The 72,089-nt window shown below is 36.7% G+C and overlaps 4 protein-coding genes across 4 annotated transcripts in view; 2 read left to right on the top strand and 2 right to left on the bottom strand.

The window, feature by feature from the left end:
- Positions 1–2,705, bottom strand: part of LOC142624024 (uncharacterized) — a 3,629-nt gene extending 924 nt beyond the window's left edge. The window contains exons 1-5 of the mRNA XM_075797523.1: positions 2,333–2,705; positions 1,904–2,059; positions 980–1,318; positions 838–884; positions 511–573 (exon numbers count right to left, since the gene is read on the bottom strand). Of these exons, the coding sequence (XP_075653638.1) occupies positions 511–573; positions 838–884; positions 980–1,202 (333 nt within the window). The 5' untranslated portion in view covers positions 1,203–1,318; positions 1,904–2,059; positions 2,333–2,705. The remainder of the gene's footprint in view (positions 1–510; positions 574–837; positions 885–979; positions 1,319–1,903; positions 2,060–2,332) is intronic.
- A 6,828-nt stretch (positions 2,706–9,533) lies between these two features.
- On the top strand, positions 9,534–16,557 carry LOC142626233 (glutathione hydrolase 1). The gene is made up of 7 exons (XM_075800030.1): positions 9,534–9,670; positions 11,560–11,906; positions 12,718–13,233; positions 13,337–13,572; positions 14,324–14,588; positions 15,188–15,325; positions 16,046–16,557. The coding sequence occupies exons 1-7, from the start codon at positions 9,664–9,666 to the stop codon at positions 16,286–16,288; spliced, it is 1,752 nt and encodes a 583-aa protein (XP_075656145.1). The 5' UTR covers positions 9,534–9,663; the 3' UTR covers positions 16,289–16,557.
- A 19,102-nt stretch (positions 16,558–35,659) lies between these two features.
- LOC142626357 (uncharacterized) lies at positions 35,660–40,758 on the top strand. The gene is made up of 13 exons (XM_075800180.1): positions 35,660–35,977; positions 36,100–36,169; positions 36,284–36,394; positions 36,642–36,751; positions 37,026–37,338; positions 37,418–37,495; positions 37,586–37,636; positions 37,759–37,848; positions 38,296–38,412; positions 39,194–39,254; positions 39,415–39,502; positions 40,089–40,163; positions 40,366–40,758. Exons 3-12 carry the CDS (start codon positions 36,350–36,352, stop codon positions 40,138–40,140), a joined length of 1,005 nt encoding a protein of 334 aa, XP_075656295.1. The 5' UTR covers positions 35,660–35,977; positions 36,100–36,169; positions 36,284–36,349; the 3' UTR covers positions 40,141–40,163; positions 40,366–40,758.
- A 2,456-nt stretch (positions 40,759–43,214) lies between these two features.
- LOC142625257 (uncharacterized) lies at positions 43,215–44,477 on the bottom strand. Its single transcript, XM_075798946.1, has 2 exons — positions 43,934–44,477; positions 43,215–43,837 (listed from the first exon to the last, which is right to left on the bottom strand). Exons 1-2 carry the CDS (start codon positions 44,475–44,477, stop codon positions 43,215–43,217), a joined length of 1,167 nt encoding a protein of 388 aa, XP_075655061.1.
- Positions 44,478–72,089: the final 27,612 nt, after the last annotated feature.

Below are 72,089 nucleotides of genomic sequence, written 5' to 3'. Positions count from 1 at the left end.
GGAAGTCCCCCCCTTCCCCCCCTCTCTCTCCTTCCCTCTCCAAAACCCTTGAAAACTCCTAGCTGATATGTACTCTTCTAACAAACTTAAAAGTTAGCAAGCTTTTATTGCTCACACAATTGAAGTCACTAGCTGCTTATCCTTATATTTTCTCCCTTAACAAATGAATTGCAGGTGCATTGCTTATCCTTAGACAGGCTTGTTAAAGGATAAGCAAGCCCATCTACACATATGTGCAAATTCATTGGAGCATCTAGGGCGCACTGGTCATTGTAGGCACTTATCTTGCATCAGCTGAAAACTTCTTCAAGGTCTTGAAGTTGGACTATAGTAGCATATTGATGAATTATGCAATTCAGTAAACATTTTTGCCCTCCTACTTGTTTCAACAAATGAAACAAGAATTTGGTTCCTAACTAAAACTTACCAAGATATTGGATTAGTTACATTTTAATAAGATTGAAGCTTCATACAAAATTAAATATGAAAAATAAATAAAAAGAGACAAACCCCAGGAGTTTGAAGACCATCTTGCATCCCAAGTATCTGGGTTTCTGATGGCTCCTCCAAAACCTACAAAATGGAAATTTCAATCAGAATAACAAGAGAAAGGGACTAAAGTGTGTGTGTGTGTGTGTGTGTGTGTCAAAGGGTCTTTAGATTTTGGCTCAAACCATGCTTTAATGAGTTAATTGCATGAGGTGCAAAAGAAAAGCACATTTCAATGCAATTAAACAAACTCAAATGAAAGTTGAGATCATCCTTTATTATTTTTGTTAGGAAGAGTTGTATCCAGAAACCCTTGTTTGCAATAACATAAAAAGTTAGAGAACATACAAAGTCATTTATTTGCAGATTACCAGCACCTAGATAGCTTGTTTTCACTGCCACCAATCAAGCACTCTTGTGAGATACAATCAATGATAAAAAACTCAAATGTCAATTTTTATTCATCAAAATATTAGAAATTTGTTGATACCTGCTTTGCTAGAAAACTCAAAGCCACCCAAAGATGCAACAGTAGCAGGGCAGTCAGGATAAACCATGGACAACTGGCGCAGAAGAGAAGAATGTATGTCTCTTTCATCAGCATGGTTCATGGATACCTTATGTTCCTTATCATTCCATTGAACTTCAAATTGTTTGTTTCCTTCAGTTCTTACAACTGAAAGGTTTGGAAGATTTTCTTTGAAAAATTGCATTATGGGGGTTTGTAGTTGTTCATTGCTGAAATATGAGCGAAGCAAACGCAATTCAGTCAGTAAATGCTCAATCTCCACATCACGAATAGCCCTAATAGCACCACTCTGTCACTCAACTGTTTAAAAAGGGAAAAAAAGACAAAATATAAAAGAAAGGTAACAAATTGAGAAACAATTCTACAATCACTCCAATGAATTACACACCATAAGATCAAAAGTTCAATAAAAATTGTGTCCTTAAAATCATTTCACGATTCAAACACACACAGAGCTAATTAGCTGATAAAGGAAGACAGACAAGACATACCAATATTGTTCCCTGGAGAAAATGAATTCAAAAGCATGGCATTCCAAAAAGAACAGAAGTAAAGGAAACTTCTTCATTTTCGAATAAAGCAAATGAATTTAGCACGCTTGGCTAACGGGGATATCATTTTAAGAAATAACAATAGCATCAACAAAGTTTAAAATGTATCATCCAAACACGAAAACCACATTACATATTACACATAATACACGCAGGTCTGATCCACACACACAATCCGGCACAAAAATTTGAGTTGAAACTTATTATGTTCTTTTGATAGAGTTAACACATGATTTTGAACAATGCCTTGATATAGTGCAATTTAAGAGTTAGCATCTCCAAGCCTAATTTGTGCCAGCAAGCACATAACCAAAGGGGCAAGAGAAAATCATACCTTCTTTGTCAAATTGGGCCTCATTTTCAACGACGTCGTTTTCATCATTCACAGGTGACGACTCCACTTTCTTAACGGTTTTCTTGGCTCTTCGCCTTGCCATTTTCACAAGCAAAATTCTATCTCAACCAAACGGTTATGCTTATTTTTAATTTTCTGCAAAGCAAAGTGATCTATTAATGTAAATAAATTGAAAATAATTAGCATTTTTTTTTTTTTCAATTTTTGCAACATGGAACCCTAATTAGAAGTGGCAAATGCGAAATAAGTAATCTGATTCAAGAGCTAACACACGACTGAAAGTTCAATAATAAGATATTTCAATTGTTTTAAAAATAACCTTCAATCGAAAATACCGAATATGAGAATATAGCCGATAAATATCAAGATCAAAATCAGAATATTAGATTGAAGAATTTGAATGCTAACCTTGAACAAAACGGGACACTTCGTAAAGCAATGCTTGAATTTCGTCCCTTTACCCTCGGTGTTATGGAGTAAATGTATGTATGATAATCAAACCCAAAATCCTAAAATAAAGTGTCAGCAATCGGCACTGGCTTTCTGCCGAAGTATCCGGTTCGGCAATTGAAAGTTGTTGAGGGCCGGACCACTAGAGGAGATCCACTGGTTAAATCGGAACCGTATTGTCCACGGAGACCTAACAAGAAGCTGCCGTTACTAAGCGGAGGACAAGATCGGTCAGCAATGACCGACGACGCATTCCAAGTGTAGAGTAAGAGAGAAATATATGAATTGCAATTTTCAGTCTCAGAGGGAGGAAGAGAAGAAATTAGGTTTTTTTTTTTTTTTTTAATTCAGAGGTGAAAAGAGGGAGAAAGGGGCGGGGCTTTCAAAATTTTTAGGGGTGATTTCGTCATTTTTTTGGTGTTGCTCAGTAAATTGATGCGTTATATTTTTAAGCCAATTGTCAGTTTTTTATTGGTTAGGAAATACCAATTCAGATGCTGAGTTGGTAATACTGAAACACCTTATACTTTCTCAGCCCGTTCGGTAGCCCGTTTTTAGCAATGTTGTTTGTTGTTTAAACACCTAAACAGGTGGGCCCATGCTGAACTATGTGTTTGGTAAAGTCTCATTTGGGAATTCATAAGGGAATAGAAATGAATGAAATGTAATGTATTTAAGTAAGGAAAAAAAATTGAATGAAATGAAATTAAGTAACCTTAATTGAATGTTTTAAAATAAAAGAATGAAAATGAATGAAATGTAAGTAATCTTGTTTGGGAGTAACATGAAGGGAATGGAATGGAATAATTTTATGACAATATTACTATTAGACCCGTATTTTAAAATTAAGGGTTGAATATATAGGGGTATTTTGAAAATTTTAGTAAAAAATTCATTAATGGGCTGTTTGGGAGTTTAGAGAGGGAGGAGAGTAGAGTGGAGTAGAGGGGAGGGGAGTAGTGGGGAGGAGAGTAGAGGAGAATGATTACCCTCCACCTTGTTTGGATGTTTTTATAACTAGTAAGGGGGAAGGGAGTAATTAGTCATTCCCCTTATTTGGATGTTTTAAAAATTAGGATGGAGAGGAGAGGAAATGATTAAATATTTTTAAATAGACAAATTTACCCCTATTTAAAAATGGACTTGCAATATTGGTCCATGATTAATTTGTTAAATTAAATAATTATGACTATAGCATGCAATATTTTTTTTTTTGATAATTTTTTTTATGCGAATTAAATAATCAACATTGGTCTATGATTAAATATTTTCTCTCCTTTTTTATTGTACTAAAAAAAACCATCCTAAGTTGATAATAATTAAAATAAGAAAAAAATGTTTGGTTTTTTTTTTTTTACTGAAAAAAATCAACAAAATATTGAATTTTGAGTATTTCTTTCATTTATTATTATTATTTTTTATTTTGCTTAGTATGTGAATTTAATATTTTGAGGATTCGGAGAAGAATTGAGACCAAAAATAGTAAACGTTACAGACACTGCTTATAGCTTCAATTCTGAGCAACCAAACAAGGTTTCAACCATTAAGTCATGGCCTAGCAAATACACAAGTAGCACAAATCTGGGTGATATAATATTCATTGTGAGGGGGGAAAAAAAGTCATAAACTAGGTAAAAGCTAATTAGGCCCATAAATAGAAGAACATTTATTTTTTATAAGTATAAATAGGAGAACATATAAGAACCAAAACACCCACATTTGGATTTATACTAAACCTTCCAGGTTTAGAGCAACTTGCTCACCGATCAAATATTAATTATTAATGCTAACAACAAATTCCAGGACTTTTAACTTTAGAAAGTATTTGAGCATCCATAACCAATTTACAGGCTTTGATGATAGATGCCCCAAGCCCCCTCTCAAGACAATATAGCATTTGCCTCACAATCCTAGCTCTGGAGGACCAATCTTGATCCTGATCTTTACCCAACCCCCTCCCCTCCCCAAAAGAAAATAAAACATTTCTTGTTAAAAAAAAAAAAACCCAAATCAGAAACCCATTCACAAAAAACAAGAAATTACCCAATAAAAATCACAAACACAAACCAATAATAAAAAATCTGACCATAAAATCAAACTTACACAGAATAAACAATCACAAAGCCAAGGTTTAACCATAGTTCATCCATATATCACGAATTAAAAGGATTGCAAGTGTTTAGATAAAAATAAACAAGAAACACATATCCATATATAGCTACAATATACAAATTTATGCAAGTTCACAATCTAGACTCACTCAAGCACTTTATCAAACACGTTATGAGCAATATTTTGAAACTTTAAAATTTAAGAAAAAAAGCCCTCAGATCCGAAACCCACCCACAAATAACATGTTATTACCCCATAAAATCACAGCTAATAAGAAATTACCCAATAAAATCACAATTTTAAGAACATAGTTATTTGATCCAACTCAAAAGAAACCCATGAATCAGAAATTAAAACAGAGTTTACCTTTGTGAGAGAATGCTAGGCGTGAGAGAGAAGAGTGAAAGACAGTCCAAGAGTGAAGAAGTCGTGAGAGAGAGAGCCAACGTGAGCTGAGAGAGCTTGAGAGAAATTTGTGGGAAGGAGCTGAGAGAGCTTGAGAGAAAGAGCGTTACAGATTTTTTTTTTTAACGGGACAACCTTGTAATTTTATAAATATAATAAAGGTAAATTAGGTAATTTTCTTTATCAATAATTTTATGTGCTCTACTCTCCTTCCAAATCTCTCCAATTTGGGGAAATTAAAAATGAGGGGGTTAGAGGTAGTTGAAATCCCTCCAAACCCCTCCCCCTCCTTCCTTAAAAAACTCTCAAACAAGGTAATTGAATTACTCCCCTTCCCTCTACTCTACTCCCCCTCCTTTTTTAAACATCCAAACAGGCCATATATCTAATTTTATTCCCTCCCATTCCTTCCAATTTTGGGGGGAAATGAAAATTTGAGGTTTTAAGGGAATAGAGATGAATGAGTGGTTCCTCCTACCAATTCCATTTCCCCCACTTAAACTCTCAAACAAGAGAATCGATTTTTCATTCCCTCCATTAAAACTCCCAAACAAGGGAATGAAAAAATATTCTAAAATTATTATTTTCATTCATTTCCTTTCCATTACATTCCCTTCTCCCAACAAGGGCTAAGTGATTCTTTACTATTGTTGTTTGAGTTTAGTGTTCAAGCAGGTTTTTTTTTTTTTTTTAAATAACTATAAAAGCCAAACACTTTTGTTAGTTAACAACGTTTGGAAAACAATTTGAGTCTAACGGACTTGATTTCACTGTAGCAAATCGAGTTTAAGAGACTCAATTTCTGTGTGCTGGCAAAGCTGAGGTGGACGAAAAGATCCACGTGGAACTCGAGTCTTTAAGACTTGATTTCCTGTTCACCATCTTCTTTCTTCGTTCTCTTTTTTCTTTTTTCTTTTTTCCTCTATCCATCTGTCGTCCCACTCCCTCCGTCCACTTGTTTACTCGAGTCTTTTGGTAAAGGCTTGCACTCTATTAACTACTCAATCTGTCGCTCCAGATCAGACTGCAACGCTGCCATGGTTTTCGTTGAGTGGGTTTTGTGTTTCTGATGATTTTGATTGTGTGGTGAACGAGGACAGGGCGCACGCGCACGCGAGAGAGAGAGAAAGAGAGAGAGAGAGAGAAATGTGAACACGGTTTTTCAAAATTAGGGATTTTTTAAGAGAGACGGAGCGCGAGCGAGAGCGAGAGTCGGAGTCGGAGTAGGACCGGGGGAGAGAGGACGAGCCCGACACGAACCCTGACAGTGGCGACCAGCGGCCTCTTCGGGTTGGCTTCACCATGGCGCTGATTGGGAACTTGGAAGAAGGGAGTGGGACGGCAGATGAAAAAAAAAAAAAACGAAGGAAGGAAGAAGATGGTGAACTAGAAATCGAGTCTTAAAGACTTGAGTTCCACGTGGATCTTTTATTGCACCTCAGCCTTGCCAACACAAAGAAATTGAGTTTCTTAAACTCGATTTGCTACAGTGAAATCGAGTCTGTTAGACTCGAGTTGTTACTTTCCTAAATAGTTTCAAAATATTGCTAACTAACAAAATTGTTTGGCTTTTATAGCTATTTAAAAAAAAATCCTTCAAGTGTTGTTTGAGTTTGAATTTTTTTTCTAAATAATCAAATTTCTCAAATAATTTCAATAGTTAGCAAGGTTTCAAAACTATTTAGCAATCTGATAACTCGAGTCCTTTGAACTCGATTTTGCATTTGAATTTCAGTTGAAAATCAAGAGTTTGACACTCGAGTTTCATACACGAACCCATAAAACTCCAACAATGGTGGTGAACTGCGGCGATGCAAGAAGCTCCATACACGAACCCATAAAGCTCCAACAATGGTGGTGAACTGTGGGCCTGTGACGATGCAAGAAGCTCCATACACGAATCTAGAAAGCTCCAACAATGGGGGCAAACAACGGCGATGCAAGAAGCTAGACATGAACCAAGAAGGAAGCGATGGTCCGATCTCAACCTCTGTTCTCTGAATGACAGCAACCTAGAAAGCTTCGTTGCAAACCCAGGAAAACAAATAACGCGATGTAAGAAGGAATAGACTGGGGCTACAGTGGTGGCAAAGGCTCCAACAATGGCGGTGGTCCGATCTCAACCTCTGCTCTTTGAAATTCCATGGCCTTTGGGTTTGAGTATACTGAACAGCTAGGAATCGAGTCTAAAAAAGTCGAGTTCCAAGAAAATTTTATTCCAAATTCGAGTATTGGACAATTGATTTGCTACAGTAAACTTAACTCCATTGAGCTTGTTTTGTTAGATTGTCAAATTGTTTCGAAACCTTGCTAACTAATGATATTCTTTAAAAGATTTGGTTATTTGAGGTGTGTTTGTTTAGAGGTGAAATAAAGTGAATGGAAAACTTTGGAGAGAAAATAGGAAGGAATTTTATTTTTTTTGAGTGTGTTTGGTTGGGTGAGAAGGAAGGAAAATAAATAGTGGGGCCTACGTGTTTTCTCTCTTGGTCCACCAAAAAGTTTTATTCCCAAAATAGAGAGAAAACTAAATATAGATTAATTTTTTCTTAATTAACAAAAATGCCTTGTGCACATTCTTTAAGTTGCCTTTATTTTTTTTTCTTTTCCACTGGGCAGTAGGTTGCCCTTTTCTTTTCCTTTTTTCTTCTACTTATTCTAGCTAGTTGCCTTTTTTTTTTTGTATTTTTTTTTCTTTTGATTTTCAAGGGCCTCGTGCCCCCCCCCCCTTTTTTTTCTTCGCAATAACATTACCTCTTCCTTTTTTGGGATATTATTTTTACTTTTTAATAAATTTGCATGATTGCTCTCTCTTTTTATGTATGATTATTTGTCATTTTTTGTTTTAATTAAGCATCATTTTTTAATAAGGGTATATGAGTAAATTTATTCAAACTCATTTTTTCCATCCTTCCACTTTTCCACTCTCAATCAAACAAAAAGGAAAGAAAATAAATTTTTTTTCTATCCTCCCATCTTTTCCATTCTCTTACCATTTTCTATCCTCCAATTTTTTCACTCCTCCAACCAAACGGATCTCTAGGGTGTGTTTGGTTGGGTGAAAACAGGAAGGATGGAAAATATGAAGAGTAAAATAGGGTATAAAAAGACATTTTTCACTGTTTAGTTGAAAGGGGAAGGGGAAGGGGAAGGGAAAGGGGAAGGGGAAGAGAAAAGTGGTGGGGCCCACAAGTTTTCTCTCCTTCCCCTTCAAAATACAACCTCTCCAAATTGGAGAGAAAATTAGAGTGAAAAGTGAGAAATTTTTTTGACAAAAATACCCCCATTTTTCTGGTTTTTTTTATTTTTTTTATTTTTTTAATGTGGGAAAAATATTTTAACGTTTTTGGCTCTCTCTCTCTCTCTCTCTCTCTCTCTCTCTCTCTCTCTCTCTCTCTCTCTCTCTCTCTCTCTCTCTCTCTCTCTCTCTCTCTCTCCCTGTAAAGTTGGTTTTTTTTTTCTTTCTTTTGTTTTGTCAAGTCATGGGTTCTTTTTTTTTTTCCTCTTAATTTTTTTTAATTATTTTTTTAAGAAAATTTTTTTGGATGATTTCTTATATTATTTTTCGAAATGTCCACTTTCATCTATACACAAAATTTTTTAAAAGTATAATGTATTACTTTTTTTTTTATTTAAAAGAGATATGATGGTAAATTTATATAAACCTTATTTTCAACCAAATCAAAAAAATTTTCATCCCTCTATCTTTCCATCCTCTCAATCAAACACAACTGAAGAATATTAAAAATTTTTTATACTCCAATTTTTTATCTTCTTTCTATTTTCTATCATTTCACTCTTCCATCCCATTTAAAAAAAATCCTTTGAATTGTGTTTCACGCGAGAGTCCAATGCTTTGGGCCCATCTGACGTAATTTGCTGTGCTGTCCCACGCGTAAATTCACTGTGCTCTCCCACTGTGTGTGTTGTCTTCTGCTGATGTGTTATCAAACCAAAACAGTACCGGGGCCTTGAAAAGTAGTTAGTCGGCGTTGGACTGTTGATGGGTATTTTTGTCTTTTAAATATTTTTTCAAACCTTTATCTTTTAAGTTTTAATTGGCAGCAATCGGAGGATTCAGAACCGTGCTTTTCTTTATCTCTTTGTTTTCTTTTTGTTCAGCTACCAATCTTGTGTTTTGAAAAATGGGTTGCGTTAAAGCACAAATTTTTTTACTTTTTTTCGACATAATTTTAGTTTTATTTTTATTTTTATAATTTATATCAAATTTTCAGTTTTGTAAGTATTATTTGAAATTTTTTTTAACTTTTTTTTTTTAATTATTTTTTCTGCCCTTAACTGGTGCTGGTTAACATTTTTTTTTTGGGTAAATATGCTGGTTAACATTCTCCTTAAAAAATAAACTTGATCAAAAATCAGATGCTACTAGTCAGTCTGCTACTATTCTAATTGACCATAGTGTTATCAAAAAAAAATTTGATCATAGTAAAAAAGACAAAAAAATCACTCGACCACGAGTGGTCGGAGTTCCTGATTTGGCAGGAGGAGACTTACCAATTTATATATTGCATATCTTGGTCAAACTCAAACTCAAGCACACTGCGCAGTGGCCCACATTCAGCCACTTCGCTGTCTCATTATTTTTCATGCCAATGGGTAGACGCCATCTGTGCATGTACCACCCCAACTTCGGTCCCATCAAAGTCCATGACGCTGAAGTAGTACTAGTAGTCGAAGAAGAAGAAGAAGAAGAAGAAGAAGAAGCCAACACAGTCACAAAGGGTGTGAGCTAATTTGTGCAGAGGAGATTCATGTCAAGTGAGTGACTTTCGACTTCTGTTTTGTTTGTTTTTATTAATGGCTTTTCATTTTAGTATGTTGCTTTAAGGTCTGCATCAAGAAATTGAATAAGGATTAGTACAAGGTATTGGAGTATTTTAATAAAATCATTATATTTCAATTAATGATTAAATGCTTATTTAAGTGAAATTTTTTTATTCAATTTATTTTCGTTAATAACAGATTGTTTTCAAATCAAAACGGTAATAGCATCAGTTTTCTTTCTAATAAGTTTGTAATCATTTGAAAGTCATTGCCCATTATTTTTAACGTTGCCATATTTGATTCAATATGATTACCGTTTACTATCCATTTGATAGGATAGTCAAAGAAATAGTAAAGTAATAAGTTTCATTGGGTAAGAAACTAAAATATTTTATTCCATATGATTACCATTTACTATCCATTTGATAGGATAGTCAAAGCAATCATAAAGCAATAATGGGTGTTGTTTGGATTTGTTTTGCCATGTCCTGAACTATGATATTTACGCTGTTTATAACTCATTCATAAATAATATAACAGAGTGGCAGAGTTTGGTTTTCATGTGGGAAATGTGATGATGCTGGTCCTAAAGATTTGTAATAACTGTTAATGAAGTAATTATTCAGTACTATAGACGCAATGTTCCATCCTCTGACATAATGATGGGTCTCATTAATTAAATTAATAATAGGATCCATTATTCATGTAAGAAGAGTGAGCACTAGTTCTGGAGTATTCAAAAAAATTTCCTGTCCCAATGAGCTTTAGTTCAAGTAACACTTATCTTCTTGTAAAAAATGAGATGGAAGGTGAGGTCATGGATTCAAGATCCTCTAGACAAGTGAGTAAATTAATAATTTAAAAAGAAAAAAAGGCATAATATGGGGTATAGCAAACTAGGGATGCATCATAGACACTTAGAAATAAACACAAGAGGGAAGCTTGCATGTGAAAACTTGCCTAGAAATATGGAGGAAAACAAGAATGTTATGTGCTAATACTGAGATTTGAAGCCCATTGGTTTATTTATTTTAGTCTGTTGAGGCATCAGATTTACAAGGGTGGAATTAATCGGATTTGGTAAAGGTAGAAACAATAATTATGTAACTTAACTTGATCATGAATGCTTATTGAGCTTGGGTGCTCCTTAGTTGCACAACATTGTATGGTAATCTACAGATTTAAAATCTCCAAGTTTAAGATTTTGTATGTGAAAAGGGTGCACGGTGGGATTAGGATGTTATAATAGATTATGGCCTTGTTTGGAGTTATTGTTTTGGTGATACTACTTATAGTTATAATGAAAGCTTATGGAATTATACACACCATATATACTGACATTAACTTGTTGCCTATCAACACATTTAGCATTGATGACCTACTCATATGGTTCACATTAATTGCATTTTTTTATATGCGGATCATGATAAAGCTAATTTTGTTTTTGGTTTTTGGTTATTAATTTTGTTAAACTTACCTATATTTTCTATGTGCTAGTTGAGATCAACTACGTAGAACTCAGTCTATTCTGGAAAAGATTGTTAAAGAAACTATATACGTAAGGCATGACCTATTTCTATTCTACACACCAACCCTGTTGTGCAAGAGTGAAAAAAAGAAAAAAGAAAAAAAAAGACTCTTCTTCCACACTGTATAATGGCCCTTAACCCTTCAACCACAAAAACATGCAAGCGCCTAACCAACAGTGCCACATAGGGGACTAATATTAGCCCTCTCCTTGATTGTGTAAAGTAAATCTTCTAGCAAAATAATCTGAGATCTTTTGCTCTACTTGATGGCATCCATATGTAAGCTATCTAACTCCCTCTGATTACAACACGTTTTCTTGGGGAACTAAACCCTCTTGTATCTCTTGGCTGCAGCTCATTTTTTTTTATGGCCTGCCGTTTCATTTCTCTTCTTCATACTGTTGCGTCCAACTTCAAGCCTTAATGCTGTCAGTGGTCCAACCAAACGTAGACATGAGGTAATTGTGGCACATCATGGTGCTGTTGCCACTGATGATCGTCGATGCTCCAGAATAGGGATGGAAGTTCTTCGGGAAGGAGGTCATGCTGTTGATGCATCAGTGGCTTCTGCTCTTTGCTTGGGGGTTGTAAGCCCAGCATCAAGTGGCATTGGTGGAGGAGCCTTCATGCTTCTCAGACTATCCCGTGGGAAGGCACAAGCCTTTGATATGAGAGAAACTGCCCCCTTGAAAGCTTCTGAGGTAATCCAAATAACTTTACTCAAATCTTCTTTGGATTGGTTTTGAACTTGAGTGCAAACAGTTCCTATTAAGCTCAATACTGTAAGTTGTAACAATAGAATGGGGTTTCTTTCTTTTTATACTTCCTTACAAGGGTTACATTACAATATGCACTTTTTAATAAATTTCTTACATGTTAAAAAAGAAAAGAAATGGTATATTTTTATTTTTTCTACCTCATTCATGTTTAATATTGAGGAGCATTTGAGTTGTATGCTTTGGTTGAAAAGCTCTTATTAGTTAGTACTCAATTTCTATTACAATAATGGAACTTGTTTACCTGGTCAGAAGCTTCCACCAGTGTTTGGCTAGATAAAATTCTGCACCTGGAAGACCCAAGACGGTCAAAACATTGCCTAACTGAATGGATCTTAATTATCTGATAATTTGTATAATTCCCATGTTTATCCATCCCATCTACAAAACTCAATTTCTTATCCATGAATGGTCTTCTATTTAGCTCCGTCCAATTCTCCAACCCAACCTCCCCACCACCATCCCCTCCCCCAAAAAATGAAAGAGTTTTGCACATGCATGTCCAAAGGTTATGACCCAATAATCCTTATAAATAAAAATTAGTTGTTGCAATTAATACATATCTGCATAGTTTATATTTTGAACATGAAGACATCTGGGAAATTTACTGTTTTAAGATACAGATGAAATTGACATATATTGGAGTTGTAATTATGAACTCATATTGCTTGTTAAACTTTATGTTCCATGTAAATGATTCTTGAAATCATTCTCTTACATAGTTATTCATTATCAGAATATGTATGCTGGCAATGCTGCTCTGAAAGGTAAAGGTGCCCTCTCCATAGCAGTTCCAGGGGAACTTGCAGGCTTTTACAAAGCTTGGAAACAACATGGAAGGCTTCCTTGGAAGAGGCTTGTGAGGCCAGCTGAGCGTCTTGCTCATTTGGGATTTAAGATATCACCATATCTCCATGTACAGATGGTCAATACAGAATCCGGGATCTTGGCCAATAAGGGACTCAGAGATATATTTACTTCAAATGGAAGTCTTTTGCAGGCAGGTGATATCTGCTACAATGAGAAACTAGCACATACACTAAGAAAGATTTCAAAATTTGGTCCAGTGGCCTTGTATAATGGCTCAATTGGATTCAATTTGGTTAGAGATATTCAGAAGGTTGGAGGCATACTGACAATGAAGGATTTGCAAAGTTATAAAGTAAAATTGAAAGAACCAATATCTGCTAACATTTTAGGGCTTAAATTGCTTGCAATGCCTCCTCCTTCAGGGGGTCCTCCAATGATACTTGTGAGTATATTTCTGATCAGCTTTGGTGTCATATTCTTTCTTTTCTTCTTCTTTTTTTTTTTTAGATTTTTTTTGATCCAGCTTTATTTGTCTGCTACCACAGATGTTAAACATTCTTTCTCAATATGCCATCCCTTTGGGTGTTTCTGGCCCCCTTGAGTTCCATCGAGAAATTGAAGCTTTGAAACATGTATTTGCTGTGAGGATGAATCTTGGTGATCCTGACTTTGTTGATGTGTCAAAAGTTCTAGCTGATATGCTCTCTCCTAAGTTTGCTGAAGAATTAAAGAAACAAATAAAAGACAATATGACATTTGATCCTAGTCATTATGGTGGCAGGTAAGCTGCTTCATTTGTAGAGAATTGGTTTGTATATAAGATTTTGAAGATAAATAACTTATATCCAACCTTTTTATATTATATTATATTGATTTTTTGAAGAACTTAGCTTTGTGCTGTCTTAAAATCCAATCATGTTGTGTTATCTTAGTGCCAAAGTTAAGGTCTTAAATTTAGTTCACTTTTTGGTGCTTATATGAAAAAACTGAAGTGTCTAATCCAGAAAAGCAATGGTTACGTGTCAAATATTGAAGTTTCTCTGGTTTATTTTTCTGGTGATGCTTCTCAGACATTGAATAAATCATCAATTTGCGGTCTATGTTAGTTGTGTCACAATTTAGTTAGTAATGAACATGTCCATTTGAGTATTGTGGAGATGTAATAAATCTAGAGGACGAGTATGAAGATGATTTATAAAGCATTATAATCTTGACATTGTGCATGCAATTTATTCTAATTAGACATTCAGTGTTTCTTACATAGAAATAATTTTTGCCTCAAATTTTAAATTGGTTGACTTTTTTTTTTGTGTTGAAAAGGCCACTTCTCATTCATTTGGGTGGTTAAAATTGAATGAAAATGTCTATTACAGAGGCTGCAATTTAGATATTATGGGCAGAAGTTAATGCTTAACTATAACTGTAACTTGTCTTTACCTCTTCATGTCTATCTTTTTTGGTTGTAGAAGACCTGTCATATATATTCACAATTTAGAACCCAAATGTTTATGCTAAATGTTGTTTTCTAACAGATGGAATCAGATCCGTGATTATGGCACCAGTCATCTTTCTATCATAGATCGAGAGCGAAATGCTGTATCCATGACTGCTACTGTGAATTCATATTTTGGTTCACAATTCCTGTCACCTAGTACAGGAATAGTCCTAAACAATGAAATGAATGATTTCTCGATCCCTATGAGTGTTTCCGCAAATCTTTCACCACCAGCACCAGCTAATTTTATCCGCCCGGGAAAAAGGCCATTATCTTCCATGTCACCTACTATTGTCTTAAAGGTATGCTTTAAGAGTGTTCTCCACTCAAGTTAGGACTGGTGCCATTTCTAAACTACCAGATTAATTTTCTAATGGTCAAAACTTTCCTATTGCTTGTTGGGACCTTCAGAATGAACAGCTGAATAGTAGAGTTACATATAGTACAATATGGGGAGAATTTATTTCAGAGGAATGTTTTAGAATAGGATTCAGATCCTCTAGAGTTCCTAGGGTACTCTACCAAGTAGAGTTCATTAAATCCTAACCACTCTTTAATGATTTAATGGTCTAGATTCTGCCATGTCAGCATTTCATTAACAATTATCTTAATTGTTTTGTTTACAACATTATTTTATTATTTTAAGAATATTATTAATGAAATGCTGACATGGCAGAATCTAAACCATTAAATCATTAAAGAGTGGTTAGGATTTAATGAACTCTACTTGGTAGAGTACCCTAGGAACTCTAGAGGATCTGAATCCTTTAGAATAATGTTTGCCATGTCTATTTATCATATTATGTTCCTTTGTGATATACTGATATCGGTTTTTTTTTTTTTTTAAGCTTTTCATATTATGGAATATATTCATGTGACCTTTTGGCAATGCATTTTACAGGATGAGCAAGTGCAAGCCGTGGTAGGTGCTAGTGGGGGAGGCATGATCATTGCTGCAACTGCAGAGGTTCTCTTGAATCATTTTGCCAGGGGAATGGATCCACTCTCTTCTGTCATGGCACCAAGAGTCTATCACCAGGTCGTTATCGAACATTCCAACTCTCTCTCTGAGTATACTTTACAATTTTCACTTGCAATATAAAGCTCTATCATGATGCATGCACGCTGTTGGTAAGGAGTGCTAAGTGATAATGCTTGCATTTAGATCAAGAAAAATTTGCTGCCTAGGCCTAAAGATATCTGATTTGATTGGTCAATCCTTTGCTAAGTTTATGGGTTAGGGTCAAGTTTCTCAGTATGCAAACAGAGATAAATTTTACAGGTAGAATGTTTTCTTCAAGTTTCACAGGTGGATTGGGTTCAACTGCATAAAATTTCCTTGTAGGATAAATTTTGCACGTTCAGAATAATATTATAAAAGATGAATGTCATTGGGTCACCTATCTTGCTAGTTAGAGATGTGGGTTCAGTTAAAATATTTCATCTAATATAAGACTACATCAATGTCTTACAGAAAGGTGTCTTGAAGAGCAGGCTGTATTTTTAGGTTGGAGGATTTTTAAGTAATTGTAGGATTCTGATCACCATATTAGTCATATACTGCTACTTCAGTTTCTTGCTTCTCTTAACCAATCCATTTCACTATAAGCTCACCGCCAAATGCATTAATTCGCCCATTTTTGAGCAGTTACCCCCCCCCGCTTTTTCCTTAATTTTGAATGTAGAGGATTAGTTTTTACTCTATATTGTACCATAAGTAGCCGCTAGAAATTCTAATATGACAATTTTGTTTAACCAGCTGATACCTAATGTTGTAAACTATGAGAACTGGACAACTGTGAGTGGTGATCACTTTGAAGTTCCTGCTGATATCAGGGCAGCTCTTCAAAAGAAGGGGCATATCCTACAGAGCCTCTCTGCAGGAGGGGCCATTTGCCAGTTTATAGTTCAAGATGTAGGGACTTTGAAGAAAAATGGAGGCATTGGAAAGCTTGTGGCTGTGAGTGATCCAAGAAAAGGTGGGTTTCCTGCTGGTTATTGAAATGCTGGAGTAATATTAGGCATCTCTTGATACGCTGGAGTAGCATTAGGCAATTCAATGAAGTTTGTGTCTTTTATTTCTGCTGCTGGCAGATGATTTTTCTTCCAATTTGGTGAAATTGTTAGTTATTGTAAGAGAGGAGATGGATACAACTTTTCTGTTCTTAACCAGGATTGAAAGTTTCAACTTTTCTGTTCTTAACCAGGATTGAAAGTTTGGCATGTCATCACTTGTTTTTCAGTATAACATGGTTTTGGTTCGCCTGTGCATCTGCTAGCATATTTAACATTTCCATTTTAGAAAGTATATAATGTTCAATATAAGACAGTTGCAATGTTGACCTCGCTACTATCCTGGAAGTGCATGAAATGCAACAACAATTTTATTTTTCAAGTTGATATTAAACTGTGTACATGACTTTCTAAGCTACAAGTAGTTTACAAAATAGTTTAGATTAGAAATGATTAAGCTACATGTAGTTTTGTATATAACATTTAGTTAGTTTTTCTTTTTTGACACCTGTAATTAGTTAGATTAGAAAATTAGCTACAGCTGTTGTATTTTCCCATCTCTGATCCTAATATATAAATGCAGAGCATCAGATACTTTATATATAGAAGAACACAATTCTCTCATATATCTCTCTCATTGTTTGATTGCTTTCTTCCAATGATGAACTGTATGAGAGCTTGGATTCTAACATGGTATCAGAGCCGAGCTATTTTAGAGTCTTCGTTCTTGGTACTCTCTAGCTCGATTCTTTGTCTTCTTTGTGCATTGTTGCAAATCAAGTAGAAATTTTCTTTGTATTTTTCTCTTGATTCACGCACAATTTTTTTCTCCTCTGTTCTGATTTTCTTTGCAATTCTAAGCAAACTAAATTCAGAACTTAGGGTTTCAAATATTGAATTTCACATTGGATCTTGATTTGATCATTGAAAATTCATTTCTCAATTCTTGTAATAGAATCTTAGGGTTTCTGTTTCTCAATTCTTGTAATAGAACCTTAAGTTTTTCTGTGATTGAATTCATTGTCTAAATCCTTAATTCTTCAGAGATTTAGACACGATTCTGAAATTCTGGTTTAAAGTTCATCTATTTTGGGCTGTAGTTCATCGATTCTTGGTCTCACTGGTTTAAAGTTCATCTTTTAAAGTTCATCGATTCTTGGTCTCTCTGGTCTCTCTCATTGTTTGATTGCTTTCTTCCATTGATGAACTATATGAGAGCTTGGATTCTAACAGAGACCTTTGATGTGATTCCCTCGTATCTTTCAGCTAATTAAAAAACTCACAAAAATGAAAACTTTGCCTATATGCATGCGCCCGTATCTACGTGCCTTTATGTCAGTTCCTTAGCTGTGTTTTAACTTTTAAGCAGCTCTTTAATTCAAGCTGCTTCTAAATGATTGTTTGCATGAACTGCTGCCATAGCTTTGATTTCTTGATATCGGTTTCAAGATGGATTAATGACAGGTGCTTCTTGCGAATACTAAGGAGTTGCTACACCTGGCAAGTCTAAAATACCAGCTTTTTGGCTTATTATGATTGGTGCCGCACCAAAAAAGTTAAAAAAAAAAAAAAAAGTTTCCACTCTACTTCTGACTGGGGTTGTAAATGAACTAAGCTGCTTGTGAGCAGATCGAGCTCAGTTCATGAAAAAATTTGTTTATGTTCGATTGTTTAAAAAACAAGCCAAGTTCAAGTCTTAAATTTAGGCGTGATTATTAAACGAGCAAAATTCAAATATAATAATGTGGTTGTGATCAAGCTTGTGAATAAGAGAGCTCCATTAAACTATATATAATATTATATTTTATATGTATACTTGTCTAAAAATTATATTAATATAAATTTAAATTAGATTGTATAAGACTATAAGTTTGTTAATAGGTTCATATGATATTAAATTATTATTTGTAGCTTATTGATGATATATATAGGATCTGTTTGGATACACTCTATTTTGCTGAAAACTGAAAATACTGTTGTAAAATAAATTTAAAATGAGTGAATAATGCCGTGGGACTCATTTTTAATATATATATATATATATATATATATTTTTTTTTTTCTAGATATAGTGGTTGTGGATCTCGTGAACAGTGCATGAACAGTACGTGGACAGTGCATGAACAGTGTAAATAATGCGTGAACAGTCACTTTGTCCCCTAAAGCTGAAACGCGTGCAGTAGAAAAAAGGAAAAAAAAAAAAGAAGAAAAAAAAAGAGGAGAACGCTGAAAACGCAGACGCAGGTTTGTCCGGATCCAAACATATACATAGTCTATTAATAGTAAAAATTCATAGAATTGTGAAAGGGTAAAACATCTTAGTCATGGTTTCACAACACATAGGAAACAAATAAGTTAATTAAGTAGTTCTTAAACAAGCTCGAGCTTGAGCTTGCTCAAAAAGAAAATGAGTCAAACTTGAATATAAAATCTTTGAACTTGAAATTGGCTAGCTTTTGCTAAAAAATATAAAATAAAATAAACAAGTTTGAACTTTTGATACTTGACTTGTTTTACCTCGTTTAAAAGCTTACTTTCTACAAATAAACAATTAGTCCCTTAAAAAAACTCAAAAGCATTTTACTGAAAGCAACGAAGAATGTTTTGGACTCATGCTTAGGAAATAGGTTTCAAAAGTACTTGGGTGTGGCAAATAAGCACTTAGCAGCCTAGGCAACTTAGGCCTAGGCCTATGGCCTCACCACCCAAAAAAAGAAATGACCCTTAGGGAAAAAGGTCCCTCCCCCATTTTCTAAGGCCCAAAATTATATGTGTGTGTATATATATTAATGGTTGTGCATTTTTTTTTTATATTTTAAAATTAGTGATGTTAAAGATATCACAAATTTTACTATAAACTACAAATTAGCATGTCACCAATTAAAAAAAAAGTAATTTAAACATTTATTAATTAGATTGATGAAATTGATCATATTCATTGTCACATCATGTGGCGAACATTTTGTAGTGTTTTTAGCGCATTTTTTATTTTCATTTCTATCAAGACTCTCAAAATATAAGACCTAAAAGCCTAAAATGTTTTAAAAAAAAATGTTGTAAATGTGTTAAATCATCAATTATAAATTAATCTTCTCTAATAATTTGAGACTTATAATTTTTGTAAACTGATATCCCACAAAATCACACACCAAATTCTCTCTCTCTCTCTCTTAAAAATAATATGTAAAATTAAAAATTAGATTACAACTTTATTTAACTATACTTTGTCATATATCAAAAATAAAGTATCTTTTTAATCATAATATATTTTTATTTCATTTTATTAAAATTTATAGTTCAACTATGATATTCAATTCTCTATATGAAATCAACATTAGTTTAGTTGGTATTATTTATCAAATTAACTTTGATTTATTAGTATCAAATAATTTTTTTAATTAATATTTACATATAAAAGTCTCCATATAAATTTTTTGTCTTAAGCCCCAAACTATGTTGGCTTGACCCTAGCACTTAGAAGTAGTTCATGTGACCGAAGGTGGGAAGATATGAAAAAAATCTTGTTAATAATCACCACAAGCTTTTTTATTTGGAATGTTAGTTTCATTCTTGAAGACTTGGAGCGGAACTAATTGGGTTGTCAGTATGTGAAAAAATGTCTCCCTTGCATCTGAATTAGACATATGGCATACAAAATTAGTGGAACATAAAGTGAGAAATTAAAATGCAGGACAAAGAGTTTTTATTTGGGACACTTTAGAATTGCAGAGTTTATAATTTAATCCACGAACCTACTAATTTTATCTTAAATAAGATTATCAATTACACCACTATGATTATAGATTTTAATAAGTATCTCAACTATATATTTAAATATCAAGTTATTTATATTTTAAAATATGTATCTATATATATAATATCTAAAAGCATAGTATGTATTATTGCTATGCTTTTATTGAGCCAAGTCAACATAAAATTGCGGTCCACTTCGATTAATTGTAGTCTACGTTCATTTAGGTCTACTTTAGTTCATTTCGATCCATCTAGTCCAATTATGTCAGATTTTGACTTCAATGTTTGTAGTTCATGATAAAATTACATTTTTATTATTATGCTGTAAATGTCTTTAAATATATATATATATATATATATATATATATATATATATATATATATATAAGTAACGAATTTACTTATATTTGCTTCCATTTTAGGTTATTCAAGACGTATAGAAAATGAACTGTTTGTAAGAAACACTAGAAATAAATTTCAACCACATATCATATTATTTACAAAATATCTTGCCTTATATAATATTTTTTTTTTGAGAAAAAGGCAAGTAAATTTTATTAAAGTAAATCATATTGGAATATATCATCCAAATAACTAGGCAGATTTTCTACCCATACATAAGTGTTTGTAGATATAACTGCTCTTCTAGCTAAGGCGTGAACCAACCTATTCACCTCCCTTCTTACATGTTGAAACTGACAGTGCTGGAGAGTGCGCCCTAGACTTTGAGTTTCCTCAACAACATGGCCATACAGAGTGTTACATCGGCCCGAGTTATTCAAAGCTTGGATTACCTGTAGACAATCTCCCTTATCATCACTTAGAACAAGCTTAACTCCTTTGCAAATACCACTGCCCTTCTTGCTGCCAACACCTCCAACTCCACTGATTAGGCCATTACAATTTTCTGGTGATGATGCACAAAAATCTTCAGTGAGTTGATCGTCTACACGTATCAATGGGTGCACCTGAAAAATAAAAGAGAAGAACCAATCAAAGGGCATCGGTGGGATACCGGCCAAAAACCCTCCGAAGGTTAAGTTAGAAGAGAGCTCCAACAATGCTAGAGAGTATAAACTTTAGAGAAATTGTACGTACCTTGATTTATGAGAGTTTTGGGGTATTTATAGTAGTGTGGAATTGACATCCGTGCCTTGGCCAAGAAGTTCTTTCCTTCCAAGAAAGAACCTCTTGGATTTTGTATATCTCCTAGAGTTCCTTTCCTTATGGGAATCTTCTTGATTATGGTTAAGCGTGTGGCACAAGAGCTCTCCTTATACATGTATGTGTGGAGATCAAGCAGAGCTATAGATGGAAGTTCGCTTACCCTCTTCAGCTTGTTCTCATCTTTGTAGGTCCAAAAATACCTTATCAGTTGTCCCTTCAGCACATGTGTTCGCCAGTTTCACCCTGAATAGACTCATGGGGTGATAGATTCTTGTAGCCTTCGTCTTTTTCCTCGAGAGTTACGCTTTGATTGATGGGGTAGTTGAGGGTATTAAATGCAAGGGGACACGTCATGCATTCTGAGCGGGTGCACTCATTTTTTTTTGAGGCATCGCTTCGTCTCGCTCGCATTTTTATTCATTTATTTTATATATATATATATATATATATATATATATATATATATATATATATATATATATTTTGAGCTCTAGCCCATCCGTCGCTTCCAAACTTTTGCTCGTTGTCCATTGGCTAGGGTAAGTTCCTGCCTCTTATGTTGCTATCTCTTTGTACTTTAAGACTCAGTTTAAGCAATGAGTGGAACAACAATGTTGATTCCAAATTGGCATCATGTGTAGCTTTCCACTTTGATTTTGTATAAAACCAATTAGAAGGCAAGTAGGCTGTCAGTAAACCACATGGTTATCAAAGAAATATAAGTATGCCAAGGGAAAGCTAGAATATATCATCGAAGGTGTTGGCAAACAATCTCCACAATACTCTTCCAATGAATGCATGTGAATTCATGTGAGCTTATTGTGCAAGCAGTATATTGCTTTTAACTTTTCTTTCCTATGCGACTATAAAGGAAGTTATTGGATAACAAGCTAAGTGTCAAGGCAAATAAGGTGAAGCAATAACGGTGTATATAAATTTATAATGACTATAGCCAAATTCACCCAAGAGACCTGTGAAAGCATGTAACAACGCATGGTCTAGTGAATGTTGGTGTGAAGTACTTGAAAAGATCAAGGTAAAAGAATTGTTCTTAAAGAGCATGTATGTGCCATATACTGGCTAAAGCTTTTCAATGTGAAAGCTAGCTCAAATATTTGGTGCTCAAACACTTGATAAACATCACTATATTTTCAAATCTGTCTAATTGTAAGGACATGCCATTCAACCAATCTGAGCTACTTAAATATATGTTTAAACATTCACATGAATGGGCATTGTTTCTTAATAGAATAGTGAGATGATTAAGTATGATGGCAACGAGAATACATCCCTGAGCCCTGTTCTTGAGGGCGAAGCCCTTACAAAGTCTTTGACTTCATTGAAAGTGAGACTAGTCACCTTGGCTTATATCGTCCATGTTTGCATTGGCAATTGTGGCGCCTAAGAAATATTCACCCCCCTTTTCTTTTAAGTTTAAGGTGATCCTTTTGATATCATGCTAGATGGCACCATGCATGAGCGTATAGATTCCTACCAAGTAAGGGTTCCCATCAGATCAATCCAATGGCATGTTGTATGGCTTTTGACAATACCAATGAGGTAAGTGCTATGATTTGAAGTCTTCAAGAAAGAATAGCGCCATTGGTAGCCCCCCCGGATATTCCTGAAATCCTTGCTAGCTTTATAGCTAGCTTATGGAGGTCTGTGGGGATGATAACTTCCATGTCATAGACTAGAGAGAAAAGGCGAAGCTTCTGTGGCTTGTAACTGGAGTTTACAATGGACCTAGAGGGCTGCAAGGAGCTCCTTTGTGTTTGCTATGTCTCAAGGAAGATGGGATCACCATCACCTTGGTAAGCTAGACAGCGATGATAATAAGCCATTTTAGCCACCAGTATGCATTAAGTTTGATGACCATTCAAAGTAAATCATGTTTGATCCATAGAATTCCAAGAGGCAACATAAGGCCACACCTTGCATAATGGCTAAGAAATAGCTTTGCTAAACGAGTCATGACTATCATTAGATTTTTGTATAACATAGTAGCCCTCAATGGCTTGATAAAATATCATTTCAAGGAGTAAGTAAATTGTATACCACACATATATGGTTAATAGATGAATCTGGTCTTCATGAAAGATACTGGGGGTAAACTAAATTAGCCCCTTAGTAATCACCCAGAATCAATTTGTTCAATAAAATATTTATTTTGAAAAAGCCGCCATGGGACTGCCAAAAGCAAGGTCAAAAGACAAGACTGAATTACTTTCATCCAATATAAATTTCGCGAAGATAATTTTCATTAGTGATGAAAGATCAGCAAGTAAATCAACCACTGAAATTATTAAAGGCAGTCATGTAGTCAAATCTATACATAGTCCCAAACATGTGAAATGAGAGGAATTACTCTCCGATTAAGCAAAAAGGGATACCATGACTCAATAGAAAGCTATTCATGCTTTTAAGAAAGAGTCAAGGAACTTCCCTGAATTTGTTGCTCGAGAGGCTAGAGATCATTCCCATTATCGGCAATAAGGTTCCACAATGCTGCCACTGAGTTAGTGGTCATTAACTACATTCTAAGGCCATTTGGGCTCATGCCTTGACAAGTTGTACTATCACTATCTTTCCCAAGCTAGATTGATTGGCTCAAAGTGACATCCAAGCAATACAACTAGATAGTCGAAATATTTGTGAGTGTCCTGTAACATCATTACAGATTAGCCATAGGGCATAAAAAATAATTTACTTAATCTGCAAGAACAAGATTAGTACTACTAAATAACTAGTTTGCAGTTAAATAAAGCTAAATCAGCCATTTAGCCTTCTGCAGATACAGGTCCATGGACAAGAAATCATAATGAGAGAAATTAAATCTTGTAATCATATATTAAGCTTGTCAAAACTGGTCTTGAGAGAAAATACTGTTTAGGCATTACTCTCAACTCAAATAGTCGTGTTTCTAGCAGTATATGAGAAAATATCAAAGTGAAGAAACTTCCCTCGAGACACAGATTGGAGATTTTAAGAATGTGCCCTCACATTAAGTGGATGCTAGCTTTCTATGGGAAGTATCTTTGTTTCTCCTTTCAGCTAAACACCTTGACAAAGAATATCTAGTGTGAGTTTACATATTTATTTCAGCAAATAGAAGCAAGTAATATAAGTCATGTCTACTACATAAACATCTTCAAAATTGGTGGCTACTTGTTAGGCCAACCAACATCAGCTTCAAAACGAATTAACAGCCATATTTTACTTTCAACCCAAGTGCGAATGTGATTAAAAGCACCTTAAAGCTTCACAAGAATCTTAAAGAAGAAAATAAATAAAAGGGAACATAAGCTAATGAAGGCTCTTAGCTGCAAAAGGTAGTAAAGTCTGGCTTAGGCATCATCCAAAAGGCTTAGAAAGAACATAACACTTTCTTGAAGGTGCTCGTAATAAATAAGCTGACTTTGGAAAGGCTAATAGTGATTGTAACAAAGCAAGGACCATATTTAATATATAATCATAATAAAAATGTCTTGCAACCATGCATGAAGCCAAATTTATACATTGGTTCTCAAATCGATATAACCAAATGATATCAAGCTTCAAGAGAAAAGTAAAGGCACAGGATAAATAAAGTCGAGAAGACTTCCCTGAATTTGGCGATGAGCTTTTTAGCTGGAGCCGTGATTAAGTTAAGGAAGGGAAAGAGCTTCTTTGTTTCCTTTTCCTTGCCAATCTTTTTATTTTATTGAGACCCAAAGCTTTAGTGGGTCAGCTAAAGTTGTATTGACCACAAGGGGTTTTCATGGGATTTTCGGTAAACACCTTAGCAGCAAGGCAAGAAAGGAATGTCATTTACATGAGCACGAGTTGTTAAAGAACAACCCCATTCAGACCCATCTTCAAGAACTCGAATCAACCTTAGAACTGTGATTTGTTCGAGAAGAAAGGAATTTTCTTGTTTTCTTCGACTAGGCATGATCTGTTGGGTCATGTAGGACTAGTTGTGGATCTAACCAATCAGTCAATGGCTCAGTTTCAGAGGCGAGGCGAGTTATAAAGAGCACAACCATTGTCACGGTCAATTCCATGGCGGAGTGGGACAGTTTGGTCAACAAAACAAACACCTTTGATATTAGACTCATGGGAATCTTGCCATACGGTACCTGACAATGAGGTTGTTAAGATCTCGCCGAAGATAGTGCCTGTGATAAAGACTAAATCGAATTAGCTCTTAAACACTTCAATACTTTGGGACCTCTGGGCATGTGTTGCTCATTAGCTTGTGGGTTTTGAGTATATGGGAGCTGTTTTGTGAACGATGCCTTTTTGTAAGGATAACGACTATCGCTCATTGGTTTTCTGAGCTTTCTTTGCTTTCGTCACCCTCATATATTTGTGCTTGATATCTTCTTTTGTGGCATGAAAAGTTCCTAATTGCTTTAATCCGGGACGAAATGGGCAATTAGCCATAATTGCTCAAGAATATAGTTAGTAGGCACTGTTTCAGAAATATATATAATACTAACATCTCGACTCTTAGAGAGTCGATTTTGAGCCTATAAATCGACTCTTAGATACTCGATTTCCATGTTCTGATAACATCTGATGTGGCGATTTTCCACGTGGCGGCCACCTGGAAATCGAGTTCCTAAGAGTCGATTTATATATCGACTCTTAAATACTCGGTTTACATGTGACGTGTACAACCCGTGTAAGCTACCTGAAGTGAGTTGATCCACCTGGAAATCGAGTCTTTGAGACTCGATTTTTAATAGGGGCTTTTCAAAATTAAGCCAAGTCTAGCCTCTCGCACAGACCAGACCTCTCGCGCCTTTTTCCACTCTCTATCACTCACCCTCTCACTCTCGCAGACCTCTTGCGGCTCTCTCCACTCTCTGTCACTCACCCTCTCACTCTCCCTTTCGCGCCTCTCTCACAACCTCTCCACCTTCTCACGCTCGCAGCTCTCCACCCTCTCACGCTCGCCCCTCTCTCACTCACCCCCTGAGCTGTCACTCACTCACTAAGTCTCCACTCTCAAGCACCCTCTCCACTCTCCACTCTCCACTCTCACTTAGTTCTCAAGTATGTTTTTCTTAATTGTGTGATTTTTTCATGTAGGTTAGTGGTTTTTGTTCGAAAATGATGATTGAACTGATTGTCGAATAGAGAGTGAGATGTAGAGTGGATAGTAAAAGTGGATCTGCAAATTTGAAAAGAAAAAGAAAACTTTTTAAGAGCTAAATTGGAAAAATTATAAAAGATTGATGTGCATGCTCTTCTACATATTCATTCTCATATATTTTATTTGATTTTAGGAGGAAATATATGTCATTGATTTAATTATTGCATGATATTTGGCTTTATTTTTTTTTGAGAGAATAAAATTGTAGCTCTGGATAGGTTGGGGTTATATTATATATATCTTTATTTTTGGCAATTTGTAATTACGTGCATTATTGTGAAATTTACAACGAATCCTCAAAAAGTAGTTCTCAAAGTTAAATATTTATCTGGATTCATAGGCTGTTTAAGCAATTGAGGCCTAGTCATCCGTGTATGTGATTACTAATGGAGAATAATTAGAGTCTTATATACAATTTTTCTGAATAAAGAAAACTTTGATTGTTTTGGTGTGGGCAATTGTAGTTTGGTTCCACAATTTCTTTTGCTTGTTTCATTTGAAGACTAGTCAAGATGGCTTTACTTTGCTATTGAATGATGAATTTGTTGTTCCGTAGTTTTTGTACTTTTGGGTAATAAGGAATGTTTTTCGCCATTTTAATCTTTTGGTTAAAACTAATTGATAGGTGTTTCTTTGCCTATACATGCTTCCGCTAGGAACGCTCACATCTTCCTTATGTAATCAAAACACACAATTAGATCCCTAACTTATGTTTGGTTGCTTAGAAAAGTTGGTCAAAGTTCTGAACTTTGTAGTTTGGATCATTTCAGGATGTATAAAATAAGGTATTGAGCTAAGACAAACTGTATAAGGAAGGTCAATATCGGTTATCGAACATATGAGCAGCTCTCTCCATGTTATTATAGTGTTAAATGAATAAAAATGAGTGGTTTTTTCAGCATTGTGATATTCATTTTCCAAGCTAAAGCCTATTGTGCGAAGTGAATATGGCTGGTTATCCTATATGATAGACTGATGAGTACATAAGACGCTAGTTTTAAGTGTTGTCATTGCATTAATATTTAATATGCTACTGCATTGATGTAGTTTGATGGCATTAGGACAGTTCATTTTGAGGTGGCTTGATGTTGTGGACTTACGTGATGAGTTTTCTAAGGAGTAATATGATCTTCACAAATTTCTGTTCACAATTATATTATTAACCTTGATCTATTGGAACTAAATGGCTTAATTATTGCATGATTGACATTGTCATTGGAAGACTAGTCAATGTGACTTTGCATTGTTTTTGGATGTTGAATTTGCTGTTCCATAGCTTTTGTACTTTCTGGTAATATGAAATGTTTTGATCCATTTAAAGATTTTAGTAAAACTAATAGATATGTACTTTTTTTTTTTTTTTTTTGATAATCAATTGATATGTACTTCTTAGCTTATATATGGTTGTTCTAGAAACATAGAGACACCTTCCTTCTTTGATCAAAGCATATGCATCTAAACCCTTAAACTTATGTTTGTTGTTTAGTAAGGCAAACAAAGTTCTGAACTTTGTAGTTCGGATCATTTCAGCATGTGAAAAATAAGGTTCTGAACTTGCAACTTAAACTGGTATTTTGATAATGACTTTACTAGAGTTAGGGTTTCTTCACAAATTTCTATTCACAATTATATCACTGACCTTGATCTATTTAATTGCTTTGTAATTACAAGTATGAAATATGTATGTGAAGAATCAATGGTGGATGGAAGTGTTTCTAAAAATTTTGTGAAAATGGCATTTGTCTAAGGGGTTCTCTTACAACAACAACAAAAAAAAAACAGCAAAACTCTCCCTTTGATTGTATAAATGGTTTTTCTTTTAGCCTTAAATTTCTTGTGGAGGTTTTTCTTTTTACTTTTTGGTCATGTTTTGTGTGGTACTCTGTTTTATCTGTACAACTTAAAGGGTCATTAGGACTTAAAGTAGTCTTCCAAATCGAATCATTAGGACTAAAAAACTTTAACAAAAGGATCACCAAAATAGAGATAAGGCAATGATATAGTTGATTGGACCTTGACCAAGTTTGAGGAATTCTCACATTAAAGTCTAAACCTAGAATTTACCTTAACTGTGGGATCTGTTTGCAGATTGAAAACCATATGCCAATAAAACTCATGTGACATTGGGAAAGCATCCTAGTGTATAGATAAAGTGAGCCAATGATAGATTGTTCATTGTGTAATTAATAAAACTTTAAAATTTGTGCTCAAGTTAGGACTTGATTTTTTGAAAAAAAAATTATCAGTAAGCTTTTGGCCCCAAGAAAACTTGGCACTTATGTTTAGTGGTCTTTATTTTTAACTTTTTCCCTTGCCACTCATCTATCAACATCCTCATTTGAGGTCTGGCAATTTCATGGACAATTATTCTTTTAATCACCTGTGGCTTGCCTTACAGTATATGCAACTTTATTCTGTATATGATGAAAAGTACTAAAAGAAGTTCTGACATGTCCACCTTGAGTTGACTTGGAGACCTTTAAGGAATGGTCCTGTCCTGTTAGATGTTATGTTTATTTTAAGTATTTAAACTCACCTTGAGTTGTTGATCTTAAAATCACGTGGGTGAGGTTATGTAGCGACTGGAGAATTTCTTGACACAAGAAATGTTATAGGCAGGACCTCACAAAATAGTGGGTATTCATCTCCAATTTTCCAATATGTTGCCTATGATAGAGTGATTTCTTGTAAGCTTGCCAATTGTTTCCTCATATATGTTGCCTATGTTGCCAATTTTTTCGTTAAGCAATAACGACTATACTAACTGTATTGGCAATAACGACTAGGTTGATGACAGGGTGGGTGAATGACTATCTTTTCCCTAAGTAGAATCCTAGGTTTTTAACACAACTTATAAGGAAAAAGCTCTCAAAAGGAACACTATCACCACTAGCTTGCAATATCATCTCAATAGAAAGAAATACAGCAAAAAGCCTTATGGTTTTGGAAATTGTTGGGGGATAAACATTGCTCCTTGCAAATGTTCTCAAGGTCTTGTCAGAAGTTGAGCCTCCTAAGGAAATTGTAGAAATGCCTCTCAATTTTTCTTTAAAAAAAAAATTGTATTGGCAGGCAGTATCAAATACCATATATGAAAAGCACTTTGAGACTTGGTGCTATAAGTGCTCCCAATTGATTTTTTAAATATAGCATATGGGACAAAGAGAAAAACATTGAGATGGCAATGCTAGAAGATTCTATCCCCTAGAGATTAGGAAATTGCAAAATAAGAAGTATGATAATGAGAATGTGTTTTACTTTCTACAGTAGAATCCAACTGTCACAAATGGAACTTGCTTATGCATTAGATACAGAATTAGGATTCCAAACAGCCAAAAGTTTACATTAACTTGTGTGGTTCCTTCAAAGAATGAACCTATAGACAAATAAATATGCTGGGGAGGGCAAGGAGGTTAGAAGAAGCAGAGAAGATGGCATTAGAAATACCTGCTGAGATTCTTAATGTTGTGATTTGGAGGACGCTTTTGGGTGCTTGTAGCTTTCATGGTAATGCTGAGATGGGTGAGAGGGTAACCATGAAGATATTGGAGATGGAGAGGGCATATGGAGGCGATTATGTACTCATGTCGAACATCTTTGCAGGTGTTGGAAAGTTCGGAAATGCTGAGAGGTTAAGAAAAATGATGGATGAGAGGAATGTCTTAAAAGTTGTAGGCCACATTTTGGTTTAACTAAAGGAAAAAATGGGTGATAATGGTTTGTACAGATTCTGCCTATAGCTCTAAAAGCTGGGGGCAGTACAGAAGAAATCACATGTGAGGAATTTTCAGAAGATGTACTAAATGGTTATAGTGTCCCAGATTAGCATTACACAGAGACCTAAAAGATATATCAGATCAGTACCTTTTCTCATAAGCCTGAAGCACAAGACACAAGTATTTAGTAAATTTTTTTTCAAGATGTCAGAGACAAAGAAGAAAGATCATTTGGTGTAAAAACTATTTAATTCTTACTTATCAAAAAACAAAAGGATGATTGCAGAAAGAGCTCTTGAAGTTTATGCCAATTTGTTTAACACCTTGAACCCTTTTGTGTGTATCTATTGATAGTTAAACTGTGTGGCTTTTCCCTCCCTATTGTAATATATTTGTGTCTCTCATGGCTAATTGAGTGACTTTTTGTGGTCATGTCGCCCCTATGTTTTATGCAGGATGCTTATGTTTCTTATAATGTAATGACTTATGGGGAAAGCTGATTTTGTGTGTACTGCTGTGGAGTTTTAGGCTACTATTAATGCGGAAATAGATTAGAAAATAAAAAATCAGAAAAAACAATTACATGTGGTGTGCATGACTCTGTTTTGTGTTGATTTTCCTGTTGGCAGGTCTATGGGCATAGAGTGCCACTATTTGAAACTATTGGAAATTCTTTTAGAATCAGAGAGGGAGAGAGCTTAGGATCATAGGTAAAAATAGCCAAAATTTTACCCTATGTTTGGATGGAGGGAGAGGAAATATAATTGTTTTTAGACACACTATGAATTACATTTTTAAACTTTTAGCACTACTTCAAAAGTATATTAAATAAAAGGCAGAAATAAACTTGACTCTATAATTTGGAACAACTGATAAGGCAGTCACTTAAGTCCTTCCGTCCATTACTGTGAAACTTCCTAAAATGACATTGCTTCACATGTTACACATTAAAAAAAATAATTATAGAGATTATTTTATTAACTTAAACCAAACAAATGACAACTTTTAATCTTAGTGGACTAAAATGACAATTGATTAATGTTAATAAACTAATTGAAAATTGATCAAAGTTATAGATCGTAAAGTGTATTTTAGCCTAAATAAAATCTCTATTTAGATAATCTAGTCGGATGGTAAGTTGGACATAACATGAGCCTTGTATGTGAGATTAACATGTCATGGTAGCCAGACATTGAGTGGTGCAAGCCTCAGGCTTCTTGAAATTCAAGGTAATACATCAAGGTTGTGCATATTCCTTTTTCTTGGCTCCCAAAACCTTGCACAGTCCTGAGTTTAAGGTTGTGCCTCTTAATCATCTATGTAATCAATAATAGATATCTATCCAGTAAAACTAAGGTTGTGCCTCTTCCAGCTTCCTTAGCCTTGGCTCCCAAACCTTACACAGATACAAACACACACATGCACACTCACAAAAGTGGTGCGTGAGACTCCTTAAGACTTAACATTTACTCAATCATAATGGAATTGATTAACTTTGATATGATTTCTATCCCAACATGAAGGAGGTTTTTCTTTTTTAAAATTAAAGCAATGTGTCATTTCACAGTCACCTTCATGATAGTTTGTAATATTGTATCAGTTCTACAACAATTAAGGATAGTGGAATACATTTCTCAAACAGAATATATACCATAAAACTTTAAGAATTTTTTTTTTCCTTTCTTCATGTGTAACACATAACTAATCAAGACAATTTACCGATCAAAAAAGAAAACACTAATCAAGACAATTTAATTTAAAAAAAACTGAAATTTGTAAATTAATGATGTGCAATGTTAAGGCTCCATTACAAATACATATAAATTGTCACTGAAACAGGATATGTTCACTGAAAAAACTACATAAAATGGTAGAGAAAACATAGGATATCCAAATGACGGAAACTAAATGGAGTAAACTTAATTTAATTTACAAAAGAATTCATTAGAAATATGCTTAATTTAGATCATTTGGGAAAGATCATGAAAGTGAAAAACTGGTCTTTATGTAGTAATGATCACAAACTAGTTAATGAGATCATATTGTGTTCATTCTTTTATTTTGAGATATTTGACAAAAAAGTTGAGATTTTGCTTTCTCAATGATCTTAAATCACTAAGATTAAGAGCAATTAAATCCTTCACAGATTTGTGCACTATTTTTCTATTTGGCTTGCATCACATGCTGCTGGATCCTGCTTACAATTATTCCAGTGTCTATGGGGAAAAAAATAGAAGATTGTTTTTCTTTTTGTTTTCAATGTATATTACGTGCTAATTGCTTATCATTCTTGTGCAGTATGGCTGCTGCAAATGCTGGACAGATTGACCACGCACAGCCTGGCCCCATTGACCAGTCGGTGTTGACGTTGCAGGCCAATCATCGGTTAGAAGTTATTTGGAATGGGCAGGTAAAGCACAACACTAAATATTTAACGAATGTACACGCATTCATGTAGTTTATGTACATGCACTTGCTGTCATATATTAATCCATGGTTTTGTTCTGTGCAGGATCCAGGGTCCCTTAAATGCCGTGTCTGTACTAAAGAGTTCTCCGATTGAGAGCCAATGGTGGACGACCGAGTCGTTGACATCATTAAGGCACTTGGTTTGGAGGGACTCCTCAGGACCCTAGGTAGAGAGATTGACCACGGTCTGATAACGACCTTAGTGGAGCGATGGCGGCAGGAGACTCACACCTTCCACATGCCATATGGTGAGGTCACCATCACATTGCAAGATGTAGAGGTTCTTCTCGGGCTTCCTGTTGACGGCGAGGTCATTACAGGGAGCACGCAAAAAGAATGGGAGAATGTGTGTGACGAATTTCTTGGCTTCCGACCTGTAAATAATCAGAGAAAGGAACTTCATGGTCAGAGGATTCTCATCCAACGGCTTTTGGAAGCTGTTGCCAATCCATTACCGCCTAATGCCACAGAGGATCAGTTGCATAAGTACGAACGATGCTACATCCTAGCGCTACTAGGGGACACAATCTTCATGGACAAATCCGGTGATAGGGTGCATCTAATGTGGGTGCAGCAGTTGGAAGACCTTCGCAACCCACGAAGGTACAGTTGGGGAAGTGCTTGCCTTGCATGATTGTACCGAGAGTTATGCAGGGCAAGTGATAAGAAAGCTATTCAGATTGGTGGGTGTTTGCTGTTGGTCCAGTATTGGGCATGGGCCAGGTTCCCATATTTGTGCCCGACAATTGAACATGGCCCGCAAGTGGGTGCTTATGGTCCTCCAGTGCGTGTCCATTGTCCCTGAAGTAAGTCTCTACCTCATACACGTCATGTGACTTCAATTTATTTATTTGAAAAGCTTCTAAGAATTATTTAAGTCAATATTAAACAATTTTAAACAGAGGTTATACACTATAATTTTGTGTCAAATTTCCTAAATTATATGATTCGGTTAATATGATCTCTTGTTCTGGATTGTAGGTGGTTGTGGGTCCCAAACAAGAAAAACAGGCCCGCCCACATCTTCCTGGACAGGTATCGCAAGCAAATAGCTTCAATGTTGCCAGGCCAGGTATGAAAATGCCTTACTTAACATGTTTAGGAACAAGATATAGGTTTGGTGAACTTTGACATATAAACATTGTTGCCTAATGTGTTGCGTACTTGTTTTTTGGCCATTGTAGGTGGTGTGGTAGCCGTATGAAGCTGAATTCGAGGACCTTCCGCCGTGGTGCGTTGCAGGGAGGGCCGTGTGGACGGCAACGGTGCCACTTGTATGTTTCCACATAGTAGAGAAACATACACCGGATCGTGTCGTTCGTCAATTCGGGATGATCTAAGAAATTCCTTGTAATGTTGACACCGATACAGTGCTTCATGCCATTGATTTGAGGGGGAAGGTTGGTGTTGATTGGATGCGGAAACATGCTGCACATATTACAGAGTGGGGTAATCGCCTTCAACAGCGCTGTGAAGCAGTGCTTGGTGATATGCCTCCACAACACGAGTACTTCGATTGGTACAAAAGGGTAACTTGGAGGTTCATCAATGTCCTCGGTGCTAGATTGATTATAATGGTAACTTTTCCATTTGTTGAATTTTTAATTAGCATTTTCTCTACTCTATGCGCTAGCTACATCTTTAATAGAAAAGATAATTTAAATTTACTTAAAGGTAACACTTGGTCTCCCTATAATTTGCAATTATTACTAGCAGAACCAATTCAAAACCAACGTTTATTTTATTATCGATTGCCATTGTTCAATTGGTATTGCATTACTAATATACCTGGTTTTTTCATGTTAGATTGAAGGATACGCCCGTTTGTTGAGGCGCCACTCAGTGGGCACGGAGGACCACAAGGACATTACTGATGTGCTAAAGGCAGTGCAAGAGATTGGCTGTGTACAACCTCCTATCCCTGAGGCCCCGAATGAGGAGGCAGCTACTCCTGTGGCAGCGCCTACTCAAAGCCCAAGCACGAGTAGAGCTCCTGTTGGACGTGGCTCTCGTTCGTTGTTGCTACCCCGAGAGTTGTCCCTACTCCCGATCCCCACCCATCCACCCCAAATCCATCCCCTAGCCCCACCATCCCCTCACCCATCCCACATCCATCCCCTAACCCCACCACCATCCCTTCACCCACTCCACATCCATGTCTTGGGTCTGACATCCGTCCACCCACCCCACGGTCATTTCCTGAGCTGTCACCCATTCCATCCTTTGACTTGGGTCTTGATCCAACCCCTCCTGACATGCACACGCAGCCACCCTCCCACAGTACATCCACTAGCCCTTCTTCGGGCATTGACCCATCCCATGTTCAGGCTGAGCAGCCTGTTGGGTTACCTGCTGAGCCAGTAGGTAGGCCGAAACGCATATCAAAGGCACCTCCTTGTGGGACAGGGGGGCACAAACATGGACACAATGCTGGGCCCGAGGCATCTGACGAAGGACATGCAAGACCTCCTCTTCATTATACGCGACGGCGTAAGGTTCAAAAAAGGTAATTAGACAGAAGAGACACAAAGATTTCTATGTTAGATAGGCACATATTTCACATATTTGTCTTATGTTTATTATGGTTAATATGATTTGTATTAACTACTACTTGGTGTTCTCTAATACTTAATGTTAAAGTGTATTGCTAATAATAGTTGCTATCGTGTTTTTTTTTTTTTAATCATGTCAGTGTGTGTTTTGACTTGTCTTGCTTCCTCTCCTTTTTGTTTACATTTGTAATTGGTTTTCACTTATGAAACCAAAAAAAACATTTTTATTTGATTTTCTTGTTAGCATCAATTTTCAAATCTACTTGACATTCAGTAGCAGTGATATGAGCCTCATGTCTTAAACAGGCAAGAATAGCGCTCCAATGGAGGAGATTTCTTAAGAATGCAGAAACAGCAGTACAACAACAAGTGTGGTCTTTGTGCTGAAGAGGTATTGTGCAAACTCATCAACATTCATGGGATGGGCTTTTGGTTAGGCTTTTGGTTAGGCATTTTACACTTGGGAGAGGGGTATAAAGAATGCTTGTAGTGTACGTTCAATTAAGGTTCTTCAGATATAAGAAATTTGGATTTGGTCCCTAAAATTGAAAAAAATGAACAATTCTGTCCCTCTATCTATGGGTCAGTTTGATCTTCATTACTTAAATATGGGGCTGGTTTTGATTTTGGTCCCTTAAATATGCGGTTGGTTTGATTTGTTGAAAAATGGGTACCTTAGGAAGTCATGCAGGGGCACACCATATTGCTCATTAGTCACCTAGACAGGAAAAGAGGTGTTTGTACAATTGGGCATGTGGGGATTGGAGAAATGAATTTATTTTAAGTTGGTTTTGTGACAGGAGGAAATACACGAGTTGCTTCTAAGTTTTGTTGAAGCAGGAGATATTGTTGTGAGACTTAAAGGAGGGGATCCACTGGTGAGTTCTCTGTAAATGTTTTACTGGGCAATGTAGTGGTATTAGCCCAGAGATGTAATGTGAATGTGCTCTGTTGTGCAGTTGTTTTTTTTTTCCCCTGAAATATGTTGTTGGGGTTTTAGGTTTTTGGGAGAGGTGGGGAGGAGATGGATTTTTTGCAGCAGCAAGGGATTCAGGTGAAAGTAATTCCAGGTATGCCATAGTGGAGTGGTCTCTTAAATCTCATTATTAAGATGAAACTTTTAATATAGGAGAAGTTGAATGCTCAACATTTTGTTTTCTGCATATTGTGGTTTGTGATTGTAGTTGCTAGAGTGTTTGGCTATCATCACTTTTGTGGGTGGAAATGACACAGAGGAAACGGAAAAGTCAATGCAAATAATGTGGCAAGTGGTTCATCCAAAACTGAGTTGCAATGTAAATATTCTGCTCAATACTTTATAATTCAAAGTTTCGTTGCTATTTCACTTGTGCCTATGGCTTAGTTCATATTTTTCAATTTCATTCCTACTTTGAAGTTAGTCTATTTGGTTTGCAGCTTCATTTTTTTGAGGCTTTATATGATGAATAGGATGTGACATACAATCTTATAACATTAATCTAGGATATTACTTGTTTTGGTTGTTGGCCTTGTTACGTGAATTAATTTTGTTTCACATTTCAGGTTGTTGCAACCAAACCTTCAGCAACAGTTATAACTGCAGTGGTGCCTGCTTCGTCCTTTCTGCTGACTACTATGACTGGATTGAAACTAAACCCCAAACATTGGCAGGAGTAAGTCATCCATTTTTGTCTAGAACTCTATTTTGTGTTGCAATCCTATAGTGGAAGTTGATTTTCCACAATTCACACCCACAGTGCAAACCTACACCATCTGATTATTGGCACCTTAGAAGGTTATGTTTGCTACCCAACTAGTGCTAGAGCCTTGTCAGAGATGACATCTGCACAATGTAGATGCCATTGAACAGAAAAGCCCAAAAGTGCTGCTTGGCTGCTTGCCAACTTAATAAAGAAAAACAGCTTATATCTTTGGGAAATGTTGCAGGTCTATATCATATTTATCAAGTCTCCTAGACAAGGATGACCGGTCTGTACGCATTGCTGCTGGTGAAGCGCTTGCTCTAATTTTTGAGATAGGAAGTGTGGAGAAGTTTTCTGGGGAAGTTAAAGGTTCAATTGATGTCTCAACTCCAGAAGGAAGTAAAAACCGGGAAGGATTTTCGCTTGTACAAGGTTTGAAGGGCAAAATTATAAATAAAGTAAGAGACCTTTCCGCTGAGGCAGGTGGTAAAGGTTCTGCCAAGAAAGATCTTAACAGCCAACGGAACTTGTTTCGGCATATTTTGGATTTTTTTGAGGTACTTATATTGTTATCTACAAACCTAGATGTCATATTTTTCATGTGGGGTTCAATACTGATTGTACTTACTATATTAGGATGGCTATAGTCCTAAGAACACAGTGAAGATTGGTGGAGAATCATTAAACACATCATCATGGTATCAAATGATACAGGTTCTAGTTTTACCATCATTTCCTCCTCGTTTATATATTAATGTGAGTGTCCCCAACTTCAAATGTTCATATCCGTCCAAATTTTTACAGTTAAACTTTTTGAAGCGCTTTCTTGGGGGAGGCTTCATTAGGCATATGCAGGTTTGTTTCCTTCCCCTCATGGTCCTCTGTCATCTTCTAGATTTTCTTCTTGTCTATTGTCAAATTAATTGCTCATCTGAATGATCATGGGAATTTTTGCTTTGGGCAAATTCTGAAAACAGGAAAACGAATTCCTTCAAGATGTCTTTGGGTTCACACCAAAGAAAAAGCATCTTCTAGATGATGAATATCGTATATCTAGTACCGATAAGGTTGGTTCTTATCAATTCCTCCTAGCTGCATGTACCTCATTGCTTTGTGTTATCTTTGGAGGGATAAGCTCATATGCATCATTTTTAAATGGTTACCTTTTCCATATTGTTTATGTAACTTTTTCGTTAGATATTTAATCTTTTTTTTTTCTCTCTTTTTAAATATGATTGAATTATACATTACTAATTCTTACAACAAATGTTTTAAATTTCTAATATCTGATTGGCAATCCTGAAGCCACTGCCTTGTGTTGTTATCACACTTGTATGCATCATTGCTGACCCAATAGACATATATTCTATTAACATAGAAATTTCTTTTGTTTTCCTTACTCTACTTTGAGGAAAAGCTCTATTTCTGAACACTAAGTTCTGTTCCCAACCTAAAAAATGCTTTTACTCATTGCATGAGTCTGGCCAACTTACTGATTGGATTTTTGTCAACAGGGTTATGCACTGCTTATATCTGTCGATGGACTGCATCAGTTGCACATCCTCATATTTTTCTTAGCAGTCTTTCACGTGCTGTATAGTTTTATCACAATGATGCTTGGAAGACTAAAGGTAAAGGAACTTTTAAAAAAAAATATACTTCCAATGTTATGACATCTGCTAGGAATGCTTGGAACCTTTGGGCATAATATGCTGGTTCTCACCTTTTGCTACCTCTCAATTCATTTGAAATCAAATTATGACTGGATAATCATGCATTTTATTTTGGATGGAAGATGATGATAAGGCCTCTCAAAGAATGCTATAATCTTTTGATATCTTTGCTTTGGGCAGGAGGGTCTCAACCATATTGTCGAGTACAGTTTTGTGTGGCTGCATGTTTTATATTGATTATTTAGAAATGTAGGATAGATACTCTCTTTGTTTTGGTTTAAATATATGTATTCTTGCTCCATTTTGTATATTTGGCTCATTTCAGCCTCTGTGTTGTCCCCTTACATTTATTCGTAGTAATGGCAACAAATAAAAAAAGAACACTAGATTGGTGGTTTGAAATTTAAATCTATGGAAAGAATGCCACCAAGATGGATTGATATGGTTAGGATATGAATCATCTGTAATTTGTTTATAATAAAACCAAATTTGAACGACATGAAGTGGACAGACCCCCTTCTTGTTGTTCAAGACTTGATATCTGGCTGCATAACAGGAAACAAAGAGAGCATGGCTAAAAGGCATCAATTTGCCCAAAAGTTCTGTATGACATCTGAAATATAAAGAAACGTTTTACCTGAGTGTGCCTTGATAATCAACTTATAGTGGTCATGTTAAATATTGAATAAACCGTACATTCGATTATATCTAATGGTTTCCTCAATGTTTGTTTGTGCAGATTCGTGGCTGGAAGAATTGGGAGGAGGAAACCTCATCCCATGACTATGAGTTTTCAAATGGTATGTCACCCCATGACATAGAGATAGTTTGTTGGCCATGTATTAGCTTGGAAGTTGCATTTCCTCAGACTTGAGGAAATGACATCCTGAAATTCAGCTGTCAATAGGTGGGTGTATGTGCCTTATTGGAAGCTAAACTTCTATGCATATTTATGTGCAGATCCTTCAAGATTATGCCATCTCATCAGACCTCATTTGTTAGAGCACACACCAGTTTGTGGACAAGGATTCCTTTCTTCTTTTATGTGGTAAGAAATGTCTTTACTAACTGGCACATCTTGATTTTTGTTATGTTATTTACATTGTTATGGTATGAGGTAAAAATGGCCTAATGCCATGGACTGGGACATCTCAATTGTGAGTGCAATAGTTGAAGTTATGCCAATAAGATGACTGGATGAGCTTCACTAATACTAAGATGGCTGGGTAAGAATTTAGGAAGATTAAAATTATAAATGACTAGATTTGTGAGACCTAAGGGCCAAGGGGTTGCACTAAAGAAAGAGAGAGTATGGGTTTGGTGACTTGGTAATGTGCTATGAAGGCCAGTCATTGGCCAATAAGAGGAAATGATGCTAAGTGGTTCTAGTTGAAGGAATTACACAGAAATGCAAAACCTCTGCACCCAATACTAAAAATGGTCAGAGACGAGATATAAAATTTGGGGGAATTCACTTATACCTTAGATCTAGCCTGCAATAGTTAGACTGGAACCGCAACAAAAGCTTGTCTCTGTTTAGATTACAGTATATTAAAACTACAATTTTTGGTGTTGTGGCTATGTATATCTTTTTATATTGACAGTGAACTTATTAAAATATTTATGTTTGGCAGGGATGCTTCTTTCGGCAATTTGTTAAGTCTGTTAGTAAGTCTAACTACTTAACCTTGCGCAATGGATTCATCACTGTAAGTTTTTGTTTCAGTATTTCAGTATTTCTAGTAAAATATGTCACCAATTTTTTTTTGGATTATTGTAAATGTTCCAATATGAATTCAATTAGACAAATTCTTTTTGTTGAAGAATATGATTTGTTAGTTTTTGTATGCAACTTAGTGTAGTACAAGTTACAACTGAACTAATGTATTTTTTTTTTAATAATGTTATTAGGGGTTTCTAGTGAACATCATGGTACAAGAAAAACATGTCATTTACGAATTCCTGTGGCATGGACTTTGATGTGGGAATGAGTAAAGAAGGATATCTCAGTGCAAGAAAAGAAGGATATCTCAAAACAATGATTTTTTGTTGTGTGAGCTTTCTAGAGATATTGAAGCTATGTTACCTACTTTGAGGTCGGCTGATTATTATATGAAGCCCTGCTTGAAGGAGTTACCTACCCAGTTGTGTTTTTATTTTTTATATTTCTTGGTGGAAAAAAAATCCTTAATTCTTAACTGCCATTTGCAAGCACTTGTATAGGTCATGAATTATGTTTAATTTCTTGCTCCTTACATCACTTTCAGTATTAAGAAATTCCCTTAATTAAAATTTTTTATTTCCCCTGTTTTGTTCATTATTGCCTTCCAATGTTATTACAGCATAACGAACTTATTAAGATGTGCAAGTGGGCTGATCTTCCGCATTATATCCTGTATGAAATTGACTACCGGCTATCTTTCTTTGATGATATCTTCGTTGTTGGTGCTATCTACAAATCATGGCAATCAGTTGTTAATTCATTGGAGAAACCTCCATTACCTCCTAAATGTCCTTGGATTATGCTTGCCGAAGATGATTTCAACTTGCCTGAGCTTGTTGGAAGAAAATGCTTTGGAACATCTTTTGGATGGTTGCTCGCTATTGGCACCGATTTACAAATGATCATCAGCCTACCTTTTGCCGCCAATTCCCGTATGAAATGGAGCCTGAAGGACTTCGTGGTATATTTGTTTTTAAGTGTGTTTTGTCAAGGAGTCCGTGGAACTCAGAAACTCATATCAACCATGTGTTGTATTATTTAATTTGAATTAGAACTTAACAATCTCTTCATCTACTATCATTAGATGAAGGAAAGATGGAATTGAAACTCTTAAATCCTCCTTCGGGTGAATAGATGTTTGATAAAATATCGGTAACAGCATTGTTCTGACTTCACAAACAAATATGCATTTTGTTTGACAAGAGTGATTAAAAAAAAAATGGAGCGAAAATGAAGGAGATGGGCAACAAGGGATTCTTGATGGCATTAAAACAAAGAGAAAATTTGCAACTTTTTGTGCCACAACTTTTTATACCTAGATTGAAAGTGGTGGAGAAAAAATAATAAGTCTATGTAATAGTTTAGCTATATCGAAATGTGGCAAAAGTTACGGCACAAAAGTTGATGGCATTAAGATAACTTATTTTTATATTATTTATTTTTATATTATAAGAGGTGCTCTTATCATCATATTAAGACACTAATTAATTTTTGGTGGTCACAATTTAAATTTTATATCTTTATTTAAGAGATTTTACCTGCTAGGAACTCTTCTTTTTGGTTCTAGACTTTTTCTCAAAAATAAAAAAGTTACTAGTTTGGTTCATTTTATTTTGTTTTTAATAAAATTTAAATCCTATGATTTAAGGTGGTTTGGTTTCAAAATAAATCTTACAATTGTAAAAATTGTAAACTAAACTATTTAATTCCAGGAGTCTCAAATTACCCATTGAAAGTTTAAGATAGATAGGTACTATAATTTGATATTTCAGTGTTGTTAATTTGAAATATAGTTTTGAGAAAAAAAAAAAAACCAACATAACTCGAGTATTAAACACTCGATTTACATTGTAAATCGAGTCTTAGACACTCGAGTTCTATTCAGTACTCGAGTTCCCTAGCAGCGAGTACGCCAGACAGAGAGTTCAAAAATATTTACGGCGAACTGCCACTGGAAAAATTCCCAGTGGAAATCGAGTCTCTGAAACTCGATTTCCATTTTAGTGGTTTTTTGGTAAATAAGTCCTATACAAATCGACTTTTTGTAGCTCGATTTGTACTAGCAGTATTTACCATTATGCCATCCGATTAAAAGTCGAGTATTAGACACTCGATTTCCATCAGTGGAACTCGAGTTCAATACCAGTGAGTACGCCAGACAGAGAGTTCAAAAATATTTACGGGCAACTGCCACTGGAAAAATTCCCAGTGGAAATCAAGTCTCTGAAACTTGATTTCCATTTCAGTGGTTTTTTGGTAAATAAGTCCTATAAAAATCGAGTTTTTGTAGCTCGATTTGTACTAGCAGTATTTACCATTATGCCATCCGATTAGAAATCGAGTTTTAGACACTCGATTTCTACTGGGTTTTTTCTTTTTTGTTGTTACACTCTTCCCCTGCAGTAGTATACCAGAATTTTTTTTTTCTTCCCTTGCAGCTGTAAACCAGATCCAGAACACATCACATGGGCAATGTATACAAACATTGATTGAAGAGTACATTGAATGCAAGAAATTGGATGAAAATAGTTACTGGGCATGGGCAGTATAGTTGCCCTCTTAGCTACAGACTATACAAATTTAACCAGAGTACATCCGACATACAATCTGATAACTAGCTATCATTGCTTCAAACAAGGCCCCTATGGTTGAACTTGCCGAAGTAAGTGCTACTAATGCCAAAGTACTACGGTTGCTGGCATTATAGGCAAAAGTTGCACAACGCAACTAATGTAACGAGTACAATGGATAGCTACTACTTCAATTACAACAACATTCAGTAATAAATAAAATAACAACTAAGTCGATACAACATAGTCTACATAGTCGCCTAACACTTGTCCATATTGACACAACATGGTCGCCTAGCACTTGTCCATACCGAAGATAACCACAACTCCCACGTACAATGCCATTCCAAAATCGAGCCTCCGCTCGCCTGAAAAACATTAGAATGCGGTTGTTAGTTCCTAAATGCGAAGAACAAAAACCGAATAAGATTCTGAGCATATTATATCAAAACAACAAAGGCACTTGCCTAGTTTGCAGCACTACCGCCTGTCGAAGCCCCACGGGAACCGCTTGTTGAACCCCCAAGGGAATTGGGACATCTTCTGCGGTTATGCCCCTCTTCATGACACACTCCGCATCGCTGCCTCGGTTGAATCTCCCTCAAGTCCGAATCTGGGTTCCGGCTTCCTCGTTTTCGCCGTACCCCATCCATTTCATTTCTTATTCTTAACTTCACAGGACGACCTTTGGCCCATAACAGGCTTGGGTCAGGCACCCACCGTGGTCCGCGAACGTCCCTCCACAATGACTCTGACTTTGGCACCACAAATTGATGTGAATATGTGTGAATGGCGTTCTCCAAACTGTAACATGGGTCAATATAGTTGGTCGCATTGAGATGCAATTGTTGCAAAACTTTAATTGCATGTGAACAAGGGATCTTAATGTTTTGCCACTTTTCACAACCACATGTTCTAGCAAATACGCGCACTTCATGATTGTGGTTTCCCCCTCCACCTCTATGGTCGTTGTACAGGGTAACCACTTGATATACACCAGTTTCATGATTAAATTCCCTCACAGTGTGTCCTGAAGTTTTCTGCAAATTTGTGTTATAGATCCCCATTGCATAATCACTCCACACCTTACCTTGAGAGCGATCAGAAGTAATTTCTTTATGTTGATCATGGAAATATGCAACAAGTTTGCACCAAGTGAACTCAACCATTGCAGCAATGGGCAAACCGCGGGCACCTTTAAGTACCCCATTAAAGCACTCAGAGATATTGGTTGTCATTGCCTCGTAACGTCTTCCACCATCATGTGACTGGGTCCATTTCTCCACATCCTCACTCATTAGATATGTGTATGGCATATAGCGTTCAAGATGGGGGTCATCAGGGTCAACCCTCCTCAGTGCATTAATCTCGACATCCTTAATAGTTTGCATTATGGACTTAAATTTAGCTTCATGAGTCGCATATCCAGCTTTCAAGGCCAACGCCTTTAGAGTCGGGTCATCAAAGTGTGTGTTGAAGTTGCTAGCAACATGTCGAATGCAATATCGGTGATGTACCTGTAACTTTCCGTCATCACCTAAAGGCCACTTTGCAATGGCGCATTTGATACCTTTATGTCGGTCAGAAATAATGCAAATGCCCTCGTCAGGTATCACATGCCCTATCGAATTCCTGAGACACTCTAAAAACCACCCCCAACTAGCCCCTGACTCCTTGTCCACAACAGCAAAGGCGAGAGGCAAAACCTTTTGGTTAGCATCCGTTGCCATTGCAATCATCAACACCCCTCGATATTTACCATACAAATGAGTCCCATCAATACTGATTACTGGCCTGCAATATCTAAATGCAGCAATGCATGGAGCAAATGCCCAAGTACATAGCGCAGTAACGTAGTACCATCTATGGGGCTAGGTATGGTCCAATAGGTGTACTGGGTACCCGAATCCTGATTCAAGTATGCCAACAACAACTTTCGCAACCTTTGGTAAGACTTCTCCCAATCTCCAAATATCTTAGCAATTGCCTTTTGTTTTGCATCCCATACCTTATAGTAAGAGAACTGATGATTATACTTAGTACCTATGTGGCCCCGGAGCTCATCAATACGAGCAGTGTGATTTTGTCACAATTTTCCCACAATTTCTGATGCAACAAAATTAGAATCCATCATTTTACCGTCTCTTTACAGGCCAAAGGGTATACAACTGTGTGGACCCACATAAGACGTGACCATCCACAGACCATTTAATTTAGCCTTCATGAATGCCCCAACGTACCACTTGCAGTTGGTGTCAATGCACACGGCGCACAATTTAGTTTTGGTCGACCTCCGGATTATAAAATTTCTATTATCCTTTGCTACGTATATTATCAATGCATGCTTCACCGCCTTTTTATTTGCAAAAGTCAACCCTTTATTAAAATGCATCCCATCTTCCCAAGTAGAAACAAATGGTATCTGAAGACGTGAAGGATCAACCATATTTTCCCAAGTATTTGTGGAGAATGACTCGGCAGGAGGTGTGTAGTCAGTGGTCGTATTTGTAACATGCTGGACGCCAATATCATCGTCCGCATCACCTTCATCATGGCACTCCATATTTTCCTCTTCAAAATTGGAAGCAAGTTCATGGTCATCTACATCCTTCTCAAAGTCGCCTCGCTCAATCCTCTCTTCGTACTCATCCATATCATCGAGATTTTCATCATTATTTGCAAAATGATCTTCGTCCTCCACCCCTAAATATGTCTCTTGAGGTTGAAGTGTTTCACTAGTATTGGTAGCATAATCTTGAGATGGGAATGTGTAACCTCCCATTGTAGTGCATCCATCATTTAAGGCTGTAAATTGCAAAGATGTAGTTGTTTGTTGCTGCAACTCCTCGACATCAACTTCTGCGAGCAGCTCGGAACTTACGTAGAACTCAGCAGCATTTACTTGGGGCATTTTATGGATCCTATTAAACATGACATTTACATGTTTATCTTCTTTGATCGCCATGTACTTGTAATTTATCCGTTCATGAAGGACTTCTTGTGGGTAACGATAAATAATATTTATGTCATAACAAGTAGGGCTCAAACTCAGTTCTTTCATTATTTTCATCTTCAAATCATTCAATGTCTTCAACTTACGAGGTATCATCATGTAATAGCATTCAATACTCGGCCCTTGAAATGCGAATCCGTCAATCTGTTCAGGATTGAAAAGGGGTCCACCGTAGTATACATTTATGTCAATATTCTTCAGAGATTGTGAACCTATTAGAGTCAAGGGTAATATGTTAGTGACATATTTTAACACAATTACAAAACATTTTTATGTACTCAAAGTACAAAAATTACAACTTCTTACATCCAACACACCCCACATTTGCATATACTCACTCCACATCACATACAAACACACTCAATCATTATCACTTCATACTCAAACAAATAAAAAAACTAAAGACAACACTTACCCCCACTACAAAATTTCAAATCATTCTAACAAAAAAGTAATAACAAATATTAAACCAAACAACAACAAAAATAGCCATGATAAAAGCCTAACAATGCAAATATATCTTAAATATTTTTTACTTCTTATAAAAAAAAAAAAGCCTAGCATATATACACTAACTTGTTACATCATATGCTTGTACAAACCCCACATTAACATATATACTCAATCATTACCATTTGTTTCTAAACAAAAAAAAAAAAATCATTAATCATACTCAAATTAAATAAAAAAAACTAAACGCACAAATATTCAAATCATTCTATCAAAAATATAAAGAAAAATAACAAACCAAACAAAAAAACTAATGATACATACTCATAAAAAACCTAACATTACATATAAGTAACTAACAACTACCCATAAAAAAACCCTAACATTACATATATGTAACTAACAACTATTCAAAAAAAAAAAAAAAAACTAACAACTAGAGAGAGTGTATAAAAACCTTACTTGACATGAGAATGTGTAAATGGAGGGTGAGTTTGATTTGAAGTTTTCTATGAGAGTGAGAGAGAGAGTGAGAGAGGAAGAGAGAGTTGCTGGATTTTTTGGTGTGGCAAACGGCAGAACCCAGAAAATAGGTATTGTAAAATAAAAAGCAGCTGCCCTAACCACGTGGAGGAAAGGGGACCAACCATTGAAAATCGAGTCTCTGAGACTCGATTTTCCTTTTTAAAAACCGAGTCTATAAGACTCGATATCTACTTGGAGTCCCCGTTGATCCAACTAACAACATATAATAGTATTTAATTCTTCACATGTAAATCGACTCTCTAAGAGTCGATTTCCAGGTGGCCGCCACGTGGAAAAGCGCCACATCAGATCTGACCAACCCACACAAATCGAGTATCTAAGAGACGATTTATATGCTCAAAATTGACTCTCTAAGAGTTGAGATGTTAGTATGATATATACTTCCAAAATAGTGCCTACTAACTATATTCTTGAGCAGTTATGGCTAATGGGCCATTTTCCCCTTTAATCCGTCCTTCTTGCAAACTTTTAGTAGTAATTTAGGTACGTCTCATTATACATCTTTCATCCATCCACATTATATATCTTTCATCCGTTCGCCTTGTGGATTTGTTAATAATTAGATGTATTACGTATCTTTCATCCGTCCACCTCGTGGACTTAGCCAATGTATCCGTCTATCCTGTGCACATAAATTTGGATGCTTTTTGACACATCCATTCATTTTGTGGATATATAGTTTATATATCCGTCCACCTTGTGAACTTATAGCATGAGTTGGCATCCATCCACCTTTTGGATTTTATAAAAAATTTTATACTAGTTTGTATCCGTCTGTTCTATGGGCGTAGTAAATTTTGAACACTAGTTTGTATTCATCCATTCTATGGACTTTTATTCGTCCACTCTATGGACTTAGTAAATTTTGGATACTAGTTTGTCACCTTGGTGACTTGGTTCGATGATTTCTATTCGAGTTAATCATCTTTGGAGGATCACTTGGATCATTCGTCACCTAGATCATTCATCACCCTGTAGGTAGGAAGATTTATATCTTTTACCAAGGTATTTGTTAGTGGCTTAGTTCATTCGTCCACCCGTAGGTAGGACTATTGACTAAGGTACTTGTGGGTGGCTGGTTTTGTCCGTTGACTCATTAGTTAGAAGGACTTAGATTTTTTTACCAAGGCACTCGGGAGTGGCTTAGTTCGTCCTTCCTCCCGTAATTAGGAAGACTTAAAATTTTGACCAAGGCACTCATGAGTGGCTTGGTTCATCCTTCCACCCATAGGTAGGACTTAGAATTTTGACCAAGGCATTTGTGAGTGACTTGGTTCATCCGTCTAGCCGTAGGTAGGAAGGCTTAGAATTTTGACCAAGGCACTTGTGAGTGACTTGGTTCGTCCTTCCACCAATGGGTAAGAGACTTATATTACCAAGACACCCATAGAGGGCTTGGTTCCTTCTTCCACCCGTAGGTAGGACTTAAATTTTTTACCAAAGCACTCGTGGATGACTTGGTTTGTCCGTCCACCCGTAGGAAGGAAGACTTAGAATTTTGACCAGGCACTCGTAGGTGGCTTGGTTCGTCCTTCCACCCATGGGTAGAAGACTTATATTACCAAGGCACCTATAGGGGGCTTGTTTCGTCCTTCCACTGATAGGTAGGACTTAAATTTTTTTTTACCAAGACACTCATGGATGGCTTGGTTTGTTTGTCCACCTGTAGGTAGGAAGACTTAGAATTTTGACCAAGGCACTCGTAGGTGGCTTGGTTCGTCCTTCCACCCGTGGGTAGGAGACTTATATTACCAAGGCACCCATAGGGGGCTTGTGTCATCCTTCCACCCATAGGTAGGACTTAAATTTTTTACCAAGGCACTCGTGGATGACTTAGTTCATCCATCCACCCGTAGGTAGGAAGACTTAGAATTTTGACCAAGGCACTCGTAGGTGGCTTGGTTCGTCCTTCCACTCGTGGGTAGGAGACTTAGAATTTCGACCAAGGCACTCGTAGGTGGCTTGGTTCGTCCTTCCACCCGTGGGTAGGAGACTTATATTACAAAGGCCCCATAGGGGGTTTGGTTTGTCCTTCCACCCGTGGGTAGAAGACTTATATTACTAAGGCACCCATAGGGGGCTTGGTTCGTCTTTCCACCCGTAGGTAGGACTTAAATTTTTTACCAAGGCACCCATGGATGACTTGGTTTGTCTGTCCACCCATAGGTAGGAAGACTTAAAATTTTGACCAAGGCACTCGTGGATGACTTGGTTCGTCCATCCACCCGTGGGTAGGAGACTTAGAATTTTGACCAAGGCACTCGTAGGTGGCTTGGTTCGTCCTTCCACCCGTGGGTAGAAGACTTATATTACTAAGGCACCCATAGGGGGCTTGGTTCGTCCTTCCACCCGTAGGTAGGACTTAAATTTTTTACCAAGGCACTCGTGGATGACTTGGTTCGTCCATCCACCCGTAGGTAGGAAGATTTAGAATTTTGACCAAGGCACTCGTAGGTGGCTTGGTTCGTCCTTCCACCCGTGGGTAGGAGAATTATATTACCAAGGCACCCATAGGGGGCTTGGTTTGTCCTTCCACCTGTAGGTAGGACTTAAATTTTTTACCAAGGCACTCGTGGATGACTTGGTTTGTCCGTCCACCCGTAGGTAGGAAGACTTAGAATTTTGACCAAGGCACTCATTGGTGGCTTGGTAGGACTTAAATTTTTTACCAAGGTACTCGTGGATGACTTGGTTTGTTCGTCCACCTGTAGGTAGGACGATTTAGAATTTTGACCAAGGCACTCGTAGGTGGCTTGGTTCATCCTTCCACCCATGGGTAGGAGACTTATATTACCAAGGCACCCATGGGGGGTTTGGTTTGTCCTTCCATGGGGCCGCCCCCTGCCTTTTGCCTTGTTCCTTATAAATTGCGACGAAGTTAGCTAATGCTTTGGCTGAGGTTAACTTCTCCATAGGGGGATATCTTTCTTCCTCTCCCTTAAGCGCTCGACTAGTGTAGCGTACGGGTAATGGATTGAGGAGAGCTGAACTAACAACCGTGGGTGATAGGGCCAATTATAGGGACAACTCTTCATTGGGTGTAGTAAAGGATTGAGGAGTAGTGGAGATGCGTGGTATGCCTTTAGTTCCTTAAATGCTCTTTTGCATTCGTCGATTTACTTAAACACTATTCATTTTACTGGCCTAACTTTTGCTCCAGCAACTCCCCAAGGCGTCGAGCGGGTTTTCGGTCTCTTGGTTGATGGTAGTCATTGATAGTCTGGACCATACAACTCTTTGTCTTAGGGGTGGTGATATGGTTGATCACTCGTTTCTCACAGATGGCGCCAACTGATGATGCATAAAAATCGTCAGTGAGTTGATCGTCCACACGTATCAATGGGTGCACCTGAAAAACAAAAGAGAAGAACCAATCAAAGGGCACCAGTGGGGTACCGGCCAAAAACCCTCCGAAGGTTAAGTTAGAAGAGAGCTCCAAAAATGCTAGAGAGCATAAGCTTAAGAGAAATTGTGCGTACCTTGATTTATGAGGGTTTTGAGGTATTTATAGCAGTGTGGAATTGACATCCGTGCCTTGGCCAAGAAGTTCTTTCCTTCCGAAAAAGAACCTCTTGGATTTTGTATATCTCCTAGAGTTCCTTTCCTTATAGGAGTCTTCTTGATTATGGTTAAGCGTGTGGCACAAGAGCTCTCCTTATACACATATGCATAGAGATCAAGCAAGGCTATAGATGGAGGTTCGCTTACCCTCTTTAGCTTGTTCTCATCTTTGTAGGTCTAAAAATACCTTATCATCTGGCTTAGTGCTGGAATGACATTCCCTTCATGATCTCAGTACACCACCCCAATACCAGCATAACTCGAGTTCTCAAAAAATGCTGCATCAAAATTAGCTTTGTAACAATGCTCAGGAGGAGGGCACCAATGGTCCGGGGGACGATGTACATTCACTCGGGGAGCTTGTTTATGCACGTCGAAATACTCCATAACCAAATCCTTAGCTTTGGTACCAATCTCATGAAGCGCCCATGAAGGTTGGTGTTCTCTCTAACGATTTTTCCACTGCCAAAGACATCAAGCAATAGTAGAAAACAAAGCAACTCGAAAACACGAGCCGTTTTGGAACATGACTTCCACAAGATCCACAAAAGGCCTGTACTATTTTTGACACAAAACGATGAATCCAGGATCTGACTACCACACTGCCTAAGCATGATCACATAACCAAAGATAATGCATAAGAGTTTCCTGATGATCATCATAGAGAGCGGATGTTTCATCCACCAGAATATGTCAAGATTTCAAATTTTGCTTTGTGGGAAGGGAGTCTTTTGCTGCATGCCAAATAAAATAACGGATCTTATTAGGAGCCCAGATCTTCCAAATTTTCTTCCAAACACTTTGAGAGCTATCCAAAGAAGAGGAGCTCAGATTAGTGTTTGCCTCATCAGTAGCCAACATACGATAAGCACTTCGAACACTATAGTCACCATTCGAAGTTAAAGGCCAAATCAAAATGTCCTTGGCCCAAGCTTCACTCACATGAATCTTGCTCACCATCTCAGCCTCCCAAGGGTAGAAATTACTCTTCAAATGACCTGGGTCCCATATTCTAGTGTTTATGTAAAACAAATCACTCACCTGATTCACTGTTGAACTAGCTCTAGGTGACACAATTTTGCTATTATTGGGATTAAGAAGCCACCTGTGGTTCCAAACATCTATCATATGCCCATTCTCTACTCGCCAAATAGCCCTTTTATTAATCACTTTGCGAGCTTGCAAAATACTTCTTCATGCATAAGAGCATTTCGGATGAATTGGAGCATTTATAATACTACTATTAGGAAAATACTTTGCACTAAAAACTCTATATAGGAGTGTATCTTTTTGGTGAATAAGTCTCCAAACCTGTTTGGCTCGCAAGGCATTATTGAACTTTGTATGTCCCGGAAGCCTATACTCCCTACTGATTTTGTGGAACACAAAGAACTCCATTTAACCTAGTGTATCTTCTTTGAATTACCATGACCCCACCAAAATTTTCGAATCATTGCTTCTATATCTTTGCACAGTCCAACCAGTAATTTGAAAACACTCATTAAGTAAGCTAGAATAGACTAGACCATTGCCTTGATCATGAGTTCCTTACTAGATTATGATCATGCTTTCTTGTCTCTACCAACAAAAGAAGGGAGCCCTAAGAATTTCTCATAATGTTGTATTGTTGGGGCATTAAGAGACACTTTAATTGCTTCCTGGGTTCGTTCATCCATGTTCCCGCATAAAAAAAAAGGGTTTTTGTCTCCTTGTTTATCATTTGGCCCGAGGGTACTTTATAATAAGCTAACAAATCTTGAATTTTTTCGCATTTCTCCAAGGTAGATCTGCAAAATAATAAACAATCATCTGCAAAAAAGAGATGAGTAAGTTTTGGGCCATTTCTGCAAATAGGAAAACCCTGAATTTCCCCTTCTGCTGCAGCATTCTTGAATAAATCATTCAACCCTTTTGCACAAAACAAAGATAAATAAGGAGAAACAGGGTCCCCTTGTCTTAAACCCCTTGATGGTGTAATCACACCCTTTGATGCTCCACTCACAACACAAGTATGGAATAAGACACTATGGTAATACATTCCATAATCAAAGCCAACCACAAATCTTGAAAACCTAACTTCTAGAGAATTTTTTTTCAAGGAAAATCAACTCCACCCTATCATAAGCTTTGCTCATATCTAGCTTGAGAGCCATAAAACCTTTCTTTCTTGAACAATTAGTCATCATATGATGTAAGGATTTAAAAGCTATTAAGATATTATCAATAATCAATCTATCAGCAGTAAAGGCCCCCTGAGTTTCTGAAATAATAGAATTAAGCAGTGGTGTTTGGATTATAGAGACTAAGGTGGTTGTTTGGATTGCTCATAACCCATATCTCAAAACCCATAACTTAAACTCATAACTCATATCTCTAATCACAATAACTCAAATCTCTCTACAATTTGTGTTTCGTTCCAAAACTGAATTATATCTCTCACTCTTTAACTTTAATTTTTGGCATAATGGTGAAGCCCACCCACTTGTATTGCATAGAATGGTAACATGGCTACCCATCACAAAACCCACAAAGAGACCGAAAGCCACAAATTGAACGGTAGCATCTCACTCTTTCAATTCATTTTTTTTCTCTACCATGCTCATCACAAAACCCAGAGAGAGACCGAAACCCATAAATCAAAAATCCCATCCCATGCTGCCAACAACACCATCATCGTCCAAACCCAGCAGGCAATTCACCAAAGATGGGTCTGAAAATCCTTTGTTAAGCAAGCCTGACCCATTCAACACAATAAAAAACCAGTCCTCAGCCATGGTTGTGGGTTTGTGTTTGTGTGTTTGATCGGTGAACATGGTGGAGTGGGCATGAAGAAGAAAGAAAGAAAGAAAAAGAAAGAGGAAACGAGAAAGAAAGAAAAAAAAACTGTTGGCGGTGGAGTGGGTCTGAAGAAGAAAAAAAAGGGTTGTTGGTGGTGGAGTTGTTTGAAGAAGAAAGAAAGAAAGAAGAAAGAAGAAAAAAAAGCAAAGTGGTATGAATTGACTTGACAGACAAGTCAGAAAAATGGGTCCCACAAATTTGATTTTTTTTTACAACTTTGCCACTATAACTCATATTCCATAACTTGAAAATACAATTTTATTTTATTTTATTTTTTCAGTTTTCATCACTCAAACTCAATTTTTTGAGTTTTGAGTGATGGAAATAACACTAAAAAATTTTCCCAAACAAACTTTTTTTGTGGGTCCCACATTTTTTGGATCATGGGTGATGGAAACCGAGTTATATAATTCAGTTTCCACCTAATCCAAACAACCCCTAATTGGTCTAAACCCAAACAAACTTTTTTGTGGGTCCCACATTTTTTGGATTATGGGTGAAGGAAACCGAGTTATATAATTCAGTTTCCACCTAATCCAAACAACCCCTAATTGGTCTAAACTCAGACACTCTTTCCGAATTATGAACTTTTGGAATCAAAGTGATAAAAGAGTGATTTATGGATTTTAAGAGGGAACGCGAATTTAAACTAGACAAAACAGCGTGAGTAACATCCATACATACATCAGTCTAGTAAGTTTGAAAACATAAGGGGGGCATCCCATCTGGACCTGGGGCATTTAGCGGGGCTATCTCCTTGATTGCTACATTCACCTCTTCAATAATATAGGGTCGTGCAAGATTTGCCATCATCTTATCAGTTACCACAACTTGAACTCCATCCAAAATACGCTCTAAATCATGTGGATTTGAGGAAGTGAAAAGTTGTGTATAGAAATCAGTCAACAAACCCAAAAAAACCTTTTCATCCTCCTACCACACTTCATTAACATCTCTCAGTCCCTTGATGAAATTATTCCTCTTCCTTTGAGTTGCTAACCCATGAAAAACTCTGTATTCTGATCACCACTTTGCAACCATTGAATCCGAGACCATTGCTGCCACATCTTTTCTTCCTTATCATATAAACTATTCAACTCAGCCTTTAAGTGAGCTACCTTATTGTACTCCCCTGTTTTGACCGAATCTTCTTCTGCCTTCCATAACTGGTTGTTGGTCTTCTTTATAATTTTCTAAACATTACCAAAATGACCCCAGTTCCAAGCATTCAACATCCTCTTACACTTTTTCAATTTCTTGGTTGCAGCAAACATAGGAGTACCATCAAGAATACAATCTCATGCTTTAGTAATTGTCTCTACACCCAGAATCTGATATCCACATTGCCTTAAAATGAAAAGGCTTTCTTCTCCATTTTTGATGTTCCTCGTCGATGTCAAGTGATAGGAGAATCGAGTGGTGATCCGAAGTAAAACAATTCAGATGACGTACCCTACCTGTGGGGAACTTTGTCAACCACTCATAGTTTGCAACACCACAGTTTAACATTTCCCATATTGTGGGCGCAATGCGTTGTTTTGGGGAGTACGCCTCGACCAAGTGGACCGGGACGGAGAAACAAGGAGTTGTCACCTAGTTTTATGGTTTAAGAACCATGAATATAGCACTCTTACATGGAAGGACTGATCTTACTACCAGAGTATGGGTTCAGAGTTTAGGTACAATTTTGGGAAAATATTAGGCACCCAAAACCGCTCGACCCGTGGCTTGGCTTCCACTAATTGTGTCCTACGTCTTAATCCTATTAAAGACACATTTAACATTGCATCTTAACACACGCACACACGCGCGCGCACACACACACGTACACACTAGCATACATCTAAGCATACAATATGAAATTTCATCCCAAACCTAACATACATCTATCGTGCTTATCACCACATCACAAACCCTAGCATACATCTATCATACATAGCATCCATTACATCCAAGGCAAAAGCATGTACATATCAAATCAAGATGAAATGTAGACATAAAAAAAAATCATACTATCATTCAAAACATGGCATATAGAATTGCACATATATATTCATCAAAGGAAGATAAGGCTTTTATAACAAATAAATGCATGTTCATGTGAATGCATGACTTACCTTACTCACTTTGCTGCATCTCAGCACCATGGCATTAATGCATGATCATGTTGTATGCATGTTCATGGTATTAAAACAAGAAAAGAAAAGAAACCCTAATCTAGCATATTAAAAGCAAACAAGTAATTAAGCAAAGGAATAGAGACCTAAAAAGCATAAAAAGGAACAAACAGAGGCACATTATGTGAGTTCAGTCCTTCTACATAAGGGCGCTATATACATAGTTCCTAGGTTATAAAACTAGGTGGCGACTCCATTTTCTTTTCTTCGCCCTGGTCCACTTAGCCGAGGCGTACTCCTCCCTCTAAAAAGCATTGCGCCCACAATAGGCATTTTTTGAAAGTGTATTTTTGTGGAGGCATTTTTAATTTTTTTTTTAAAATTGATGTTTGTAGAAGCATCCACATAAATCAAGTTCATGGGTATTTTGTTTTACATTAATGGGCCGCACCCATTTACATGCTGACCTAATTAGTCACATAGCCTAAGTGTGTGAATCAAATTAATTTATGGAATTCACTAGGCCATTGGCATGGGCCAAGTTCATGGGTTGTAAGCCTTGAACAATTGGCTTTCTTTTATGATTAATAGGTTCTAGTGGCCCCCTCTAAAGCTTATTTTAAGTCTTAATTCATATGGATAATGGGCCTTGATTTGAATGGGGGTTTTCGGCTGTAAATTTGGTTCACAAAATAAGCAAAATTAGTATGCCTTTGTTAATTTTTTTTCCCAGCCCAATTCAACCCAATTTTATTTGTTTATTTTCTAGGATATTGGACAGACGAGCTTTAGTCGTCCAAGAAAATGCTTCTAACATCGTTATAATTGTAAAATGACTTCCTAATCAAACCAACAAGGAAATGCTAGGACCATAACTTGCTTACGTGGCAAGTTGTGAGTGGTGGGTCCATTTAAGTCCACAATTTCACCACTCATGACTTGCCACATGATCTAGTTGTGGCAAAAGCTATGGTCCTAGCATTACTTAACCAACAACCCACACTAAAAATTCTAACCAATAATCTTTTAAGTTTTAACACCTATACAAGTAAAATCACTTGATCCGCACCAGGTCACTTAAACAGATGCACTTGACTTGCCGCTTAAGTAATATGGCATGTAGTGAATGGACAACGACATGCAATGGTGCAATAATGCAATCATCAATACAACATTTAACTCATCTTCTCTATACAATTTTGACGACTCGTGTTGTTTTACAAGTTTTATATATATATTACTCATTCCATCCCAAATTGTTAATCCTCTATTCTATTTTGGGATATGCCAAAATGAAATCCTTTCTAAAATTAATAAATAATATTTGTATATTTTTAATTTTATTCGAAGAGTTAATACCATTTTTTAATAGTGTAAATTAATGAGATTGATTTTAGAAATTTGAATATTTTTAATTGACAAACAATGCATTAACTAATATTGCCTTAAAAGGTTCAATTTTCTAAACATGACCAACATTTTGGGACGGAAGGAGTACCATTTACTTATACACAACATAATAGTCACTTATTACGGATAACATTTAAAGACTTGACATTTAATACAGTGTAATTTAAGAATCTAAAAATGGGGTGGAACTATTGTGGACATCACACTACTTATTAGGTACTCATTACGCCATTTATTAACCAAGCATATTTATTGATAGACATCAAATTTTTTGAAAGGAAAGATAGACATTTAATAACTAAATTAGAAATAATTTATTGTAAGATATATTAACAAGTGCTAATACAAGTAAGTATATTTAGTGCTAGACAATTAACTACTCATATTTCTCAAAAAAAAATAAAAAATTAACTACTCATATTTATTAATGTAATAAAATTTAATTATAGCAAATCATTTTATTAAACAAACATGTATATTGCAAGACATTTAAAAACTAAACTATGAAAAATTAATTATCATCTATATTTAAGGAAAAAACACTGTGTGGACGAGGATCCCTAATCCCATTTAAATGGACTGGTAAGATTATCTCTGAGGATACACCTCGGACCTTGGGAACGAGTATTAGTTAACCACGGGACGAGCACCAGCTAACCTTGGGGACGATCAGTAACCATGAGAAGCGCATGAAGTTAAAATATCACGGAGGGAAGAAAGCAGACTTGGCACAGGTTACGAGGAGGATGAGGGGAGAAGGGTGTAGAAGCTATCCCTTTCGCATTAAATGCAAGATAACTACTCCTCTAACTGCATTAATGAGAAAATGACCATGAACAGTGGTGGCACAGCTCAGATTGCAAAGCAGAAGCTTACTAATATGTTCCGAATGAGGCAGAAGTCATAGGAATGCAATCTCAGCCATCCAAGTGTGGGACTAAGATAATCTATGTGTAAATATAAAAGAAAAATGAAGATCCTTGTGTGAGGGATCCGGGAAGGAGAGAGAAAAAAAGAACTTTGTAACCAAAAGCTGACATATTTGTTCAAAGAAGAAAGAAACACACACATATAAAACAGACATTCCTCGGGCTTGGCCAAGGATCCTTTCCTCTTCATAATTTGTAGTCTTGATCATCTTATTGGTGTCTTATCTTATTGTGATTAACTTTAACTTGTTAGTGATTAATATCCAACCCATTCTCTAACAAATCTATTGTAGTGGGCTTATTGGGCCACTATTTGGGTCATTCTTGGGCCGTTGATCAATTTGTGTCCCTAAAATTGGTGTTGCCTGTAGGAATATTGAGCATACCTAAGTTAGTTTAGTCATGGTGGGTTCAGAGGAGTCAGTGCGGTTGCAACGTCAAGATCATTTTGTGAATCTTGAACGAAGAAGAGATCGTGATGTTAGTGTTCACACAACTCATACCAATAGGAGTCATTCTAGGAGTGGGAGTCATGTGTCTCATGGGGAGGATACCAAGAACATGCAGAGGGAGATAGATCGTTTACGTAGGAAGTTGCGTTGGAAACAGAGGAGAGGGTCACCATCAAGCACATAATCTTCATCTGATGATGATGACAGTTATAGACCCTGATCAAGGACTCCCCCTAGTGAGTCTTTCTCCTTCAAGGAAGAGCGCCATCATAGGTAGATGAGCAAAAGCCCAACCTATAAAGGCTTGGGCATTGATGCTATGAGCAGGGCTTTGCGCCAAATCTCAAAGTCTCCATTTACTAGGAGGATTGATAGGGCAAACCTTCCTCGGCGGTTCACATAACCCACGTTTACCATGTGTAATGGTAGAATAGACACAGTGGAGCATGTCAGTCATTTTAACCAAAGAATGGCTGTACACTTGAGGAATGAGGCCTTGCCGTGCAAGGTGTTCCCTTCTAGCTTGGGGCCAGTCGCGATGAGGTGGTTCAACGGTTTAGAAGAGGGATCAATCATCTCCTTTCAAGGGCTTACTAAAGCCTTTGGAGCCTGATTTGTCACTTGTAGTAGGGTTCCTCGTCCCTTGGACTCTTTGTTATCTATGACTATGAGAGAGGGTGAAACTCTGAAAACTTACTTAGATAGGTACTGGGAAATGTTTAACGAAATAGACAGAGATTTTGAAGATGTAGCCATAAGGACGTCTAAGGTCGGCTTGCCCACTGAGCATGACTTAAGGAAGTCCTTAACTAGGAAGCCTGCCCAAAGTATGCGGCAATTAATGGATCGGATTAATGAGTATAAACGGGTGGAGGAGGATCAACATCAAGGAAAGGGGAAAGTGAAGGTAATTCCCCAAAATCGAAGAGATTTTAGGTTAGAAGGGTACAATAGTAATCAGCCTAGAAGAGATTTTACTGGGCATATTGGGCCTACTACTACCCAGGTGGTTAAAACTGTGTTCAGGGAGCTTGTGCACCGAATTCTGGAGAAGATAAAGAATGAGCCATAGTTCAAGTGGCCAAATAAAATGGGAGGAGACTCCATGAAGCAAAATCAAAGTCTTCATTGCCAGTACCATTAGGACCAAAGACATACTACGGAAGATTGCAAAACTCTACGTGACTACCTTGAGCACTTAGTCAAAGTTGGGAAGTTGAGTAAATTCCTGTACCATCCCACTGGGCAGGGGAATCAGGTTGGATCAACATACCAGAGGGTCATTTCCTTAAGACCACCCCTGGAAACAATTAGTGTTATTCTTGCTGCCCTAGGTCAGATAGGTTCGTATCCATCAAGGGTTATGTCTATAGTAAGGCCACATGCTGATGACTTGATCCCTGTATCTAAGCGTGGAAGAGTGGAAGTCTGACCAACTTTAAGTTTCTTAGATAAGGATAAGCTTGGAACCTTTCAGCCACATGATGATGCATTGGTGGTTACCCTTTGGATAGGGGGTATGATGTGAAGAGAGTCTTGATGGACCAGGGCAGTGGGGCCGAGATCATGTACCTTGATTTGTATAAGGGACTTAAGCTGAAGCCCGAGGATTTGGTCAGCTATGACTCCTCTCTGATAGGGTTTGATGGGAAATAGTTGTCCCAAAAGGCTAGATCAGACTGCCTGTTCAAGCAGGGTCAAAGGTGGTGGAGGTAGATTTTATTATGGTGGATGCATATTTAGTTGCCTCATCAGGAGAAGGAAGAGTTGGTTGGTTTCCTTAGAAAGAACGTTGACGTGTTTGCCTGGAGTGCTTATGAAGCTCCCAGAGTGGATCCAAACTTCATCTGTCATCACTTGAATGTTAATCCAGCTGTCACTCCTAAGAGACAATCACCTCGGCGTTCTTCTGAAGAGCATTCTGAGGCTGTTATAGAAGAAGTGGTGAAGCTTAAGCTTGTGGGGGCAATCAAATAGGTTTTTTACCTTGAGTGGTCGGCCAATACCGTGGTGGTAAAAAAAAAGAATGAAAAATGGCGAGTGTGTGTGAATTTCACAGATTTAAACAAAACTTGTCCTAAGGACCTTTTCTCGATACCTTAGATAGACCAGTTGATGGATGCGATGGTTGGTCATCCTCGGATGAGCTTTCTTGATGTTTTTTAGGAATACCGTCAAATACCATTAGCTTTGGCTGACCAAGAGAAGACTGCTTTTGTAACGCCCACTGGGAATTATCATTACAAGGTGATGCCATTTGGATTGAAGAATGCTGGGTCTACTTACTAGAGGATGATGACAAGGATGTTTGAACCCTAGCTTGGCAAGAATATTGAAGTCTATATTGATGACATGGTGGTGAAAAGTTAAACAGAGACCGAGCATGTGAATGACCTCAAAAGTGTCTTTAAGGTGTTGAGAAAGCCTAAGTTGCGCCTTAATGCCTCCAAATGCTCATTCGGCATCAGTTCAGGCAAGTTTTTGGGTTATATGGTTACCCACCGTGGGATTGAAGTTAATCCTAATCAGATTAAGGTAATCAATGACTTACAGCCTCCTCGGAATCCTAAGAAGGTCCAAAAGTTGACAAGGATGACTGCAGCCTTGAACAGATTTATCTTTCGGTCTGCGGATAGATGTAGACCATTTTTCCAACTCCTGCATAAGTGGAAAGGGTTTGAGTGGAACGAGGAGTGTGCTATAGCTTTTCAACAATTGATGGACTACCTTTCTTGACCACCCATTATGTCTCGACCTGAGAAGGAAGAAGTCTTTTTCGCCTACATTGTCGTGGCATCTCATGCAGTTAATCTAGTATTGGTGAGGGCAGAGAATGGAATACAACAGCCAATCTATTTTGTGAGCAAATCATTACACGAGGCAGAATTCCATTATCTCCCCTTAGAAAAAGCCATTTTAGTAGTGTTGCATGCTACGCGAAAGCTCTCCCATTACTTTTAAGCTCATACAATAGTAGTTTTAACTCAACTCCCTCTGCAGTAGTTGCTTCGAAAGACTGATTATGCAGGGAGGATTACCAAGTGGGGGACAATCTTGCGGGCATTTGACATAAAAGTACATGCCTTGGACCTCAATTAAAGGGCAAGTCCTTGTGAATTTGGTGGCAGAGTTTACTGAGTCTCTAGCAGAGGTGGAAAACGAGGAATGTAGTTTAGGAGGAAAGCAAGTTCAGTCAATTTCTCAACAATGGCCCTTACCTTGGAAACTTTATGTAGACGGTGCGGCAAACTAGAGAGGATCTGGGGTGGGATTGGTTATAGTATCCCTAGACAAGATCACCATTAAGAAGTCTTTAAGATTGGGCTTCTCGGCCATGAACAATGAGGCCGAGTATGGGGCTTTACTAATAGGGGTTGCTATGGTTCAGAAGATGGGAGGAAAGGTTGTTGAAGTGTTCTCGGACTCAAGGTTGATTGTAGGATAAGTAAAGGGAGAACTAGAAGCTAGGGACTTGAGAATGCAAGATTATTTGAATCAAGCTCATTGTTTGCAATCAGGCTTTGAACTTTTCACCATCCAACAAATCCCAAGGATTGGTAACACTCATGCTGATTCCTTGGAAACTTTGGTGACCTCTTCTGGACAAGACCTACCTCGGGTTATACTTGTTAAGGATCTACATAAGCCTGTTGAGGAGAAGGAGGGTAAAGTTCAAGTTCACCAGATCAAAGTCGGATATAGTTGGATGGATCCTTTTATTCTTTTCCTCAAGGAGGGGTCCTGCCTGATGAGAAAGGAGAGGCGGAGAAGATCCAGTGGAAAACTCCTCGATTTTGGTTGTCCGAGGAGCAAAAGCTGTATAAGCATTCTTTCTTTGGACCATACCTGTTTTGTGTTCATCCTAAAGCTATGGAACCACTTTTAGAAGAGTTGCATGAGGGGATATGTGGGAGTCATACATGGGGCATGTCGTTATCACATAGAACCCTTACTTAAGGGTATTGGTGGCCAAGTATGTAGATGGAAGCACAAGAGTACGTTATAAAGTGTGATCAATGCCAAAGATTTACTCCAAATATCCATCAACTAGGGGGGGTACTCAATCCCTTGTCTAGTTTATGGCAATTTGCTCAATGGGGCTTGGACATTGTGGGGCCATTTCCCAAAGCTGTGAGAAACTGAAGATGGCTCTTGGTCGGAACTGATTACTTCACGAAGTGGGTGGAGGTCGAGCCATATCCAACATCAGGGATATAGATGCAAAAAAATTCATTTGGAAGAACATTGTTACTCGGTTTGGAATTCCTTACACCCTCATCTCTGATAATAGGCTTTAGTTTGATAGTAAAGCATTCAAGAGATATTGCTGAGAAATGGGCATTAGAAACAGATATTCAACTCCAACCTATCCACAATGAAATGGGCAAGCTGAAGCAGTTAACAAAGTTATTGTAAATGGGATCAAGAAGAGGTTAGATGAAGCAAAAGGTAGATGGGTAGAAGAGCTACCACATGTCCTTTGGATGTACCAGACTACTCCTCGTCGGTCAACGGGGAAAACACCTTACTCAATGACTTATGGATCTGAAGCTGTGATCCCCCTGGAATTTGGGTTCCTAACACTAAGGATGAGCTTATTTACCCCAGATAGTAATGATTAGCTGTTGGAGAAAAGCCTAGACTTGGTTGATGGACGAAGGGAGGCAACCATGGTTCAAATGATATATTATTAGCAGAAGCTCAAACAGGGGTATGATACCAAGGTGAGAGCAAGACCATTAGCCCCAGGAGATCTAGTGCTGAGAAAGGTGGTAGGTATTGCAAAGAATCCGTCATAGGGAAAGTTAGTGCCCAATTGGGAAGGCCCATATTGCATCACTTCGGTGGCTGGAATAGGTGCCTACTTTTTGAAGGATTTAGATGAAAATGTTGTACCACGCCCGTGGAATGTAAATAACCTACGAAGGTATTGCTATTAATGAAAGGAAGTTGTGCCATCTTCTATTTCAATCATTGTATATTATATATCATTATTCATTTAAGTATTAAACAGAACCTCGGTCATGTTTGGTTCCTCGAACCACATACCTTGGGTAAATTAATGCTTTCCATTATTCGTTTAAGTGTTAAACAGAACCTCGGTTGTGTTTGGTTCCTCGAACCATATACCTCGGGTAAATTAACACAAATCTAAGTGTTAAACAGAACCTTGATTAGATTCAACTCCTTGGGTTATATGCCTTGGGTAAATTAACACTAAGGTCATTTTCTATGTTAAACAGAACATTGGTTAGATTCCACTCCTTGGGTTATCTGCCTTGGGTAAATTACCACTAAAGGCATTTTCTATGTTAAATATAACCTTAGTTAGATTCAACTTCTTGGGTTATCTGCCTTAGGTAAATTAACACTAAGTTCATTTTCTATGTTAAATAGAACCTTGGTAAGATTTAACTCCTTGGGTTATCTGCCTTTGGTAAATTAACACTAGGGTTATTTTCTATGTTAAATAGAACCTTGGTTAGATTCAACTCCTTAGGTTATCTGCCTTGGGTAAATTAACACTAAGATTGGTTTTATGTTAAGCAATACCTTATTTGGGTTCAACTCCATGGGATACCTGCCTCGGGTAAGTTAACACTTAGATTGTTTTTATGTATTAAACAAAGCCTTTACTAAGTTAAATTCCTTGAATCACTTGCCTTAAGCAAATTATTACTTGGATTATGTTTGTGGTATTCAATATAACCCTGGTTATGTTCTATTTCTTGGGTGACTTACCTCGGGAAATTGAGATCTTAGTGTAAGCATTTCTTTATACGAGAGTATGGTAAACATAGCTAAAGATTATAAAAATGTAAGTACAAAGATGAAATGACAAAAAGCTAACAAGAGTTTCCCATTAATCTAAGTTCCAAAAGATTACATATGAAAAAGAAGGAAAGGAAAAACAAAATGCCTTCTGTTTTTTAAAAAAAAACTAACAAACAACTACAAAAACGACAAAATAGCATAGGGATCCATTACCACATTCTTTAAGCTTGGGAAGTCTTTTATGCCTCTGGCTTTGTACTGGGTTGCACTTCAGCAGTTGACGTTGGGGCAGGAGGAGCCACTATGGTCGGTGGGGCATTTTTGGAGGGATCTTCTGCTATTGGAGGTGCCTTGGTTCCTAACTTTGTGCTTTGGGCAGTGGTAGTACTAAACTTGGAAGTGGCCAGTTCGATCTGTTTAGGCTTGATAGGAGCAGTGGTGAGGGGCTGCTGCTCAATGGATTTGGCTTTAATAGGAGCAATGGTTTTGGGTTATTGCTCGGCAGATTTGGCTTGGGCAGGAGCAGCAACGTTGGGTTTGGGCTGAGGATTCTCAGTGGAACCCACAGGAGCTAAGGTAGAGGTGCTAACAGAAGGCTGGCTAACAGGATGAGCTCTGATAGCTGGTAGGTAGAAGGCCTTCTTCGGGTTCCTCAGCTAGGAATTGAGGTCTACTCTAGTAGCATTCAGAGCTTCAATCCAAGTCTGGAGGCAAAAACTGTAGCACACAACGGGGAGTTGAAATTTGAGGTGGCCTCAGTCTCTTGCTGCCCCTGGTTGTATGCAGTTTGCTCGACCCTTTCCATTTCCTTGTCCTTTTTGCCAAGTTCCTTTTTCAGCTTAGTAATGGTTGTTTGAGCGATGGAGAGTTGATTCTCAGCTTCCTTCAATTGCATAAGCTGCTCCCGAGCTTGCCTCTCTGAGCTTTCAATAGAAGCCTCAGCACTCTTCCTGGCCTTATCACACTCCGCCAGCTTAAGGAGGGTCTCTCTTAGTTTTTTATCTGTCATAGCTTGAGATTTTTGCCTAGCCAAGCGCTTAGATTCCTCCTCCTTCACATCTCTGAACGCTTGGTCAACCTACTCCTCCGCTACATGTGCAGCTTGGGTAGCCTGTGGGTGAATCGTTAACATAAAAGTTAGTAGGAAAGCATGCATAGATGGGTTGTTAAAAGGTAAAACAAAGAATGAAAGAGTGAATGGAGAGAAGCCTTACTAGGGCTAAGTCCCTCTTCATGAACAGGAAAAGCTCGTGCTTCTTTAAATTTCGAAGCTCGTCCATGTCCCTTGGGAGAAGAAGGGCTTGTCCAATGGTATTGGTTATGTAGCCTGCTCTTCCACCATCAAAGTCATGGATGGAAGCATCCTCCCGAAGAGGCGAATCATCCAATTCAAAGGTGGGGTTCTAGATTAGAACCTTAGACCTGCGCTCAGAGGCAATGATTGAGCTTTTCACACCCTTTCTTTGTTTTGCGCGGGTCACTTTGATCACCTTGGTGGGCTCTGGGGGATTTTCCTCTTGAACTTTGCCTTCTTCTACAACTCCTTTACCCCTTTTTCTGTCCCTTTTTCACTTTTTGTCAGTTGGCTCTGTTTGGATAGGGGCAGGAACAATTAGGGTTAAAGGTTTGGGAATAACTAGAACCTCGAGAACTGTGGTTCCAACATAGGATTCTAGTAGAGAAAGTAGGTCTGGTAGCCTTTTCTCTATCACCATACCTTCTGGTACTTCAGTGTCCTTTTGGTCTTCATTGACTAGAGCTGTGGTTAGTTAGGGGCTGGGTATTTCCTCTTCGGATGCGTATGTGTGGTAGAAGATTTCAAAATCTTCGTCTCAGATAGGATTTTCAGTGTCTTCCTCCAAAGTGATGTCCTCTGATTCCGTCTCCTCTCCTTTTTCCGAAGATGTGATCTCCTCTATAACAGGCTGAGGATTCTCTGGAACAGGAAGTTCAATGGGTTGAGGGTCCTTGAAGGTAGGGAGCTCGACTGCTTGCGTTCCTTCTAGGGAAGGCTTGCTTATAAAACCTTTAATGGCCACATCAACCAGTGCGAGGCGGGAATCTTGAGTTTTGATCACGTGCTTAGATGTTTGGAAACGGTTGGATATTGGGGTGAAGCCTAAGATTACATGAATTGCACAAAGCTGACCATCCTTGTGTAGGAAGATTTCGTATCTTAGGACTCGATTCAGCAACTCGAAGTTTACCAGGCTTCGTCTTTTGGCAGTGGCTCTCTTCTTTGAAAAAGAAAAATTAAGGGCTAACATTGGTTTGCAGGTCGGGCAAGCCTCAATCTGAGCAAGTAAAAGACAAATGAGCATACATAAAGGTAAAGTGATAAAATGACATATAAAAAGGCTGTTTATAGTTTCCTAGGCTAACACTAATTTTTGTTAAGTGTCCTTAAGCCATCCCACCTGGAGTTCCATCCTTGGTAGGGCAATGGAGTCTGTTATGCCATTCCCCTGAAACAATGAGAAAGTCCTTGTCCATGCCTTTGTTCGTTTTAGGGAGACAAAAGATTAGCCAAACGGAAAGAACCCTAGTTTTTAGATAATAACCCCCCATCAGCACCTTTCTGGCAACTATACACCCAATTCACGTCGTGATAGGTAAGTTGTATAGCCAATTTTTCATTTAGGGCATCTACACTACCTAGTATTCTAAACATATTATGAACGCACTGGGTAAAAAGATTTAAAAAATCTCTAGGAACTATACCTATAAGAATCCTCATACCTCCTTCAATGAAGGCAATCATAGGAATTACAACTGCACCAATAGGCCTCCTCTCATGCCATTCACTTGGGTTGCAGTTTTGTATGGACACATTGTTAGGAATCCCATAGTACCACTTAGACTCCTCTCGGTTTTGAGGAGTTTCAACTAAACTAAAAAATCTACCCATTTGTGAAAAAGAAAAAATCAACTAATGTGAAAGAATAAGGGAAGAACTCTGGTTAACAAAAGTACGCACTTACGAGTTTAGGGAAGAAAAACTCCTCGGGCAAGGTTACCAGGTGAAAGAAGCGTGTTTAAGTTATTTTCTGCTTCTGGGGAGACAAAATGGAGAGAGGAGTTTCACATCTTTCTATATATAGGCTGGGAAAAGAAGGAGCAGTAATCTTCCTGCCTCTTCTATTGGTGAATTCTAAGCCGTTCGATCAAGATCTCACCGTAGAACATGGGAAACAGCAGGCCGCCAATCGCATTTATTGTGGAATTGGGGATTCCAAAGCATTAGGAGCTGTCACAGTCAATTGAAAAGGCATGTTCGTGGAAGGGACCTATTTACGAGCGTACCTTTGTCAATGACTTTGTTGGCTAAAACCTCATCTTTCCTGGTCGGGAGTGAAAAATGAGGTTTTAGGGGGCTATTGTGTGGATGAGGATCCCTAATCCCATTTAAATGGACTGCCAAGCTTATTTCCAAGGATACACCTCAGACCTTAGGGACAAGCACTAGCTAACCTTGGGGATGATCAGTAACCATGAGAAGCGCATGAAGTTAAAATATCACAGAGGGAAGAAAGCAGACTTGACACAGGTTACGAGGAGGATGAGGGGAGAAGGGTGTAGAAGCTATCCCCTCTGCATTAGATGCAAGCCAACTACTCCTCTGGCCTCATTAATGAGGAAATGACTATGAACAGTAGTGACGTAGCTCAGATTGCAAAGTAGAAGCTTACTAGTATGTTCTGGATGAGACAGAAGTCCTAGGACTGCAATCTCAGCCCTCCAAGTGTAGGACTAAGATAATCTATGTGTAAATATAGAAAAAAAATGAAGATCCTTGTGTGAGGGATCCAAGAAGGAGAGAGAAAAAAAGAACTTTGTAACCAAGAGCTAACATATTTGTTCAAAGAAGAAAGAAACACATATATATAAAACAGACATTCCTCGGGCTTGACCGAGGATCCTTTCCTCTTCATAATTTGTAGTCTTGATCATCTTATTGGCGTTTTATCTCATTGTGATTAACTTTAACTTGTTAAGTGATCAATATCCAACCCATTCTCTAATAGATCTATTGTAGTGGGCTTATTGGGCCATTGTTTGGGTCATTCTTGGTCCGTGGATCAATCCGTGTCCTTACAAACACAATTTACACCTGCTAACTGTGCCCAAAAATCGTTTTGATTTATTATGTTTGAAGTTGGTTATCTTAGTATGGTAATTTTTCAAAAATTATTTTGGTCCATTAAATTTGAAGGTGATCATTATAGTCGGGTAACTTTACCCAAAAATACTCAAAATGATCAACTTAGATGACTAAATTAATTTTTGGGTAAGATTACTAGACTAAAACGGTCAACTTCCAACTTAAAGGACTAAAATTAATTTTGAGAAAAGCTATTGGACTAAAGTGACAAACTTAAATGACTGGAATTATTTTAGGTAGAATTAATAGGTGCAAATTGCATTTTTGCCTATATTTTAATGTGAGTACATTTTAAATGCAAGTATATTAAATGCTAGAAAATTAAAAATACACATTTATTAATGTAAGACAAAGTAATTAGTGCAGATATTAAACAAGCTTATTTATTGCAATAATTTCGTTCATTGATTTATTGCAAGAAATTTAATATCCAAAATATAGAAAAATTAATTTAGAGTAAAGAAATTTAATAACCATGTATATTTAATATATTGAATATTTCAAACACATTTATTGAGACTTTCGTTAATGAATGCTAAAAATGGAAGGTGGGAAAATTGCGCCGTCCACCCTTGAGGTTTACTAAAATTACGTTGTCCTACTCTATTAATTGTACAAAGACCTCCTTTTTTTTTTAAAATAAACGACAATCACATTTCTTGTAGCTTAACATTGTTAATTCCGCTAAAGAATATCATTTAAACCATATCTTACACTTTTTTCCCTATTTAAATAATTTAAGTATGACATGGAACTATCCACAAAACTTCGAAAAGCATTCACATAATTTATCAAATTGAAAATTTTTCTCTCTAATTGTATGTTAACAAAAACTAATGAAAGGCAGAGGTCAAAGGTAGTTTGGAGGAACTTTTCACCAAAAAAAAAGAGAGTATCTTTCATCATTGCAAATTATCAATAAAATGATGATGACTATCCTAACATTTTGTAAATTTATTTTTGACATTTAGAAGAAAATAAAGAAGTGGAAAAAAACTTGGCTCACTTTTGAGATCAGTAGACCCATGTTAATGTACTGTGTAAACAAAGAACTCATTAACACAAAGCTTTTTCGGTTGAATAATGAGGATTCCACCTTCCATCATCTTTTCACTCTCAAATCAAAAATCAAGTAGCATTTAATTAGGGGTTACTAATTGCTCGAGCAATTAGGATCTTTCATATTATGAAAATGGTCTAAGCATTTAGGCAAAACATGTTACTGAATCTTAGGTAAAATAGCAATAATGACTCATTTTAAGAAGGAATTCTTCTCAATAATGAACTAGCCTAATACCCAATGACCTCTTTTGTTTTCTCCTTCATTTGGCTGGTCTTGTAACAACACTATAAAAAAGAAAGGAAGCCAAAAATGTGGAGGGGGGGGGGATTAACATTATCTCTAGAAAAAAAAAAAACCATAACATACACACAATTACTTAAAAAACTTAAAACCTCCTAATTCTCATTCAAGATTTAGTTTATAGAACACATCGAAAGATTGAATCGACAAAATTAATATTTTCTAGTACATTGCAAAATAATTGTTTTACCATTTTGTGAAGTAAATGACGGTTATAAAATGGGTTGTCTACAAAAAGAAAAGTTTATTTATTTGTTTTTTATTTAATGAAAAGAAGAAAAAACCCGAGTCGATATTAAAGTCAACGAGACTACCATTTCAGCTAGGTCGCAAAATCCATATACATTTCCTCTCATAAAATCATTTATTTCATTTATTTTGATAAGTAAACGTTTCACCACCTTACTATTTATTTGCTCCAATCATGCATCTTCACATTTTCATGAAAAATCATATCATATAAGTAGAATCCATCCTCTTGTGCCGTCCAAATGCAATGGTTCCCACCACAATTGGCTTCAAATGAACCAGTTTCTACATACACATCAAAAGAAGCATGAAATTTTTTATTAAAAAAATAGCAATAGAAATCTGTGGTCTTAAAAGCAGAGTCGTCAAAAGAGAATTCCCACTCTCCATTGGGTTGGAGAGTTCTAAGGCCTAAATCATCATCTGCAGATTTACAATGATAGGTAAGAGGTTTGTTGTTGAGATGGTTGACAATTCGTACATAGTGCGTAAATATGCTGTTTGTTGATTTAGAAGAAGTACTTTGGCCAAAGGCTAAAAGAAGGATAAACACAAAACAATAAAGTTGGGCTATGATCATTTGATTCATTTTTCTAGTGCTCAAAAAAGATATTTAGTTATACTCGAAATGCATTTGCCTTCTTATTTATAAGAAAAATTCTTAGGTAGTCCCGGAGTATAGTGAAATGGTGCTCCCTCTTCTCACATCTATGGTGGACCCTACCATGAATTTAATGAGCGGACCCCACCATGAATGTGAGAGAAGGGAGCACCATTCTTCGTGCTCCGGGAGTACCTAAGAATTACTCTATTTATAACTAGAGATTGTCAGTTGTACATTTACAAAGCATATTCAAATATTTTTATATAAAAAAATGCATATTCTAATATTAAATGATGTAGACATAATTAATGCACCTTAATTTCTCTTTAGGAAGATTGCACACACCTTCCTAAGGTTTATTAAAATTATACTGACCTTCCCATTATTGATACATTGAATCTTGATATTGATACATTTTCATATATTGGTTTGTTATTGAATTTTGTTTAAAAACATTTTCCTTAAAAAATATAATAATTAAATGTAAAATGCATTATGTTTTCTTAAAAAAAAAACTTACAAAATTTAAAACATTTTCAAGTAATAAATATAGATTACTTAATTTAGAAAATTTATTATATTGTATAAACTATACTTTGTTAGAAAATAATCACATTATTTTAAAAAGAGTTTGAGACTGACAGTTATAAGTCTTGTCTACTATTTTATTTTTTCACTTAGCAAAAAACAAATTGTCAAAATTTTTTGGATTTGCGACTAATCTATATATATAAAACCGAAGATTTTGAAACTCTCACATTTTTTCACGTCAGCACAATATTTAAATAAAATTATTTTTGTTTAGTCCAAGCTTAACAAGGAGTGAAGCTCTATCTTTCTAACAAGTTTAACTTAAACTCAATTTCATCATTATCAATTTTTTTTTTTAAAATTATACACATCAGCATTACTTAAATAAATTTAATAATTAATTAATGAAAGAAAAAACTCCTAACCCAAGTTAGACTTCTAGCAAATACAATAACACTCTCCCACCGTCTCTAGTATCTCCTATTTAAGAACTGCTATCCCTCTTTTCTTAGTCTCTTCAAACGTAGCATATCATCACTCCAGAACGATCCTGCCATCATCTGTGTGTGTGTGTGTGTGTATATATATATATATGTATATATAACCAAAACTTCTGAAGCTCTCACAATTTTCCACGTCAGCACAATATTAAATAGAATTATCACTTTATTTAAATAAAATTATTTTTGTTTAGTCCAAACTTAGTAGAGAGTGAAACTCTATCTCTTTAACAAGTCCAACTTAAACTCAAACTCAAATTTTGATATTATTATTATTATTATTATTATTATTATTATTATTATTATCATCTCTCTACTTCACTAACGTGACATTTTATGATAAGGTACAAACTTATAGCCATGGGTTATTATTTTGAAAATAACCCAATCTTTTTCTTATATATTTTTATTTTTTAGTCATATATATTTTGTTTTGTTTCAAGATATATATAAAATATATATATATATATATGTATGTATATATATATATATATATATATATATATATATATATCATATACTATATAATAAAAGTTGGGCTTATACGCCATGGTTTCACCATATCGCAATTTTTTTTTTTAATTTTAAGAATAAATAGATATAATTTTCCTTCTCTTATAATTTCTAAGTTGATAAAAATCTTAATTTGATTACAATCAAAATTATATCTTAATTTGATTACAATCCAAATTTTTCATCTAATCATTTATTAAAATTCTTAATTAAGAAAAAAAGCAACATACTACACATTTATTAAAAAACAGCAACATACTACACTTGCAGAAATTTGTAGATATAATTTTGTTATTATCAACTTTTCTTTGATGACTTTATCACTTTTT

Source organism: Castanea sativa, chromosome 2 (assembly GCF_040712315.1).
Source record: "Castanea sativa cultivar Marrone di Chiusa Pesio chromosome 2, ASM4071231v1".
In the NCBI taxonomy this organism is placed as follows: domain Eukaryota; kingdom Viridiplantae; phylum Streptophyta; class Magnoliopsida; order Fagales; family Fagaceae; genus Castanea; species Castanea sativa.
This window is presented reverse-complemented; position numbering and strand designations above follow the sequence as displayed.

What these genes read in the sequence shown, in the direction of transcription:
- LOC142625257 (XM_075798946.1), bottom strand. Translation starts at nt 44,477, where the DNA reads ATGGCAACGGATGCTAACCAAAAGGTTTTGCCTCTCGCCTTTGCTGTT. An exon ending in GGTACTTAAAGGTGCCCGCG is followed by an intron (nt 43,838 to 43,933) that starts GTTTGCCCATTG and finishes ATCGCTCTCAAG; the next exon opens with GTAAGGTGTGGAGTGATTAT.
- LOC142626233 (XM_075800030.1), top strand. An exon ending in CCTAGTCATTATGGTGGCAG is followed by an intron (nt 13,573 to 14,323) that starts GTAAGCTGCTTC and finishes GTTTTCTAACAG; the next exon opens with ATGGAATCAGATCCGTGATT. An exon ending in CACCAAGAGTCTATCACCAG is followed by an intron (nt 15,326 to 16,045) that starts GTCGTTATCGAA and finishes TTGTTTAACCAG; the next exon opens with CTGATACCTAATGTTGTAAA.
- LOC142626357 (XM_075800180.1), top strand. Translation starts at nt 36,350, where the DNA reads ATGCAAATAATGTGGCAAGTGGTTCATCCAAAACTGAGTTGCAAT. An exon ending in ATATTTTGGATTTTTTTGAG is followed by an intron (nt 37,339 to 37,417) that starts GTACTTATATTG and finishes TTACTATATTAG; the next exon opens with GATGGCTATAGTCCTAAGAA. An exon ending in TGACTATGAGTTTTCAAATG is followed by an intron (nt 39,255 to 39,414) that starts GTATGTCACCCC and finishes ATTTATGTGCAG; the next exon opens with ATCCTTCAAGATTATGCCAT.